The 70,988-nt window shown below is 36.4% G+C and overlaps 2 protein-coding genes across 3 annotated transcripts; one reads left to right on the top strand and one right to left on the bottom strand.

The window, feature by feature from the left end:
• The first annotated feature begins 5,919 nt into the window (after nucleotides 1–5,919).
• On the top strand, nucleotides 5,920–13,852 carry LOC128226819 (proline-rich protein 2-like). Its single transcript, XM_052936887.1, has 2 exons — nucleotides 5,920–6,066; nucleotides 12,060–13,852. The coding sequence occupies exons 1-2, from the start codon at nucleotides 6,053–6,055 to the stop codon at nucleotides 13,480–13,482; spliced, it is 1,437 nt and encodes a 478-aa protein (XP_052792847.1). The 5' UTR covers nucleotides 5,920–6,052; the 3' UTR covers nucleotides 13,483–13,852.
• A 2,745-nt stretch (nucleotides 13,853–16,597) lies between these two features.
• Nucleotides 16,598–58,586, bottom strand: LOC128227309 (sodium- and chloride-dependent taurine transporter-like). 2 transcript variants are annotated; one of them, XM_052937712.1, is made up of 14 exons: nucleotides 58,434–58,586; nucleotides 44,186–44,422; nucleotides 40,557–40,688; nucleotides 39,913–40,261; nucleotides 38,166–38,298; nucleotides 36,982–37,116; nucleotides 31,717–31,820; nucleotides 28,611–28,735; nucleotides 28,204–28,316; nucleotides 26,886–27,023; nucleotides 24,628–24,727; nucleotides 22,447–22,547; nucleotides 20,346–20,525; nucleotides 16,598–18,680 (listed from the first exon to the last, which is right to left on the bottom strand). In XM_052937712.1, the coding sequence occupies exons 2-14, from the start codon at nucleotides 44,418–44,420 to the stop codon at nucleotides 18,498–18,500; spliced, it is 2,028 nt and encodes a 675-aa protein (XP_052793672.1). In that variant the 5' UTR covers nucleotides 44,421–44,422; nucleotides 58,434–58,586; the 3' UTR covers nucleotides 16,598–18,497. The 2 variants fall into 2 exon arrangements, with proteins under 2 accessions (XP_052793672.1, XP_052793673.1); XM_052937713.1 differs by lacking the exon at nucleotides 58,434–58,586 and adding an exon at nucleotides 48,532–48,683.
• Between the last annotated feature and the right edge of the window lie 12,402 nt (nucleotides 58,587–70,988).

The raw sequence follows: 70,988 nt of genomic DNA on the forward strand, positions 1-70,988 counted from the left end.
TTGAAAGGAGATGCGGGGATGGGGGGTGGGGTGCGAAAGTTCCCCACCGCGAGCACAACCATCGTGTTAGTTATGCATGTAAAAGGGGGGAAAACGCTTGTATTTATTATTATAAAAAAATAATGTCTTATTAATTAAAGATTGATTACTGAATTAAAATGTGTTCATATATGTTATTTTAACGTTTTTGTTTGTTGTAGAAATGCTCAATGTTGAATAAGAATTGTTGAAATAATTAAGATAATTAATTAATTATAGATCTGTTGGTCATGTCAAGCCTTTTTACCAAGTTTGAGGTCACTATATAATGTCCCCGCGTTCTTGATCAGAATTTAAAAGGATTTTTAACTCAATGTCACTACGACCTTAACCTTTTACCCACTGACAATCAATAAGTTTTAAATGATGTTTTGACCAAACTGCCAACCAAGTTTATCGTCGATCACGATATGGCACCCTTCAGGAGCATAAAATAAAATACACTGAACTGTGTTGAAAATGTTTGAAAATGTGTACATATGAATTCCCATGCAATCCCCATTGAAAACAGAAGTTGGTGTTATGTAGAAATAGTTTTTCGCTAGTGTTGAGCTAGTTTTTATCTGTGTCGAATGCACATACAGTATGTGTGTTGTCATGGCTAACGGATTTTTTATAAAGCATTTGAAAAAATACAATATTTTACTAACATCAGAAAAAAGTGCCAGTTTACATGCAAACATTAATAACGGATTTGTTATATTGATATACAATTTCGGATATTTTTCAGTCCAATCTTTTATGACACTACTTCCCATATGCATTTTTACATACCATCTTGATGCTAAGCGATTGAAATTCAAACATTTATATTGCCATTGTTTTGATCTAAAAATATACTTGTACTAACATTAACACTTTCAACTTGGATGGGAGGCTTACACCTATACCACAAGACCATTTTCACATTGGTGGGGATCAGACCCACAACCTTTTGGGTTAGAGGGTGATTACAACTTCACCTGTCCCAATCCTCTAATAGGAAATGGTTTTCTCTCATTATATACTATAAGTAAACCATGATATTCTAAACGTGCCCTGTACTCGATCATACGTCTACACATGCACATTAGTATCAGCCAATGAAATAAAGCAGGTCCAAAATAACGTATACATTTGCTATAACTTCCGCAGCAATAATGGTACGATTAACGAATTGACAAATTATATGAAATAGGAACGTTCATTTAATACGGCCATACTACCGAATAATACACTAACTCGATATTGCCAGCGTACCATTCGTTATATAACCATGGTAACACGCAGGGGGCGCACGCGTTTATAACGTTATATGACACTTTATTGTATTGTAAATAAGCAACAAAGTGCTAAACCCTTCAAACGCGGTGGCATTTCGGCTTTAAAATGCATTTCTTCTGATGTTATAGTAGAATTGACGTCATTTGAATGTTAAACATAGAAATAAACAACATTTACATCGCATCGTTAAACCAATGACGTCGTCCGATCGACTTAAAGCACGGGTGTATGTATGTAAATATGTCTGTATGTATGTAAATATGTCTGTATGTATGTAAATATGTCTGTATGTATGTAAATATGTCTGTATGTATGTAAATATGTCTGTATGTATGTAAATATGTTTGTATGCCTTTACAGACTTATGCAATGATTAACGAGACGACAAGATGGACATAAGTCAGCAGGGCACTGATTTTCAAGTGGCATTAACGATTTTCCGAGGGCCAAGAGAGCTAAGAAAAAACACATGTCGGCCGTATGGAACGCTCATCAATCTTGCCTGAGGAGACGGCCCGGATTTCAAAATCCTGAGGAAATGTTATGTCCATTGAGTTCTGTGGCTGGAAGGGGATTCTCCTGCAGCATGGCCTTCCAAAAGACATGATTGTCAAGGCTGAAAATCATTCGAAGGTAAATTATATGAAGGAAATGTTTATTTAATATAACCATAAAATAGTCCGCATAAAATGCGAACACACGACCTCCAATATTGAATTATCAGTTAAATAAATAAACGCGTATTTGCAATAATATTTAAAAAAAGATCACAAAAACTCGATGTCATAAGACTGTCATAAGTATTTTTCAGGAATAATAATTACTCGTATATTCAAGTCCACACGTAATGGACGGCTGTTTTACGGTGCACGAGGTCCAAGAGAAACCTAGGAGATTCTCTTTAAAAGCTCTATACTTCACTAGGATAATGCCCCGCAACATACGGCGGAGGCAGCTAAGCTGACCTAGATCGATTGTTTTAAATGTTGATTATCGCTTAAGGATTTTAATTTGTGCATTTAAAACATTAATGTGTTGTTGTTTATGAAGAAAACGCTCCGAAAATGCTTTGAAAAAAATAGGCTGCTAGGTCTACTTTTTGGGAATTTTTGATAATTCTTACAGCATGTTTATTTGTTCATAAAAACGGTCTTTTTATTGTTTTCCGAAGAAACTATTGCATTGAAATGGAATGTTTTTAGGTCGCCAACTTCACGCCGTTAAGCAGCTAACTTCAAGCCGCTAGGCAGCTTGTCCGTTGGGCCTCTAACTTCACGCCGTTAGGCAGCTTGAACGCTAGGCCGCTAACTTCACGCCGCTAGGCAGCCTGACCGGAAGGCCGCCAACTTCACGCCGCTTAATAGCTTGACCGATGGCGATAGGACGCTAGCTTTACGCCGCTATGACGTTATGCAACTTACTTCACGCCGCGAGGCAGCTTAACCGCTAGGCGGCCAACTTCATGCCGCTAAGCAGCTTGATCGCTAGGCCGCTAACCGCTTGACCGCTAGGCCACTAACTTCTCGCTGCTAGACAGCTTGACCGCAAGACCGCTAACTTCACGTACATTTTTTATTGTTTGTGCGATTCTTATTTACATTGTGTTGCGCTTTTTCTTCAAGAAAAAAGTCTATTCTTTGCCTCAATACTTCGTCTTGTGTATGCATTTGGCCATTTATATGGAATTAAAATTGAGTCATACACTTAAATTAACGCAAAATGATATTTTCAAAAAATATACATAACTTCACAGCATCGTTAGTACGGAATGACAGTGTTATTGTTTTGTCAAGAACCTTGGTTGACAATCTATCAACAAGACGTTACTATACTACCAGACTGCTTCATACCATTTGTAATTATGAAAAACGTGAGTTCACGGCAATCATCGGCTAAAGAGCCAATCGTTTCTACTCGGCCATCTCCGACAAGCTCGATTCGCTAAAGAACGTGACCTAAAATGGGCCATTAGTTATAACGTGTCCATCAAAAGTACTGAACACGGACAGTGCACAATTAAACTTATATCACACAGACATGGTAATTGTCCTGACTTTGAGTGCTATTTTCGACATACCATAATAAGAAGATATTAAAGTGACACTCTTATTCAAAATCAATACATACATATGTATAGCATTATTTTTCACTGATAAACTTTTAACTACTTACTAAATAATGCATTTATAGAAAATATTAATTACTGATAACAAGATTGTAACCGTGTATTTAATAGCAGAAAGCGCAAAAATAATAAATGATTGGTGAATGCTAAAAGATTTACAGTAGTCTTCTATAGTCTCATAAAGTAGAAATACCGTGTTTTATGCTCATTGCTTTCAAATTAAACTCGGTATCCTTCATAAGAACCATTGTTTATAACATTTATTCATCCTTTTTCGAATATTAAAGCAATAATATTATTATTAATTGTGGTAAATCTACTATGGGAGTAAGAGTGCATCTTTAAGAGCATAAATATCAATACAACAACTCAAAATCGTTATAAAATAGTATAGCAACAGTATGACGTTTTTTAACGAAATATTTGTTCTTCATGCTGTTAAATGTTAAGTTTTAAAAGAGAATAAACGATTAGCATGTGCATTTACTGATTATAAAAAGTACTTTGATAGTATTAATAGTGGTTTCAAACTGTACAAGTAACAGATTCGTGTAAAATTATTACGCCATCTTAACAACATGTATACACAAGTCAAAGCTCGTGTTAAATGTTGTTCTTCATATGTTGTTTTTCGAATGCTCTGCACGAAGTAATTTCGCCTTTACCCTTCCCCTGTTTTTAGAATATTTAGATAGTTTTTGATAGATAGATGATGTTCATACTAGCGATAGTAAAATAGTTGATACATCTTCTATATTTATGTTATTTTTCGATGGTATGGTTATTCTTGGCAAAACTGTCGAAGGTTGATCTCAGACACCAATATTGTCAAACGTGGAGCTTAGAAGTTAGCCCCTATAAATGTAAAATTGTTGAATTTTGGGAAAGAGGCCCTGTTAAAGTTACTGAGAAATGTATATGGAGATAAACCCCTAGTAGACACTTTGAATTATTTAGGTACTGTATATAATTGTACTGTTCACTCAATCAAAGCAATTTAGCTGGTAAAGGTTTAAAGGCATTAAATACATGTAATACAAGTGAATGTCAAACTTCATTTTATATTTAAGCCAAGTACAGTTTGTCAACTATTTGATTTTTCGTTTTTGTTTTTTTTTTAATATAGAATTATGGGTGTGGGGATTAAGTAAAAATACAGAAATAGAACGTGTACATTTGAATTTCTATAAAACATTAGTACATTTTAAAATATCAACGTGTACATATATGTGTATGGTAAGCTAGGTAGACACCCGTTGTATATTAATAGATATGTCATCGTTATTAAGTTTCGGTGTAAAAAATAGAACTTGACAAGAGCTGTCATAGGACAGCGCGCTCGACTTTACGCCGATTTGTCTTAGACACAATACAATGATGATATGAAAAGTGCCTGTCAAAAAATTAAAAAGTAAACAAGAAACGCCGCAATGCAACGAAGCCAAAGCCTTCGTTGTGAGAAATGCAATCCCATAAAAGGTCTACATAAACTCTTCGTATATACCAAGTTTAGTCACAATATGTAAACCCTGACTATAGTTTATATTCAGTACTATCAATTAACAAGTGTTAGTTGGTGTTGTCAGAGGGCATTTACTGTTAAGAATTTATTATACAACTTATGTTTTACAGGTACTTGTTCCGGAAACATATCATTACACCCGTTATGCATTGAAAATGGCCGATACGGCAATGATATAATAGACCATAATCAATGAAACTATAATTTTAAATATGTCTTATATGTAGATATGGTGATTTAGAAGATGAATACCATTCTGTATGTATGTGTAAAGCCTACGAAACTTAAACAAATTCCTTACAAACAATTTATGTTAAACCAAGTGTTGCAAAATTTATCGAATTTTACAAACAATGAACATCAGTGTTCTTGTACGGCTATGCAAATATATTCAGAAAGCTTTGGTATATATGCGCTCGAATATCGTTAAAATAAAATGTAATTTCAATAAATATAAGTCATTCTTGTTGGCTGTACTACAAACCAGTCCAACCTCGTCTTGTATTTGTAACTGTTATTTGTATGCATATTGTATGTGTTAAATGCATATTAAGTTTATTGTTATTGTATACAACATCCTTTTTCATTTTTTCCTCTCGTACTTATTTATTTTCCTTTAGAAATAATTGTCATGTCACGTGATTAATTACATTAATTAAACATATCATATAACAAGAAACGTTTAAATGTATACGTTACTAAATAAATATATATGAACCTTGAGTCTTGCATAAGTTAAGCCCATTGAAGCATATAAAATTGCGGGATCTAGAGGCATCCATCCCCTTGTCTATAGGCCTCACTTTCTCTGATAGTAGTTTTTATAGCAGATCAAATCAAATGCCTTTAATAAATCAAGAAATACAAATGGTAATACCGATATTCAGTCGATTCTAATATTAAACTCATAACTCCAAATTTGGGTATGCGCATAATACATCCCAATTATTGTAAGACTGATCTATCCTGCCAAAGTGCGGCAACGTTTCCGTATTAATTATGAACGAATTATAAAACAGACGTTGCGTGACGTTCCGTTGACAGGAGTATGCGTCACTATATATAGTTAGTTCTATTAATGTGTTTCTTGACACTGGATAAAGATGCACACAGCAATGTGAGTATTTAGATTTTTACCTTATGTTATATTAAACAAACTCATTATTTTGACAATAAGTTATACGTAAATACACGTACATAAGTACCGTCGTTTTAGCGCAATTTCAGTGGAAGAAAATTTACAAGAACTTATCAGAGGACAAAATAGTTTTGTAACCTTTCGTTTATAGGAACACAATGTGGTAGATTACAGTGAAATACAATTTGAAATTTCAAAAACTAAAATTATGTTTGAGAAATGCTTTCAAAGAAAAATCATGTGTGGAAGAGAGTTATGCATGTTATGTTTATATAAGAGTTTTGTCAACAATAATCTCCATAATACAGAGACTGCAAGTTTCATTTTTGGAGTGATGTATGCTGGGCCCATACACACCTCTGTGTTGAGTTTGAGTTAGTGACTTGGACAAAGAAAAGCAAAATTGTAATATTGTTGTAGAAATGCTAATACAGGAGCAAAGATGGTAAAAATGCTCTATCTGTTACAAATAATATATTTTACAATCATACACATGTATTTTGTTACAATTAGTTATATTATAAATATTTCGAAACTTATATGAATTCTGTTTTCTGAGCCTGGGTATGAAAACGGGCTCGAGACATTTGTGAAAACGGACCCCGTGCTTACAAAGGATCACCCATTTAGTGTATGGTGTTTTCATAACTCGCTGTTGTTTCGCTTGTTAGTTGACGTTAAACAAAGATTACATTTTCCAGAAATCTATTTTTTCCATTTAATATAATTTTATATACATGACTCAAGGCACTATAGTTGTTGCATGTTTTGAAGGCTTAGATCACGTAGGCTTATGTTGTTTTCGTGGTTTATGAATACGTGTCATAATAAATGTTGTGAACACTCACATTTCTTTATCAACAAGATGCCGCAAGTCCTAGTTAGTGGTGCCATAAATCCTCATATGTCAAAATAGTCAACAGTTTGCCTTATTATGAAGATAATGAACAAACAGTTATTAATGGTGGTGTTTGTTTTTCTCGACGTAAGTAATGTACGTAACGGTTACATAAATGGCTAAAAGTAAACTAACAGAACAGCCACAGTTATGGCGGAGCGAGAAACCGTCACCTGTCAAGATGTATGTGTTTAACGTGTGATGGAGCGCTGTATCGTGATAAACACTGACATAGGCTTTCCTGGTTTCAGAATAAATATGCTTCTACAGATAAGTCCCAGATATAAATTTAGACATTTTTTTTATCTTAATGACCAGATCTCGAGGCATTTATATTAATGACATACTTAATACAATCGAATGATTGTTCTATGGGCCAGGTTATGTTTTAGTTTGCCAACAAATGATTGTTCGAGTGCAGATGGTGCTTCAGCACGACGTACAAAGCAGATATTTAACATTTACTCATTTTTGGATATGCTATTGATATTTTCTGTTGTTTCCCCAAGTTTTTGCAGTTCAATGATAATGGCAATATATGTATATTCATTGTCATTATCATTGAACTGCAGAAACTAGGGGATATAACAGAAAATGTATATATACTGAATCAACCACACAAGTGGTTTTAAAAACGGTTTGTTAAAATATATCCAATGTTGCAGTGGGAAAATACCTCTAACACTTAACGGTGTGCTTTGAGTATATTATGTATTGTCATATATTATTACGAATATTCCTTTTGATTAATTGATTGTAAACGGAAATGGCGTACGTAAGCATCCTCAAATACGGCAATGGATGTATTTACATACAACGGTTTAGTCTTTAAAGTGTGTCGTATTTCCACTGTACGTGGACGTTAAGAAGGCTTGAAAATGTTTCTTTTGTGCCAAAATTCGTCAAGATTTTCCTCATTGTGGAAAGAACATTCACCCCGAAAACATATTGAGACCTTCACATATGGATAGCTCGCAGTAGCGCATCTTGGTCATTTGCTCGCTTGCCCTACTGCGTTCATACAATATACACGCAAAAAGAAAATGCGATCAATACTTATTTTTACCAAAAATAGTCATTGCGATTAAAAATTAGCAGTATCTTCTGCAATTGAGCATTTGTTCTTAAAGAAATGTAACCGACAACATACGTTTGTATAAATGAATAGCTGATTTTTGTAACGTCGTATTTCATTGGTTAAATGGCGTCGCACTAATCCAATCGGATCGCAATATTGAAATAAACAATGACGCCATAACTCCTTGCGTTGTTTTACAATATGAACGTCAAGTGCTATCTAAACAAAGCGAGGCGAATGTAAATCTTTCAAAATGCTACAGGTACGCCCCTGGGCCCCGTTTTAATAAAGATAGTAAGGCTAAAAATCATCATTTTCCAGGGGTAACATAGCTTAGGGTAAAAACTGCGTTTGAAAAAATATCTTAAGGACAATTTATAGCATTGATTCTGACCGTAACTTTACGGTCGTCTCTGGGTATTGCTGGTTTTCAACAAAGACGAAGCCCTGAAAGGTTAAGATATGCAATGTGCATTAAAATTATGACATTTCGTACCACTGCAACATCGTTTCCGTTGTAACCAATCGGAATTAATTATAATTAAGTGACTGATTTTATTTAAATTATACAGCGTACGGTATTTGAAGACAATCGGCTCTAACAGAATATATGAATTGACAATACCACAAAAAACATGAAAATATTCATTTAGTCATAATTTCATGACAAGGGGACATGAAATTATATCCGGGCTGTCATCTTTTGAAGGCTTGAACTGGATAATGTGACGAAAGACCATCTAATTTCGTCCGATACACATGCTAACACGCTTGTCTTAATGTAACTGTACCTGTCAAGAACACACTAACAATAGTCTGGGCCCACGGTCAAAGGGTATGCAGTAAACACGAATCTTTCATTAAAAATAAATCAATATGCGGGCTCTCTTTCTCGATGTATGTCAGAACATACTGCTGTATAGACGTAATATTAATGGTATATAATTGTTGTTGTTTTCCGAATACCTTTGTTTTTATCTAAAAACATTGAATAGTCAATGGCGAAATTCGTTAATTATTATGATTATTTCGAAGTAGCGAAAGGTTAGCTGTTCGAGGGGCGGTATATACGTAGTGGCAACAGTAGCGCGTTACCGATGAAGACTGCGTCTTGGCAGAACTGACTATTTCTGTCCCTCAATGTATTGCCCCTTGGCATATGCGCTTTTTTAGTCTGAAAGAATCCTTTGTAAACGTTTTGTTTGGTGAACTATTTATACACTGGTATAAGGCAACAAAGCGTAGACACAAATTGATTCGGATATTCAACAAGAAGGCGCAAGGTGAAATGTCTGGACCAAATTTCTCGAAACATCTTAAGCATAAAGGGCTTAAGCATTTTACTACATTTAGCATAAGGGGCTTAAGCATTTTACTACATTTAGCATAAAGGGCTTAAGCATTTTACTACATTTAGCATAAGGGGCTTTAGCATTTTACTACATATAGCATAAGGGGCTTAAGCATTTTACTACATATAGCATAAGGGGCTTAAGCATTTTACTACATATAGCATAAGGGGCTTAAACATTTTACTACATATAGCATAAGGGGCTTAAACATTTTACTACATATAGCATAAGGGGCTTAAACATTTTACTACATATAGCATAAGGGGCTTAAACATTTTACTACATATAGCATAAGGGGCTTAAGCATTTTACTACATTTAGCATAAAGGGCTTAAACATTTTACTACATATAGCATAAGGGGCTTTAGCATTTTACTACATTTAGCATAAGGGGCTTAAGCATTTTACTACATTTAGCATAAAGGGCTTAAACATTTTACTACATATAGCATAAGGGGCTTTAGCATTTTACTACATATAGCATAAGGGGCTTAAGCATTTTACTACATTTAGCATAAAGGGCTTAAGCATTTTACTACATTTAGCATAAGGGGCTTTAGCATTTTACTACATTTAGCATAAGGGGCTTAAGCATTTTACTACATATAGCAAACATTAGTTGCTTATATTTGATTTAGCCTAACAAAAAGCAGTTGTCTATTATTATCTTTAGACAATTTTCCTTAAAAAGCCTCCCTAAACTCTTTAAAATGAGAAATTTACACAACATAACTTTGCGATTACAAAAAGGTGGGCTTAGCTTGATCATTTTATAACGAACTTAAGCCTGTTTGTGAAATTAGAGCCTGGGCTGCATGGTGGATGTTGCAAAACTTGGAGCCAGTGCAGAGCGATTCGCGGTTGAATTATTGTGTAACAGCTGCAATATGTGTGCGCTTGGTATTATAATGAAGCATGAAAGCAGAGGGATCCCTATAAAATACGACTAAGACTGTGCTCAGAAACTTGAACTGGTGCGACGATCCCGCCCCTTTAAAAAATAGAGCGAATATGACCCACCTGGCGCTTCTGCTGCGCTTTGCTATCACAGGGCACTCACTATTTTCATCCGCGCACATTTTGTCTTTTATTCGTTTCTGTCTGGCTTAGAAATAGAATCATGTCTCATCACCTAAACAACCGAGAGTCCTTGTCTTTGAATTAAGACCGCAATGCCAACTACTTGTCAACAAGTGCTAGTTTCTGTTCTTGCGTCAACAAGTTCATAAAAAATCAAATACATCACTGACAAACCATCTTGCAACAGAACAGAGCGGTAGAGCATTTGCAAAACACCTTCACTAGATCTGTCTAAATTTCTAATACGAGTTTATCCTGTGAGCCGCGACTCTTACACAACGCTCTTGCTTTTCTCGCAGATTCGGGCTTAATTCCGTATTAAGTATGTAATGCTATGTTGCATTTAAAATCGCATTAAACTACTGAGCACGTGGAACACTTGTAAAAATAAGATGGCTTATATAACTTATAATGCCCTTTCCAATGGTATATTATACATGTGTGTGGACGAGAAAACCGTGCAGCTATGTTGTCACTATGAAAAACGTCCCTCGTACATGTACCGAGCATGTGTCATTAAATATAATTATTGTTTTTTAAATGGTATTCACAATTTGTTAAGCTGTTTTAATGTTTTAAAAGTATATTCAGTTTAAGTCTTCGACGATGCCGGTGACTTTTCATTTCTGTTTACATTTCAAGGACATGTACATATCTATTTTTACACAACAATGAATTTTTTTCTTGCACATCATTGTAAATCTTAGAGAATATAAAAATAAAAAGAAAATTAATCTCCAGTTATTATTCAAGCATTTGCGATGATGTTCTTAAAGAGAACATGTTAACGCACATTTAAAAATCGAGGTAACATAAGGAGGAAAATAAATGTTCAGTATTTTGCTTTTTATGTAACATGAACATATTAAAACAGTATTGACAAAATGTAACAAATGTACTATGTACTTGCTTAAGCACACCGACTGTTTTAAGGCTTACAGCTACCCCAAAATTCACAATCGTATAAAACAGATCTCAAAACGATGAGGTACTTCAGACAACCCTATTTTATGAACAATGTTATTAACTCGCAATCCAGAGTTGTTTTCAAGTCAGATAAGTTTTTTTTTGCATGTTTGACATTCGAATGTTTATAAAACAACAGTTTTCGTTCAATTTCGTTTATTTTAAAAGGTGCATTGTTGGGTCATTGTTGGGCATTGATGAATTACGTTCAGTTGACCTACATACAATGAGAAATTTAATGCAAAACTACATAAACTATAGTTACAAGGCGTTATATTATCATCAGTGTCAAATAAATTTCTAATTAAGATTATTGACATTGGCATATTTTAATACGCCCAAGTATATGAATGAAGTATGTTTTATACTTTGCTTTTATATTGTGGTATGAACATAATATTTAAATATGAATGTGAGTTTCATGGCTGTCAAACACAACAGTATACAGTGGAATTTTACTAGAAAACATAAGAGGAAGAGAAGGCAGTAGAAGTCCATTTTGTTATGTAAAAAATTAAAAAAATTACATGTAATCTTAACATTGAAAAATACACGATTATCAGTAATATTGGCAATTGGCAATTCTTGTCTGTTTCAGGAAGGTGCCCATCTGCCTAGTGTTGCTGTCATGTTCGGTGCTGGCCCAACCCCCGCGGCCACCGCCAACACAAGGTGGCCCTGGCGGTCCTGGTGGCCCTGGCGGTCCTGGCGGTCCTAGTGGCCCCGGTGGCTCGCCTCCTACAGCGCCTTCCGGTGGAGGCGGACCTGGACTCCCTGATGCGAATCCTTGGCATGAACTTCTTCACAGGATGATGGAGCTAATGCAGACGGCGGCTGGTATGGAGGGCCAGCCTGGAGGTCAACATGGCCACGGTCCTGCCCCTTCTCAGCAGCCAAGTCAGGTTCCACCTATTTATAAAGGTCCTCAACAGGAACAAGGTCCACAACAGGGACCTGGCCCCCAAAAAGGACCAGGCCCTAAACCGGGACCTGGTCCACAGCAGGGACCCGGCCCAAAACAGGGACCACAACAAGATCAAATGCAGGGTCCTCTCGCTGGAAATATGCAAGGTCCAGGCCAAAGACAAATGCCGGGGCCACAGCAGCCTCGGAGAACTCAGCCAACTCGTCCACCAACTACAAGAGCGCCACTTACGCCTCCTCCGACTACGAAAGCACCAATGCAAGACTGCTTCTGGGAAGGCAAGTTTTACAGGCCTGGAAGCGATATTGTACGTGGGCAACATGATCGGTGGTGCTATGTTACTTACTGTGATTCTCAAGGAAACATTCAGTTCTGGGACGATTACAACTGCCCTCCAAATTCAATGAAACCAACAAGTGATCACACAGCCGGGCGGAACGTGCCTGGAGGAACAAAACCAGGTTGTATGGAAGGCGGAGTCTATTACGAACCAACGCAAGAGATCACTAGCCACCAGGCAGGCGAACGATGTTACGGAACCTACTGTAGCGCCGACTCACAAATCATCCAATGGGAAGACTGGTGTGCCCCACAGACACCAGCCGCCAACCAAGGACCACCGGCACCCCAAAACAACAATCCGCCTCCACCACAGGCCGGTCCACCAAAGCAGCAGGGTCCACCACGTCAAAAGGGTGGCAACATGCGCGGCGGCGGTGGTGGTGGAGGCGGTGGAGGTGGTCACGGTGGCGGTGGTGGTGGCGGTGGTGGTGGCCAGAGAAACAAACCACCAGTGCAGCAGCAACAGCAGTTTGGTGGTGGTGGTGGTGGTGGTGGTGGTGGTGCTCGTGGTGGCGCCGGCGGTGCTGTTGCTCCACGAAGAACAGGACCAAAACAGGGATGTTACCATAATAGTCTTTACTATCAGGTTAACGAAGATGTTATTGTAGGAAATATCGGAGATATGTGTTACGGATATTATTGCGAAGGTGACAATGTTTTCGTTCATTGGGAAGACCGGTGTACTCCAACCACGCAAGCTCCTGCCGTAACGCAGGGCGGGATGGGTTCTGGAGGCGGCATGGGATGGTTCTAAAATAGCTTTTTAATTTAATCTGGTTTTCCGGAACGTTCGTTGGCTCATATTCAGCTTCTTCTTGCCGTGAGAGAAGTTGACGTTCTATCAGTGCAAGGGTTTTTGGTTATTTTCACAGAATTACGTTCCTTATTTCATTTCTTTTTATAAACAGTACACAACTCCTAAAATTAGATATTAAAACACAGCGTTTTTTTTAAATATTTGTTTGGAAATTTCTGAAGAAAAGAATATAATGCAAATGTACCATCCGCCGCGTCAGAACACAATTTTGAAATGTTGATATACGTGTGCGTTTGTTGTTGTTTCTTTATAAGAACTATGTCTATTTATCATTATACCAGTGTGATATAAAGTCACTTTTGACAAAGCTGCAGTGTTGTTGTATTTTCTAATATAACGTCGTCAAAACGAGTTCCCGTTGAAAGACGTAGATAATGTATTTCCTGTCATCTGACCTTCGTTCTTACCACGCATGAGTTACTTCCCTTGCAGTTGTAAAGATGGTGGATTCGACAATTTTTATAACTTGTTATAACAACAGCCCATGCGATCTGTTGTTAATTTCAACGGAATTTTGGAAAGTGTATGCAGAATTTTGGCGTTTTATAATGATGTAACCAGTACACGCATTTTTCATACTAAATTTCAGTCCAAAATATGATCAGCAGTTTATATCAATTTATTTTTGTCTCCGACAATATTTCTAACATGAAGGGAGGATGCAGGAGTTCACGTTAGAGGGTGTACACATTCGGATGCCCCCCCCCCCCCCCCCCACACACACACACTGGTGTTGTAGTTATATTTTACTTCAATAATGACACAAGAGTTCACAAGGAAACTTTCTAATTTGTTTCTTTTTAGGGGTTGGGGGAGATTTCTGATATGAAAGCTTGCTGCTATAAAAACGCATCCTGCGTTCATGTCGAGGTCCGTGCAGAATGTTTATCGTATACGTAATAACAAGAGATGTTTGTCAAACATTATGCCCCCCCCTGAGCGCCATGTTGTCAGGATTATATGGACAATTGAATGAAATATGCATGGACCGAAATGACAGCTGATTTGTTGCTGTTTTAAGATTATGACCATTAAAGTGTGAGGATAAAGTGTGTTATGACCCTCATAACCTTTGACTCTATGAACTCAAAATCCAGAGTCATCAGCTGGTCACCAGAAACCTAAATGTCAAGTTTGAGGGCCATGGGTGCAGGCATTGTCAAGTTATCACAAGACAAGTTTTTTTCGTTCAAGGTCACTATGACCTTGACCTTTGACCCGATGACCCCTTAAATCATCAATTGAAGGCCATGGGTTCAGGCATTGTTGAGTTATCACTCGGACAACCTTTTACCACTCAAGATCACTGTGACCTTGACCTTTGGCTCTATGAATCCTAAAATCAATAACGGTGATCTACTGGTCAGGCTTAACATCCATGTCAAGTTTAATGATCATAGGTTCAGGCATTGTTGAGATATCAGTGGGGGAAGATTTGTTAACTTTGTTGCGTTAAAGGTTACTGTGACATTGACCTTGGCCTGATGACCCCCAAAGTCGATAAGGGTCATCTACTGGGCAGGCCCAACCTTCATGTCAAGTTTGATGACCATAGGTCCAAGAATTGTCGAGTTTGCTTTCAAGGTCACTGTGACCTTGACCTTTGACCCCTAAAATCAATAGGGGTCATCTACTGGTCAGGCCCAACCTCCATGTCAAGTTTGATGACCATAGGTCCAAGAATTGTCGAGTTTGCTTTCAAGGTCACTGTGACCTTGACCTTTGACCCCTAAAATCAATAGGGGTCATCTACTGGTCAGGCCCAACCTCCATGTCAAGTGTGAGGGCCATGGGTACAGGCATTGTTGAGTTATCACTTGGACAACCTTTTATCATTCAAGGTCACTGTGACCTTGACCTTTGGCCCAATGACCCCTTAAATTAATAGGGACAATCTCCTGGCCAGACTCAACCTCCATATCAAGTTTGAGGGCCATGGGTGCAGCCATTGTCAAGTTATCACTCGGATAAACTTTTACCATTCCAGGTCACTGTGACCTTGACCTTTGGCCCAATGACCCCTTAAATCAATAGGGACCATCTTCTGGCCAGGCCCAACCTCCAAGTGAAGTTTGAGGGCCATGGGTGCAGGCATTGTCAAATTATCACTCGGACGACCTTTTATCATTCCAGGTCACTGTGACCTTGACCTTTGGCCAGATGACCCCCAAAAACCATAGGGGTCATCTCCTGGTCAGGCCAATTCTCCAAGTCAAGTTTGAGGGTCATGGGTGCAGGCATTGTTGAGTTATCAATCGGACAACCTTTTACCATTCAAGGTCTCTGTGACCTTGACCTTTGGCTCAATGACCCCCAAAAACAATAGGGGTCATCTACTGGTCAGGCCCAACCTCCAAGTCAAGTTTGAGGGCCATGGGTGCAGGCATTGTTGAGTTATCACTCGAACAACCTTTTACCATTCAAGGTCTTTGTGACCTTGACCTTTGACCCATTGAGCCCAAAAAACAATAGGGGTCAGCTACTGGTCAGGCCCAACCTCCATGTCAAGTTTGAGGGCCATGGGTGCAGGCATTGTCACGTTATCACTCGGACAACCTTTTACCATTCAAGGTCACTGTGACCTTGACCTTTGGCCTGATGACCCCCAAAAACAATAGGGGTCATCTACTGGTCAGGCTCAACCTCCATGTCAAGTTTGAGGGCCATGGGTGCAGGCATTGTTGAGTTATCACTCGGACAAGCTTTAAAATTATTTTACCATCAAAGGTCACTGTGACCTTGACCTTTGACCCGATGACCCCCAAAATCAATAGGGGTCATCTACTGGTCAGGCCCAACCTTCATGTGAAGTTTGATGACCATACGTCCAGGAATTGTTCAGTTATCACTCGGACAAGCTTTGGTCTACCGACGGACCGACCGACCGACCGACCGACCGACCGACCGACCGACCGACCGACCGACCGACATACCGACATTGCCTGTGCAAAGCAATATACCCCTCTTCTTCGAAGGGGGGCATAAATATCCAAAATTGAAAATCATTTTCAACAAAAAAGGGAAACACACTTGGGAAATTCAAATACAAACAAAAAATTGAAAATTTTATTCAGTGTCTAAAATGTCTCAAAGTCAGACATCAAATGGCTTAAACGTTTAATTGAAAGTGTTATGTCTTACGTTCCATATTTTTTTTACATAAAATGGTACAATTTAACGTCATAATTCATAAACTTTGAGTGTTAAATGAATGACATAGTAACACATTCAGACACAAGGCAATTTATTGACAGCTAACTGAAACTATTTATGAAAGAAAAACAATGCTACTGAATCCCTGCGTTGTGAAACATACATACATGTTAACATAATACTAAGTGCTTTAAAGAAGGAGGGCAATGCTGTTTCACTTTGTTTGTGCTATAAATAAAGATAAAACAACATAACTGTCAAATGTTTTGTCACCAGGGGTGGTATTCAATATTCAACTTAAGTTAATCTTATAGTCATATATCATTGACTTCATTCATTCCATTGGTCAGTTATAAACAACAAGTAATCCGATTAGCTACATCGTTCTTTATTCCAGTTAAAATCAATATTGAAAACTAGCCCTGTGGATAACAGATGGAACCATTGGAATACAAAAAGTGACAACGTTAAACAAATGCATTGATTTCGTTGTTGAGTATTACATTTTTAAACTTCAAACCAAACTTTTCAAAACAAATGTCATACATACAGAATTCTTAAAAGATGAATAATTTATTCAAAATAAAAAAGTACAGACATACGATCAACACAAGCTCTTTAAAGCAAAAAACACTATCATTTAAACAGTTTATTAACAATAAGTTTGTGTTTACTTATTTATGGTGAACATAAAAGTATGATATTTATAATGAGATTGCTAAAGCCGACGAGATAATACATAAACATAGATAAAACTAGGTCGTCACTCACTTGTTGACATTTATTGTTTGTTTTTTTCTACTAAACTGCGCGGATTTCGTATGAATAGAATGTTGAACACACAATACATCAACAAAACATCTAGTGCACGGCAACCCATTGTGAATATCACAATATATTTACAGACAATTTTAACAAAAAATGTTAAGACAAGGGATGACAACACTCGCCCGCCTTCTCAGTGAACCAGGGGAAATAACTCGATAACTATTTTATTCAGAGTAATAGGTATTGATACTCATACATATGAAGGTATGTTCATGTGTCATTAATTAAGTTGCCAAATTTATCATTTTAAACCGTCAATGCGTTGCTGGCAACAACAGAGTTGTTTCACGCCGACGCCGACAACACTAACGGCTATGACTGATCCTAGACATTTTATGAAACACGGACGAGCTTAAATACATAAAAAGTAAAACAATCAAACATTTTCACAGCAATATTAATTAACTACAAGCATGTATTTTGCATTACTTGTGAACAATTGAAGTAATGGACATGATATGTCGTAGTGGAATGTTCTATAATCTAATGTTAATGCTGGGACAATATAAAAGCAGTATAGCCTATAGGACTGTAAGGAAAATGTCTTGGATTAAAACCCCGCTAATGAAAACGTTTATTGGTAAATATTGTGTATAAGAAGACCTACAACAAATTATTATTTTTTCACTTATAAGACCATGACTTCAGCAATTCGGTAAACACGATTTCGGTTTGACTAAAGTTGGCAGTACTACACACAAATATGATAATGAGAAGGTGCTACTTTCGGCATGATAATAGACACGTTTGATATCAGTTAATTTAATACAGTACCAATTACAAAAGACATAAATAAAAGAAACGTATACATATATAATGAAAATGAAAATGATCACAATGGATATCGTAAAGCGATTTGAACATCAAGTGACATCTTTAAATCAAACGTTTTGCAAAATTTTGCAAATTTCACAACATAATTTCTTTTAAGTCAAACTACACAAACGACGAAACAATCGTCTCATTTAAGACTATACGATTTCTGACTCTCTGTTATTGAAATCTTTGACGGAAATGAAAGCCCCATCCGGGAAGTCTGGAAAGTCGTCTGCTGTACCGGAAGTGCAGCCATTTGTGAGGTTTATCCGCCTGAGATCCTCCCCGGCCCGCACCTGATGCTTCTTGAGCGTCGGCATGGTCGCAGCACGGAAACGCTATAAACATAGAAATCCCACCATCACGAGATATCGCTATTGTACAACTACATTTATAGATAAAGGTATTTTAGCTGCACAAGATGTCGGCCTCTAACCCAAGAGCTCCTGCTGGAGCCGTATTCGAAATGCAACTTAGATTGAACTTAAGTTTATGTTTAAAAACTTTTGGCCTGTATATTTCGCTGACCAATAGGCTGAATGGAATCACTGAGGCATATCCAATGAAAAGGATAAGATCAATATTGAATAGTGGCACAGGGTTCCAACTACTAAAGACACGCTCTTGGCCACTGAAATGGAATGCAACATGACTAGTTTCTACCCAATCAGAGCGAGAATACCGACCTATTGATGTTCTCACATTCAAGCTCTGTCGTACAGTTAACATTGACCAGAAGCAAAAAAAAACTTATTAGCATTGGCCAATCAAAATGTGTCGATTCATATTGTGTCGAGTTGGAGACAGTATCAATAGAAAAAAATGACCGCAAATGTGAATAAGGCCAATGGTTTTCGGTCTTTATAAATATGCACACATTGCAGGAAGAAACACTGTCCCAAGGACAATACTATCTTTGTTCTAATGAAACGCGTATGTTTTTTTTTTGCAGAGTCATACATTAAAATGTTCGTCTTGTCACCAATAAATGTCACTAGCATGTGACGACAAGAATGTACCATGTGTTTTACTAGATACAGTATATCGCTAAGCGTCTGTATATACATGTACCTCAACGACTTAATGGTCAGCAGTACTAAGGTTAAAACATGGTTTGGTTAGGGTTACGTCCTTTTCAAATCAAGTCGGGTAGTAACCTTTGATATTAAGAACGTTATTGCCATCATTGGGGATTGGCGTCAAAAATATTTTGTATAAAGCTGTAAAGGTTTTTAAACTACAAATTAAAACACACACTCAAATAATTATTATTTCGTAGGCAGTGTCCGGTAGATCGAACCTGAAGCATAATTGTTTGAGGCCAAAGCAATACACTACTAGTATTTCTGTAAATTGCCTTCTTTTTTCCACTTTGACGGCAAGTTTTTACCCATTAGGTGCAAGGAAATTACATAATATATGCCGATCTCAAGTCATCTAACTTTATACACCTGAAATGTCTATTCTGAATAAATTATATTTATTGCATAAGTTTAATAAAATGATATATACTCTATGATCCACATATATGCTAAGAACCTCTTTATTCAAACTTTTATTACAAAGCTTCCAAGTATTTTAACACGATCAAAATCGTGCAGCAAGCAGACTTAATGAAGCTTATACGTTCACTAGGCCATTGGGCGCAACAGAGCGATTTGTATCATGACAGTTCATTTAGATTTATAGTATCATAATGATAATATCCATATTTTGTCTGAAAGACCCAATGTCTGATGTTCAGCGTAAAATTTGGACATCGAGAAAAGTCGAGCGTTTTACTATGCTACCATAGACTGTCAAGCACGATATTCTATTATGAAATAAAAATGCTGACAGTCTGATCAGCCCCTTTGACAAATAACAGATTCTGTGGATGACATCTTTTTCTCATTTTGTGCAATGGTAAGTCTTAGAACGACTTGCCAGCTAAATTGTAATATATTTAAACGATAACGCCAGCCATGTATGTTGTGCGCAATTGAGACTTTGTGGTTTTATACCTGAGCGAGATCTCCTTCCTGCTGGTATAACCGGAACACAAAGACAATGGGTATGCAGACGACTGAACAGAGAGCAAGCGTCCAGCCGATCATGATCGACCACCTTGGGTACTCGTAGGTGATAAATTTCCGGTCGTACGACAACTCCGAGTATGTGATGGCGCCCATGATGAATATCGTCTGTAAATGTTGCAAAACGTATACCAATAAATGTTTGCAACAGAAAAAACGGATAGCAGAACACAGAACAAATATCGACAATTAAGTTGGCACCATTCTATGTACTCGCATGAACAAATGTTAAGATGGCAATATACACAAAGATAAGCATATGTAGGAGTTACGTCCCTTCTCCGGAATAAAAGGCAACCCGTTTATAAGCCGCCACAACGTTGGGCCCCAGCATAGACGAAATGCGGATCAACAATCATAACGCTATGGTTGTATTTTTAAGCAATACTATACTCACACATCATTATATACATTGTCAAGATACTCACTTATAAAATGTAACTTATACATGTTAAAATCGTATCATGCATGTGAATATATGTCTTCATAGACTGATATACGCACACTATCTCACAGACTTACCATAGTGAATACACGCACACGACCTTCCTCACAGACTTACCATAGTGAATACACGCACACGACCTTCCTCACAGACTTACCATAGTGAATACACGCACACGACCTTCCTCAGAGACTTACCATAGTGAATACACGCACACGACCTTCCTCAGAGACTAACCATAGTGAATACACGCACACGACCTTCCTCAGAGACTTACCATAGTGAATACACGCACACGACCTTCCTCAGAGACTAACCATAGTGAATACACGCACACGACCTTCCTCAGAGACTAATCATAGTGAATACACGCACACGACCTTCCTCAGAGACTAACCATAGTGAATACACGCACACGACCTTCCTCAGAGACTAATCATAGTGAATACACGCACACGACCTTCCTCAGAGACTAACCATAGTGAAAACACGCACACGATCTTCCTCACAGACTTACTAGTGAACCATAGTGAATACACGCACACGACCTTCCTCACAGACTTACCATAGTGAAAACACGCACACGACCTTCCTCAGAGACTAATCATAGTGAATACACGCACACGACCTTCCTCAGAGACTTACCATAGTGAAAACACGCACACGACCTTCCTCAGAGACTTACCATAGTGAATACACGCACACGACCTTCCTCAGAGACTTACCATAGTGAAAACACGCACACGATCTTCCTCACAGACTTACTAGTGAATAAACGCCCACGCCCTCCCTAACAGACTTACCATAGTGAATATACGCCCACGCCCTACCATAGTGAATATACGCATACACCCTTCTCAACAGACTTACCATAGTGAATATATGCACACGACCCTTACCACAGACTTACCTTAGTGAATAAACACAGACGACCTTTCTCACAGACTTACCATAGTGAATATACGCACACTAGCTTCCTCACAGACTTACCATAGTCAATATACGCACACGACCTTCCTCACAGACTTACCATAGTGAATATACGCACACTAGCTTCCTCACAAACTTACCATAGTGAATATACGCACACTAGCTTCCTCACAGACTTACCATAGTGATTATACGCACACTAGCTTCCTCATAGACTTACCATAGTGAATATACGCACACGACCTTCCTCACAGACTTACCATAGTGAATATACGCACACTAGCTTCCTCACAGACTTACCATAGTGATTATACGCACACTAGCTTCCTCACAGACTTACCATAGTTAATATACGCACACGACCTTCCTCACGGACTTACCATTGTGGATAAACACCCTCCCTAACAGACTTACCGTAGTGAATATACGCCAACGCCCTCCCTAACAGACTTACCGTAGTGAATATACGCACACGATCTTCACCAAAGACTTACCATAGTGAATATACGCACACGATCTTCACCAAAGACTTACCATAGTGAATATACGCACACGATCTTCACCAAAGACTTACCATAGTGAATATACGCACACGATCTTCACCAAAGACTTACCATAGTGAATATACGCACACGATCTTCACCAAAGACTTACCATAGTGAATATGGGTGTGAATATCATCCACATGTATTTCATTACGGGGTTCACCCGGAAACCAAACATCATCTCTAGGTTGTCTTGGAATCGGTTCGTTCCTGGAATATACGTACAATCAAAATGATAACTCTTCCAGAAATATACATACAATCACAATGATAACTCTTCCAGAAATATACATACAATCACAATGATAACTCTTCCAGAAATATACATACAATCACAATGATCACTCTTCCAGAAATATACATACATTCACAATGATAACTCTTCCAGAAATATACATACAATCACAATGATAACTTTTCCAGAAATTATCTATTCGAAGTAAAAACAGATCTACGTAACCACTTCAGTTCGGTTTTAAATAGGTAGATTATTTAACAGGACCGAGAACAGTCCTACAAAACGAAAAACAATGCACACCGGTTGCTATTTACATAAAAGTTTCCACTTTTGACAATTTTCTGAAACAATGTAAAGAATTCATCTCGTTTAGTCGTGTATACTGATATACTAATTGATAAAAACCATAAAAATAACCGTAGATAAAAACGACGTTTTCTTTGCATTTTCAAAAAATAAATAATACCAATTAACCGAGTCAGTATTTTCTGCTTATTTTTAAGGTAATAAGTATACACGTAAACAGAATACTCCACACTATCAACAAATGTAAAACCAGTGTTTACTTTTTCTATCAACTATAAAGAAAAGAAATCGCTTATGTAATGGCTATCTCGTTCTCTCGTAAATAAAATTCGAGACATGTTCTTGGCAAAAATAAACCCCAGCCGCATTTACATTGTCAGTTTCTGATAACATATGCATAAGGTGTCCCATCGATCATACGGATAACTTTTAAAATATAACCTCATATATGATGCTTTTATAATTTGAATGCATTAGCTGTAGTCTAAATTAGTTCATCAAACTGGATTCCAGTTTGGTCAGGTGAAGGTGAAAAATGACTGAAAGCAAATAACCCTGAGCTTTACGCCGAGGGAGGCAGGGGGTCGGGGGTCGAATAAGGTCCCTTGGCGGGTCAAGGGCAGCACCATGGTGAGGGTCAACGCCCCTTTAGCTCCCTGCTATGAAGAATTTTAAGAGCCTAAGATTGCATTCAGACATATATGTACTTATTGTTAAGAACTAAAGTTTTTTTTTTGTTAGAAGACAAAAGAGATTAAAAAAAAACCCGGAATATTCACATCCTGGGGCCGCCCAGCCCAGACTCCGACCTTTTGCCTTGAATGTTTGCATAATTGGATAATCAACATTGACTTACAAGAGCGTTAAAGATGAAACTGACCGACGTAAAATCAGATCGGCACAGGTAGTATTCGGCTACGATCAGTCACATTTAATTTACACCAATATCATTTAAATACTGGGCGTCAATATTTTCAAAGCGTAGCTTAATGGTGGATTTAATACCTTAAAATACGCAGGCTTAAGGAGCAGTTGTTATGGCTTCAACAATACAATAATTGATGTGCTAGCGGCGAATTATATACTATTTCAATCATGTGATTATATGCAGACAATGGCAAAGAATTACGAGGAAATTCCTCATCTGTTATCTAATGGTACGACAAAAATGTCATAAATGAAACAATCTAGATTTAAGAACTTGTAAACTCATACAAATGATTAAGATCATATCTGCATATGACTAAGGATGCATATTCATGGAAATAAGACATGCTTTTCATGGAACGTTAGTGTAGGGTCACAAGTGATAATGGCTATCTTTAAAGCGTAGCATGCACTGTGGAAATATCTATCAGCAAGCCAACACTCGCTGAAGACTGAGTGGCGGACCCGTGTTCTAGTAGTTAGTAACTTGATTGTCAATCCAGGGTTCGCAGGTTCGATATCCCGCCTCAGAACTAACATAGATAACCGTCTTCCGATAGGAACGTAAAACGAGTAACAGTGCTATGCGCTCGTTTACATGTACGTAAACGAACCAGAGTTGCTTTGACCAAGGTAGCATCTTGTCAGAGCACTTTAGATTAACGACCTAACAAGACATATACACTCAGTGGGTCCGACTTTGATTGTAGAAATTCCCGTTGGCGTAGTGAAATAAACGTACACCCACCCCCAAAACGACTGAAAGGTTGACACGACGTCAAGCGTTTGGGACGCATGCTGGGCATTTTGTACACGTACCGTAGATATATGACACGACGACACACTCGAAGAACGCAACGACCAGCACGATACGACTCGCCGAGTAGTAATCGAACAACTGAAACACATACATCCCTCCCTGTAGGGGAAGGGTTATGGGTGAGTCACCTGGCATTTACAACTCACCTGTAGTATTATAGAGGTAAGGACACATACATGTATTCGTGATACAGTTTAAACTGTTACAGCCCTCAAATTGATAGTTCCTCGCGTGACATAAAACAGTTGGTCACGAGGGAATTGCAACATCCATGATCGAGCATATCATTCAAAGAAAAAAATCATTGCCCGAAGAGTTATGAACAGAGGTCAAGTTCGGACAATGAACTTGTGACAGCCTCCGTTTACACCTATTTTATGTCTTGTATGTACAGTTTACTGGCATGTCCCCTAAATTAAAATCAGCCATAGACATATCAGATGCATAGAGATTATCTCATCTTCGTAGACTGTTATAATCGATAGTTATTCCATTGTATGATCTATTGCTGTAAAGAATGACACCTTACACACAGAGTCTTTTTTAATCGTATTAAGGCTTAGATGCTGTAATTAGTAATGCAATCAGTCCCCTTGCTGAAGTATATACTATACGTGTATCATTTACATGACATATCGTACAACGCGCCTTTTAATGAGTGAAATATGGTAAATCATATGAAATATTTCAACTCACGCTTTAACAAATATTTCTCCCACCTCAGATAAGTAGATCAAATAATTTAACCAGGCTAAAAATTCTTATTGTGTTGTGGCATTTAGAACGCTAATTAACTATTTATCGCTTCAAATGTCACCATAAAATAGTTTTCACGCACTTTTCAAGAAATAATGCTTAACTCTCCTTAGAACTATTTAAAAACCGATTTGACTATTAACATAGTCTGAATCACTGCGCGCATATCCATGACGACCACGAATTATCGCATATCCATACGCAATTATTTTTACTAAGCATAAAAGAGTTCCAGCAAAAAATACATTTTTACTTAATTTTGTTTAACTGAGTTGGGAGAAAAAGCATCTACCATAGCCGCTCGTGTAAGATAGGTTCATCCCGACCCTCGCGCAGGGTGTTTTGCAAAACACCCTACGCTCAGGTCGGAATGAACCTATCTTACACTCTCGGCCATGGAAGATACTTATAATCTTGACAATGTCAAACACGCAATTGAAGTGTAAAACTTGTTATTGTCGTGATTTGGATTTGAAATAACCAGTTAGGACGAAATAGCTCACAAACCTTACGCGTATTTCATATAAAACATGAACGTGTCATGATCGTAAACACGGCTTGTTTACTTTTTAACTAAAACAAATGCGTACTGAGGAAGAGATTCAGAACATACATTATTTCTATTAGTAAGTCATAATGCTCGACAAAATATGCACATACATCCTTGCATTCACCAAGAAAGAAGTCAAGAAAACAGTCCACCAACCTTGATCTATATTATAGCCATTTTAATCGTTCAAAGGTTCTACAGGGCTGAACAGTTTACATAATCTTAGTCAATGACATTCTCGATGATAAAAAACATAAGTAATTAAATGCATAGTCAGTAGAGGACAGAATTACTTTCAAATCAAGTTCGACAATTCCGGTGCCGTTAGAGCGGAACAGGCATGCTAAGTTTATTTTTATTTAAATTTGATGCAGTAAAATCAACTCCGTTCTAGTATAAACCATTTCAGCATTTGTGGCAATGACTGATCGACCTCATTAAATATATAATTATGTATAATGTATGGTTCCAACAAGACTTTTGTACCAGTTCTGCCCCACAAGGTGAAGGGTTAGTCCATCTTGGATGTTGAACAGATCGCTGTAATTGCTAAATTCTATACGGCATATTTATGCACAATCAGGACCCATCAGTGCTTAATGCTGTGTACTTTTAGAGGCTGATGGAATCACAAATATGCACATGCATGTCTTATTGTTTTAACTTTGTGATGATGCAATGAATAAACTTCACATGTCATATAATGAGAAGTATGTAAACAAGTTGGGATGTAATGAGAACATTTAATTTCTAGAGATGCTGTTTATTTGACCAAAACATATTTGCACAGCAAAACTATACAAGTGTATGTAAAATAACAAAACAAAGAGTGTCTGAAGCGAAATAAATGATCGAGGCGAATTCAGTGTAATAATACGTTCAGTATAGTGAGACTTATGTAAGAATGTTATATTTATACCCCCCCCCCCCCCCCCCCCAGAATGCCCTTACCTCGGTAACCATGGAGAGCCCTACGAGGAAGCAGGTGACGCAGACGACACCGATGAGAATTTCTCGTCTGAATCCTTTCCGGAACACGTGGGGGTAAAGGTCAACCACGAAGGTTATGAACCCTTCAACCCCCACAAACTAAAATGGAAATGGTTCGTGTCTAGTAATGTAATATAATATTATATAAAACAAATGGATTTCTATTACACCAAACTTGACTGAAATCTTCAAATTCTTGGCAGGCATCAAGATTTTGATTTTTTGTTCACATTTTTTACTCAATGCTGAGTGGAAAGTAAAGCACGAAATGTTAACTTCTAAACCGCTCCAATCTAAAATTAATGAATTCAGTAATTAAATATCAATGAATATTGCAATCGATCTCTAAGTAAGAAAATCAAATTATGGGATTCTGCTGCTATCTCGCTGGAACAGGCAAGATGCCAGTTCATTGCAGTTGCATTTAAGCAGAAAAAAACAGGAGTATGCAGACGACATATCGGATATGAGACTGTTTTTATCCCTTCTCATTTTCAGCGGTTTTTTTTATACAATAAGCTAGTGGGTAGCATTTCCTAGAAATCCTGAATCAATTTTGGTCACCCGTGCCAACGGGTTCAAGACTGACACAGATCCGGGGCTCATATGTCTTAAATGTTCACAGAGAGATAAATTGAAAGCAACACTCCGCAACTGTGTTGCCATGATGAGTACCCAGACTCGCAGAAGACATTATGGCTACAAGAATACTCGTCTTATAGATAAACGAATAAATTTATGGCGATGTTTGTTTTCTGAAAAGGTAATATTTACAATAGCAATAAATGGTGTAACCACACCAGGTATTCAACAGTTTATTAATAGTGAGAGGAGATCGTGAAATGCATCTATCCTAAAACAGTAATTTACAACGTCGCTGTCGGTATTGTTCTTTTAACTTCTTCGTGATGTTAACGTTGATCCCTTAATGCGGTATCATTTTATTTTGCTGCGCTGGTTCTAAACTGCGAGTCGGTCACTCCGGTTTATAACTAAAGCATCGCTTGGCGGTAACAATAAGTAGCCCCACATCGACGCTGCAGACGACGACGGCGATGACGTGATGCGCAATTTTCATAACAAAAAAAATCAAACACACATTGAAAATGTGTATATATGGAGGGCCGCGTAAAGAAAGTGTATCTAAGTTACAAGGTTCCCGCGTTTGGTATAACACTTCGGAGTGCTTCTCGTTTATGTACAGTATCTGAATGTCTATATGTCAGGAACACCGCTTCGGGGTACGATATGAACGCCAGGCGTACTCCATTTTACGTACCTGACTGTCGAGTCCCAGTAGAATGACCATAATGAAGAATAGACAGGACCAGAAGGGGGCTATCGGCATCTGGGATACCGCCTCGGGGTAAGCTATAAATGCAAGGCCTGGTCCTGTAGAAGACAAAGGGTACAGAATGATAATACAGTTTTATTGAAGAATAGTAAAGCATTGTAAGATTGGCATTAACATATTGCGAAGCACACGCCAACTTGACCGACAGATAACGTCCGTAATAGTTCAAGGGAGGTAATCCAAAAAGTGTAATGAACTTTGTGTATGACCATCACCTCCTTTGCGTTAGTAGCACTTATTTACTGACGAACATGTTTTCGCATTAAACAGAAGCTTAAAAATGCATAAACCTCATATATTTTCTTTAACGCTACATGCACTGTGACCGTTACCTGACTCGGCTACTTCGGCGACGGACACTCCCTGTCTTACGGCCATGAAGCCAAGGATGCTGAAGATGACGAGGCCAGCCAGTATGCTTGTGAAACTGTTAACAAGACCGAACAGTACCGCGTCCCTACATGGAAGAAAAGGGGGGAATATTTAGATTTATAGTCTTATGCACGCAAGTGTACGCGCACGCAAGAAATACTGCATTTGTCGATTTTGGACCATCTGGTGTCAAGTCCCTTTAAAGCCCCAGTAACACACATGCTAACAAACTGAAACGGGATAAAGTTGGTAGGAAGCCCGTCAGTGTATGCGACTAATCGACACGTTCGGACAGCACCCGTCCGACTAACGATGCCAGTTTTAGAACTGCAGTCTTAACAGTAGGACCGTGATGCTGTCTAACACACATAAAACATCGAAACTGTTCGCAAAATATATAGCCGAGCAGTATTTTCCCTCGGTACTCATATAACCGCCCACCTGTATAGATGCAGTGTGGAAATAGTATTCGTTACTGGGGCGGCCCAACAATATATGTGTTAATCTCAATCAGGAAAACAGAATGATGTCCCTACAGAGCAAAATAAATGGCAACATGATCTCATACCGACATGATGCAAACGGGGAGGGGAAGTGTGCGTGTGTGTGGGGGGGGGGGGGGAGGGGTCTAAGATTTCCTTTCGACAGCGGGGCTAATGGAGTTGATACCCACAACCTCTGTACAAATAAGTGCAGTAGTAGTGTCTGTGTCCATGGTGTTCTATTGAGTAATAATGGCAGCGTTATTCCCGTTGTATACTGGCATTAGGTGGCCTGTGTAAGCATTGAGTTAAACAATCTGATAGACATACATGTTATATAAACACACGTGAATTTCATGAGAACTCGATGAACGTTAAATGCCAGCCATTAGACAGATCGCACAGCCGGTATAGCGATAACGTGTAACCTGACGCAGGCCATTAAGGTTGAGAGGTGTATACTGATCGTGGGACAGGAAGGTGATGGATGGCCTATGTACCTTGTTGCATATAATTAATCTAGAATCAAGGAATCTCGAAATTTAATCTTTTATATATACATGTACTACAGAAAATTCTTTCTGGCATTGAAGCGTATGGTGTATTCTAGATTTTGTGAACTTTGGCTAACAATACCGTACCATGTATACTGACCGACAGACATGCAAACGCGTACACTTAGACTTGGGAGCAATACTAAACTTGTGGTGTAACATGTACTATTGAATATTTCATGACGCACAGCAATAAAAAGATCTCAGAGTTCTGCTTGAGGTCAAATCTAATTATAATGTGTGTTTCTAATTCTTTACTCAGATAGCTTAAAATCAATTGGCGGGTAACTATCGCGGACAACAAAGAATTCATACCAGTGCACCTGTACGATAATAAATACTATCTGCTTTTCATGTCGAACAATAGAGAATAATAGGGCTGATCGGGGTACTATAATAGGCGACAAAGGCGTTCATTTGCTGGAGTAAAGTTCGCATTATAAGGCATTGATTGAAGGTCTATGCAGCAACAGATAGTATTATGTCTAAAATATAAAAACCTCATTGTCTGGGATATGCGTATGTGTATATTCACATCTTAAGCACGTGTGGGGCATTTCTGCTTCAATACGAGACAAATTTAGAGTCCAATGTGAATTTGTTCGTGAATATGTATCAATTTCAAGATTTGGAAGATAAATCATGCCTGATAAGTTATCTGACGTTTTACAGTTCACGGCCTTTTGGACTCTTGTATTCATAGATATTTCTAGCTTCTTAATTTAAGTACTCAAATAACAAATGACTTTTATTAATAGAAAAAAGTTTATAATCGTCCTTATTAACTACTTCAACATAAATAATAAATAGTTTTGAAAGGTCAAGTAACATTGCCAAATATCAAGTTAATGTCAGAAAAGAGCGAGATTCTATATTATGACAACGGGATACGTGTGGGTTTCATACACGTAAATGAACCCTATAGAAGAAATTTGAAGTACTTTATAAATATTCCCTCAAACAAGGAAATATATATCCAAAGAAATATGTATTCTTTAAAACCGGACAATAAATAAGCGCTTGTTCATTACTAAGTGACTCGTGATAACAATACTGAGCAACCCCATCTCAAGTGCAATACAGTCGAACCCCATTGGCTCGAACTCGCTTGGCTCGATTTCCTCGTTGGCTCGAAGTGGATGAAAATGACCGATTTCTTTCAACTGAAGGAAAGCATAACCGTTTGGCTCGATTTTTTTAGTGTACGTTGTAACTAATCGCTACTCAAACTAATTAGCATAGAGTTGTTTTTTAGGGTCGACTAGTTAATGATACTCGATTTCTTACTGTCTTTATCCTATGATCATTTAAAGATCAGATATCATATATAATGTAAGCAAACCTGATATTAAGAGCATAGTTTAAAAGAAAAAAAAGGTCGGTAATGACCTCTAATAAATATTTGTGCCACATAAGTATCATGTTTTTTTCAATATCGACCGCAATTACGGCAAAAGTCGAACACCGTAAATAGTATCGCTGATTTGGTGATAAGTATGTTTGCGGTTAAGAAGCCAGACAAACTAAGCTCATTAAATAATTGCCTAATAACATGGGTCTTATCAATCGTAGACCGACACAAATCTTAAAATATAATTTACATGTTACATATTGGAGCTTAAGTTTAAAAAGTATTTCGATTTTTTTACAACAGTAAAAACTTCAGTCGATGACGTCAATGAAAATATCTCTGATATTTCTATTACAGCAACATTAAAACAGGTACTTCAGTACGGTATTTTAACTGTGTTTTGCGCCTCCGAAGCCAAACTATTTCTGGCATTATTTTATAAACAAGGCATTCTTGGACATCAAATGACAATAGGTCATCCACTCGACCATGTTTTGCCTTATAAATATTTGCCAAAATGCACACTGTAACATACATTTTGAATTATTCAAACAATCATGCACTAGAATATGTTACCCAGTTTCAAGATCTAAGTTTGTTATTTTGAGATGGTAGATTCCCTGAACAATTACTGAATAAGAATACGCGCAACATACGATGTAAGTTCCTCGCATTTTACCTGAGCGAGTTGTGGTTGAATCGGTTATAGCTGCCGAGGGCGGTCAGGGTTCCAAGGGCGATGGAGTAGGAGAAGAAGATCTGGGTCCCCGCGTCCACCCACACCTGTAAATAACCGATTAATTGTCGTCTGCATACCATGGCACATTGCCATTGAACGCTAATAATTTACAATAATGGTTTTGAACCTGAAATAAAGTAGTATCGTCAATACCGGTCTGCTGAGTTCCTGCGTCCACACGCACCTTTAAAGTATTGGTAGTTTGATAACAGCCGATTTGTCGCCTGCTTGTTTGGACATTGACCACCTGTCTATGACAGTGACATTTTGTGGCACATTGTCGTCTGCCTTACAGCACAAGTTCAACTTCTTACACATAGACGTGGACTCTTACATATACTTAAGGTCGCTTGGACGCACTACACAATATTAGAGTCGTGCCGAGTTGTGTGCAATGAGTACATAACTCGCAATAACACCGGCTATACATGATGCGGGGGGGGGGGGGGGGAATGCGCACACTCTTATCCGGATTGGCGGTTGGTTGAGGGCGGTGAAACATTGAGATTGCTCGATTTATCTGTCCGGAACTTCTTTGTACAGTGTTACATTGAATGTTGCTGACTTGTCATTTGTTGTCCTGCTTCATATACGTTAAACACATACACAATTAATTGTTGTCTATTGATACAGTGGACTTTAAGTTTCAGGCTAGTCATAGTTTCTTCGCTTAAAGGCCCATACGCTGCGGTACTAAAGTTATCAAATATAAACATTTTCCCACTGGCACCGGATTTTCAAACTCAAACATTTTTTTTTAAAAAATCTTATAATTCCTTACTAAAAATTATAATACCGAATATGTAAGAAAATATTACTTTTTTTAAATATGCACTTTGTACTGTATAATATACAGTACAAAGTGCATATTTAAAAAATATAATATTTTTCAATATTTTTTCACATATTCGATATCATAATTTTTAGTGAGGAATTATAGGATTTTTTTTTTATTTAAAAAAAAAATGTTTGAGTTTGAAAATCCGGTGCCAGTGACATTTTCCAACACATTTAATACATTTACAAGCATGTAAGTTAGAAAAAAAACGGTTTAATTCCAGTATTTTTCCGTGGCACTAAACCATACACGTGTAATGATTTTATCGGAATTAGTCAACCTTGCCGCGAAAGTTGTCAACATTCAACATGCTAAAAAGTAACGCGAATATAATTTTGAAATAAAAAATTGTTGTCGCTACTTTTTGTTTACAGACAGAAGGTCAATTAGAAACGTTCAAGATGCCTTATGCATATATACTGGTAAATATAAAAATATGAACAAACAACACGGGCGGGACCAGGATTTGAAGTTAAATGGGACGTAAGGGGCGGATACAGGAATTGGCGATAGAGGGGCAGTAACTAAGGGGCGTGGCCTTTTGCCTTGCGCCCCTCCCCCAGAACCGAACTACAAATACAGGTTAATCGATCCCCCATCCCAGTATCCACCAAAGCTGATAGTGTGGCTTTAATGTTAGCTTCATTCCAACAGATTGAACGTTTTGACAACTTTTTTTATTTTTCGTCTTGGAAGAGCCAATTTAAGCGAAAATGCATGTAAACCAGTCATTTAAGCTTGCTGACAAAATTTAGAATGCAGATTTTTACATTAAGTTAAAAAATTGATGGTTTATGCATTTTCCTTAAACCGTAAGTAACGGTTTTAACCATAAAACATTAATTTTGGAACGGAAAAATGAAAATCTGCGATCTGATCTTTTGACAGCAGTCTTTTATCACTGAATTGAAGATATTTACGCAAAAATTTACTCATTCCAAGACAAAAAATAAAAAAAAAAGTTGTAAAAACGGTAAATCTGTGAGAGTGCAGCTTTAAGGAAATATTCAACGGTAAATCTGTGAGAGTGCAGCTTTAAGGAAATATTCTATGTATACTTAATGTTACCATTGATAGTAATTATCGCCCAGAATTTGAACAGCGGCGGTTTAAATAATAGGTTTCTGTTTTTAGTTATGCACATTATTATATTGGCCGATTTATAACATCATAAATTCACTGTATTTATAATGAACATGCAGATAACAAAGAAGGAAACAATTATGTTAATACCGTGTAGGCGATTGTTACGACCGGCATGCGGAAAAAAGCGATCTTAAATTACATCCTTAACGAAATAATTGGAATGAAATTTCTTTTAACTACAACAATACACCGGATATTTAGAAACTTCAACTTCTTTAATCAATACGTGTGTATCTAAGCGACCACGATTGAAACACTACAGAAATTTAAGAGTTTCAATGTGAGATTGCTTAACACGCACATGTCACATTTAATATTAAGAATGAGTAGTAAACTACTACAGCTATCACAGAGGTAATGTCTACACCCGCAAACCACATTGACGCACGATGCTATTAAATCCGGCAAATATCGAAGTAAACTAATTTTAAATGATTTAAGTTTATATCAAAGAGAATCATTCGTATAAACCACAAGGTCAACATTAAATCTTCAATAGAGCTGAAGTGTTAAACAGATGTTCAAGCGCACCAAACTTAAAAAAGGAGTTTGCCACGGTATGAGAAAATGAAATAAGCAATGTTTCTAAAAAAAAATACACTAAGCCCTTCTACCCATCATGGTGGTAATCTGTATCAAGTATCAAAGTGATATCTTAAAAACTATGGGAGTAACTTGCTCTAGAACTCCAAAATAACCAAAAGCAGGCGCGTAGCTAGGCCCACTTTGAAATAACGCAGATCGATACCTTGGGAGTAGGTACCTAGTGGGAGCGGACATTTCAAATTCGGAGTTTTTGATATGACAAAAACATCGACATGTCAAAATATCATTACGCAACTGCGTATTTGCGTACAGTCAGCTACGCGTCTGATAAATATATAAGTCGTCAAAATAGCAAAAAGTGTTAAAGTCGTTTTTAAGTGCACACATCTCTAAGACGAAATGGCCGTACGTCACAAAAAATACACCAGGTACTACTACACGTCATGGTGGCAATGTGTACCAAGTTTGAGAATGACACCTCTTTACTTGTGGCAGGAATTCGCTCAAATAAAAAAAAATCACATTCAAGACACAGAAGTCATGCTCTACTACACACCATGGTGGTAATGTATTAGTACCAAGTTGAATGACATCTCTTAAACGGTCCACAAACTCCACCATAGCCCACAATATACAAATTATATTCAAGGGCACATGCCTCTACAAACTGGCCAGTTGTCATGGAAATATTTCAGACACATCAACTCATCATCGTGGTGTACCATTCGAGGTTCAACTAACTGGGTAATGATTAGCCGAATGGTATTAGCTTTTCGTTCACAAACAATTATCATTAAAGTATATATTAACATGTTATCATTTTCTTTATAGAATTAACTTTTAATTTGATATACAATATGTGTAATGGACGTTAAAGTTAAATGAGGAATGTCCGTAACGATCGTGGACAATGTTATTAAAACACACTGCATTGCATCAAACGTAAGACATGTCACATAGATTTCACCATACACTATTATACAGTTAATTGAACAGTTTGCCAAGTTTTATGTCTATAGTCCAATAAGTGTGTTGTTACAACTGACTTTGCTAATGATACCATGCTACTTTCGGGGTATATTGTGAAGTGAATAAACACTGGTCATAACCAACCTCCCTTCCATGTTTGAAAACGGGAATTCAAACGGTATCTTTATATTGATCCAGCAAGGATTTGTGTTTAAGGTCAATGTGAGGTAAATCTATGGATGACATATGCTGATCATGACCAACCTTCCTTCCAAGTTTGAGGACCTTAGGCACAAGCATACTCAAGTTATCAATTGGACAAATCACCGCGACGGTGACCTTCTAACCACAAAGTCAATAACCTTTATAGGGGTCACCTAGTGGTCATGACCAACCTCCTTACCAAATTTAAGGTCAATCTGGAGACAATCAATAGGGGTCATCTGCTAGTCATGACCAACTTCCCTCAAAGCTTGAGGACCCTGTCATATTAAATTATCAATAGAACAAGGTTTCAATGTTCAAGGTCATCGCGACCGTGACCGGCTGACGATAAAGTCATTAGGGATCATATGTTGGTCATGGCCAACCTCCCTACCAAGTTTGAGAATCTAAGGTCAGCCTTAGTAATATTCCGATAAGCTTTATGTGCTCAAGTCCACTGCGACCGTGGCCTTTGACCTTCTGACCCCAGAAATCATTAGAGTCATCTGCACGTCATGACCAAGTTTGAGGACCTTAGGCCAAAGCGTTCTCTAATTATCGATCGGACATGGTTTGGTCTTCCGACCGGCCAACGGACCGTCATGTGCAAAGAAATATACCCCTTACTTCTTCGAAGGGTGCGTGGAGGGGGTCACAAAACATTATGAAATAACATTTCTTTAGCTTATATTTGTGATAGGACTTACTAATGCAGTATGCACGTGTAAGATGCTCTCTGCATTAATTACAAATCGGTTTGTGCTTCTCCGACACTAAGACCGTATACTGATATTTTGTTCTGTAACGTCACACCTACGTCAAAAGTAAGCGCTTCCTTTGTATTTTGAGAAATCACATAAGCTTTGCTTTCAAAGCGTTTGTTCTGGGAATTTCATAAATTGATATAATTGCAACACTGCAATTACCACGGGTCATTTAAAGAAACTGTCGAGTGTTACAAATTGCACTATTAATTGCCAAATAAAGAGGGGACGTCCATTTGAGATTTATGAAATATATGTCCTCCATACGCATACACGGATGCGAAACAGTGGCTCCAGCTCTTTAGGGGTCAGTCTTGGGCATCATGATAAAACGAAAGTCTGTCTCGTTATTTTACCTTATATCACGATTATGGGGGCTTATTTGAGAAATAGGGGATTGCAGTGCCATATAAATAGTTTTAATCTTCACACGTTTTCGGTTATTTTATACACATACTGGTTATGGAATAATAAAAACGATTTTTTCATGAAACACATGCATGCTTACAAACGAATGTAGAAAATGTTAGTCAATTTTCAGCTGAATTTCACTTAAGAAGTGTCATTGGCTCTTTTTCCCTATACAAATAAAAGAGTTGGGGCCACTTTTTCTCATCCATGTCATCATAGTTTTACTTTTGTTAAACAAAGCTCAACAAAATTAAACATAAACACTCCTTATACGTCCGTTTATATGAAATAAATCAACACCAACTTTTAAGGGAGAAATATTCTTACCTGCGTGTCCAACAGTCTTGACCAATCAGGTATGAGGTAGAATTTAAGCCCTTCAGAAGCGCCCTCTAGCGTCAGGCCTCTTATCAGCAGGATAAACATGAGGATGTAGGGGCTGGTCGCCGTAAAATACATCACCTACAAGGATACTTACAGGTGTCAACTACATACAGCAGTGACATCTGGGGACTGCGACATAATATAGAATCAATCGAAAGAGATTACTTACAAAAAAAGTTATAAAAAAAGTATTACAAATTTCGAACAAAATTACGCAAACTATTTACTTTATTTAAGGAATTTAGTATAGTCAACATAATAATGTTTTTACGAAACTATTTTATGATAATTCATTATTTGCACTTTACCATTCAAAACAGAATAATAATTGTACTTTAATTAGATTCGATTAAATTATACTCATAAATTGAGTAGCGTCCGCTTTAAAAGAAAGCGACCTGAAAATAAAAATACATGTTTTGTTTTACAGGAATGCATATCTTATCCACACCCATTGTTTCTTACTCGCATCGGAGTAGTTTTCAACAAAAGGCGCCGAATGGCATAGGCTAATGTTAAGGACTTAGTCACTGCCACAATGTTTCGCAGTTTATGGGGAGTTTTAGTTCTTTTTGGTGTAATTTTTACTTTTAAATGAGTGTGAATAATTTAGGAATTGTTATGACAACATTGCAAATCACGGGCAATTTTGCATCGAGATGCATTTCTTTGTCCAACGCTGAATGTCTGCACACTAAAGTGCAGAGAATCCAACTAGCCTGAACAAAATAAACATCGCATTAGTTTGGGCAACTCACTTTTCGGAAACATCTTTCTCAATTTCTTGCATTTCATGTGCCTAAAAGTGGGAAGGGCAACGATTCAAGTCCGGTAAAAAGGAGATGGGTTTTTATAGGTATTAAGTTTGAATGTAACGTTTTAATCAACGGACTTGCATCGAGCACATTTGAGGTACTTAATGTATCCGAAAATTGCCTCGTTTTGACAGGGGGATCCACCGAGGCTCTACCAGCTGATTGCCTTTGACGTTTTGAAAGATTTTTGGGAACCGGTGACATATACTTCACAACCCTTGTACTTTGATTTGGGGGTTCTTTGAGGGTACTCTGGTATAGATATGGGTATGCGCATATTACATGATCCCATTTTTTCACTTTCAGAATCACCTTGCCGGAGCTTCGGATTCCCTTCCAGATGCAGAAATAGACGACTATCCATGCTAGGAGAAGACATAAACAGAGGTCCCACTTGATGTTCCCCGGCTCGTCGATCCCCGAGGACAACCCCAGCACTTTCCGCCTGTAAGTGGTTGACGTTAGGGCATGAATACGACACCATCCGAAAGTATGGTATGTCCGAAAATACAGCATTTGCAAGTTTCATGCAAAGCTAACTGCACGTGTAAATAAAAATGTGTTACAAGAAATGAACACAAGTTGAAATACTTAACAAAACTAGATTATAAGTATCTTCCATGGCCGAGAGTGTAAGATAGGTTCATCCCGACCTGAGCGTAGGGTGTTTTGACCGAGTTTCCGCAAAACACCCTGCGCGAGGGTCGGGATGAACCTATCTTACACGAGCGGCTATGGTAGATGCTTTTTTTCCCACCTCAATTAAACAAAATTAAGTAAAAATGTATTTTTTGCTGGAACTTTTTTGTGCTTAGTAAAAATAATTGCGCATGGATATGCGATAATTCGAGGTTGTCATGGATATGCGCGCAGCGATTCAGATGATGTTATTAGTCAAATCGGTCTTTAAATAGTTCTAAGGAGAGTAAAGCATTATTTCTTGAAAGGTGCGTGATAACTGTTTTATGGTGACATTTGAAGCGAGAAATAATTAATTAGCGTTCTAAATATTACCACAAGAAAATGATTCCATAATGCTACAGACGACAGTCTTTAACAAGGGAGGTAATTACAATGTGGAGACCATTAAAAAGAAGTTCCATACGGGCATTTTATCTTCGCCCGTGGGCAAGATAAGAATTTCTAGCATAGCTAAATTATTGGATCTACTTATCTGAGGTGGGAGAAATTACTTTCAAAATGAAGTCAAAATAAAAAAAAAATAAGTATAAAGATACTAACAAAAATAAAAACCTACTTTTATTTTTAAAGTGTTATTATAAAACAGAAACGTAAGTATAGTAGTGGTAGTTTTACCAAACGAAAATAAATCATAACATGACATAAACTGCGGTAATATTGACATATACTGCGGGTAAATTTACATAAACTGCGGGTAAATTGACATATACTGCGGGTATATGATATGTCTATGAAGTCAGTAATGCATTGGCATAGTATAAGCAATACATAGTAGAACGGTTTAAAAGAAGTCGCGGTTTTCAGTGCGTGTTAATCGTGGGTTGGGGGTGGGTGGTGGCTCTGAAACAAACTAACAATGTTAATATTAATCAGCATATGGAGCTGATATCCTCATCTACAATAAAAAGACACAATGAGTAGAAGCGAAGCGTAACCTTAAACGTGAAATGAACGCACGAGTTTCATATTCAAATTGGGCTGCGCAGCCTATAACATGGTAGAAATGGATTAAAAATCAGCACCAAGCAACCTTTCCGATTACATTTGGTTGCCTTTAGAAAAAAAGAGTACTTGTTATTTCCAGCAAGTCAAAGCAATTGCAACAAACAAACAAATGATTCAAGCAAAGTCATTATTTTTTTACAAAACGAAATGATGCAATGGGAAAAAAGTACTAAAATTTATCTTCACCACATGCTAAAGACCAGTACTGCAGTAAAATCTAACTTAATAATATTTTGTGTAACATAGATTGAGTAAAATGGAAAGAAATGACTTCTAAAATTTGATAATTTGCTAAATGTATGCGTATAATATATATAATTTTTAAGAGCTATAATCAAAACGCAAAACTTACTCCCAATATTCGGTGACTGGATCCGAGATTTGCTTCGAGACATTCTCCGCCACTTTCGAGGTGACCCAGCTTACATTCGCAGCGACGCTCGATACGGTGCTGGCAGCAGCGCCACCTAGCGACCCATTCACGACAACGCTAACGTTATAGAGGGTCTCGTTGCCTTGATGGCCTTTCCCGAGCTGTCGATGGTCAACGCGACACGTTTCCGTATTCCAATCGTTTTCACAATGTGACCAGGGTAGCACCGAAGTAAACGACGAAAACAGATAGTGGAACGCCCATGTTAGGATTATGTTGTATTCGCAATTCAGTAGAAACACGATGATGGCACAGGCGTAGCCAATACCTGTAAGAAAATGAATATTTTATTAAAATATGATTCTACCATTTTCTGTCGACATAATTTATATCCGAAAAATCAGATTAAATCGTGATTTTGCCGACCGCGATACACCGGTTTTTGAAAAATACACACGACCACAGCCTTTTACGGCTATATTTCACAGCCACAGCCAACTGTGGGTTTTCGTACAACTATTTAAAATTATAAAAAAAAATCTATCATTTTGTACCTTGCGTTTTTTTTTTCATTATGGGTAAGCGAAGGGTCTTAATTAACACAGTATATGCGGTTTGTATACCTTGAAAGAGGGGGCATATTTTCCATGTACCGGTGCCCCCCTCGGACATAAACTGTCCTAGAGACACCTCCAGGAAGAAGGCTGGGATTCCGCCCAATATCACCGCGATGAAATACGGGATCAGGAACGCACCTGCAAGAAGAAACAAACAAAACCATTCATTTTTAATGTAAGACAGATCTTTGTGGTGCATTAGGTCAACACATAATCGAGGACTTTGGGACGCCTATAGTGTACTGTTTGTTTAAATGGTTTTCATCGCGTTGTATATAAACTATTGTATTGATTTATTGTAGTACACATAAATAAAATAAACCAAAAAATAATGGTGAATCATGTAGCATGTACGTGCATTTAGAATCATTCAAATTATATACATGTATGTATAATTATTTCTATCCGTTGTAGTTTAAGATTATACTCTTTAAAATTTATTTGATATTCTCATATTTTGATATTCTAATATACCAAGTCTAATAGAATACTATTTTCGGTCAATAGTCAAAACATTTTTGCAATCAACAATTTGATTTTATCAAATCATACTTTTAATTAATTTAACATCAATTGAATACAATTTCTGTTGAATATTCCCCGATAAATTTGTTACTAAAATAGAAAAAAGAAAGAAAACGCAAAATATAAAAATAAAAAATAAAATAAAAATCCACATTTTTTCGTAGCTGTTGACCGGTTGCCGAACTATTGACCCGTGTCAGAGAGCAAACACAATTGACTATTGATTTATATATAGGAGGTCATGTTATACATTAAGCTATTATAGACTGTGGATTTCTGGGTCTGACAAAGTCGCTGTGAGGTCAATTTATTTGTTGTGGATTTCTGTATACACGGGCAGTAATGTACAAAACAACTGAACATTGCACATTTGCCAATCTTCTTAATAATTTTAAAATTAAAAGTCATTCAATGGAAATTTCGGTATGGAGGGGGCTACACTCACATATGGCCAACATGCAACTCCATTAAATAATGAAATTTATGTACATGTAGGCGATTAAAACAAAATTATAGCAAGTATATGAATATAGACCATTTCCGGCATTCAAAATGCGGGAAAATCTACAAAACCGCCGACGTCATCAGTTACGTCACGTCATTGCGGAAGCAGACGATAAACCATGGTGGGTGTACATTCAACCGATCTCGATTATGATGACGATGTCATATTTACAGAAAATCCGGAGCTTGAATCCGGAGTACGTCATCGGGCTAGGCAGGCGAGAATCCCGACAATAGCAGATGACATTCGAACGCTTTGCAGACACAAGTGCCACAGGTGTTTAAGTCACGTGTACAAACCGGGTCGAGATTACGCGATGCAGCGAAAAACAGACGAGCTTTTGGAAAACATCCGGGGCAGCATGCAGAGTCTTGTGAAAGTTGAAGCTGATATAAAAGTGTCTCGGGATACTTTGAAGGAGCTGCGAGCAGACTATGGTAAACTCGAAACGCGGCTGAATCACGTGACAGTGACACATGGTAATGTGGTTGGGGAAATGCGGGAAAAGACTGCAGAGATTGACATACTACTGTACATAGAGTCGATAATTACGCATCTTGAACAGACAGACGAGAAAGGCAAACTTGTGTGTGATAACACAGACGCAGCCGACAAAATTTGGTTCACACATCCGGAAGACGTTGAAACTGATTGACAGATAGAGCTAGTTCCTAGTTCACGTCGGTCACAAAAAGACCACAGTGGTGCCCCGCCGTCTTGTTTTTGACAACCATTTGGTTACTTAGTTTGTACACTGTATTCATATTCACGTTCACGCGTTTTTAATCATATTTCAACGGACGTACTTGATCGTATCATATATAATAAAACCTCGTCGAGCAGCAGATGAGAAATTTGAGTTAATATTTTATTGATATTCTGCCAAATCTTGACATTGAGTAATCAGAAAAAAGCAATTTTCAGAGATAGGAGCAGACATCGTGCAAACACTATTGTTATTTCTAGGATAAATAAAACAATATTTTCACAGAGAGAAATGTGGCCAGGATTTCTCCTGCAGCCAATTCCAGATATGCAAATATCTTCTGAGACAGTGTATCGATTTGGCCATAACATTGACAGAATGATGGTGCACACGTGAGACCGGGTGACAGAAAAACCTTCATCAACTTCGGCTGGAAAGTGTACACCAAAGAATGTATTTTATTTGGAAAATGTCAGCCGTTTATTTATTCATTGCCACGCTGCATAATTTATTCATAATTATTTCTGATGATGTTACCTTAAAGATGCACTCTTACTCCCAAATAAGATTTACCACAATTAATACAATTGTTTTGATATACTTAAAAGGATGAATAAATGTCAAAAACAAAGGTTCATATGAAGTATACCGAGTTTAATTTGATAGAAAGGTGCAGAAAAAATGGTGTTTCTACCTTATGAGACTATAGTAGATCGCAGTAAATCTTTTAACACTCATCAATCATTTAATATTTTTGCGTTATCAGATATCAAGAACAGGGACACAATCTTGTTATCAGTCATTAATATATTCCATAAATGCATTATTTAGTTAGTAGTTAAAAAACTTATCACTCAAAATTTATGTATTTTATACACGTGTATGTATTGATTTTGAATAAGTGTCACTTTAAGTGAAAACATTTAAGAAATAGACGATGAACCATATATTAAGCAAGAAAGGCATCTTTACCTTCACTTTGTATCATTAATTCAAAAGGTAATTTAACGCAGTTGATATTCAGCAGATTTTTTTTATATCAAATATATTATCAGTGAATAGGAGAAATTAATTTTGCAGATTTTGCTGCACATAACTCAGTTTATCAGCGGAGCGCAAATTTGCACTGAATACATTTGCAATGAATATTGTTTGGAGATTATATAAAACGTTTTGAAGTCTCGATTTCCCGAGAGATTGTAAAATAGCACACTTTAACATCTGTAATAGATTTACAAAACATATTCGTTCCACTGATACATTTCTATCTGACAGCAAATCAGACGTGCGTTGTAACTCAATATTACGTCCATGCTTCCAACAGTTGAATCTGTATTAAAGGGACTTGACACCAGATGGACCAAAAATCGGCAAATAAATTATTTCCACAAGACAAGCCTAGAATCATTGTTCAATCGAGCTAGTATGAGGCCGACAATACATCATTTTACATGATTGAAGGAATAGTTTATCGCCGTCTCAGCTGAGTTAAATCGTTTAAAATAAGCGCATAATCGTCTCCCAATTTAAAGTGTGTATAATTAGCTATGAAAGTCATGTGATTAGTACAGATACAAATACCGACGCTATTTTTAAATTAAAAACGTACATGGTAGACAACCCCAGTAAATTTCGAATGGTAAAATTCGCAAAAACTGCGAAAGATGCATGTGTCGTTAGCGATGTGATATATCAGTAAGATTCAATGCGTTGTACACAACGATACAAATTCTATGTAAGTTTTTGACAATTTTCTTTTTTCTTGCAATTTTATCATCTGGTGTATAGTCCCTTTAAAGCTTCACATAGAAACAACATAAATACGGGGTTGCTAAAACAGAAGTACGGTTTAGTTGATTAGTATATGTCTAATGTGTTAATAAAAATAAGTAGACTCACCTCCACCATTTCTGTAGCATAGAAAGGGGAATCTCCACACGTTCCCCAGCCCAACGGAAAACCCTATACACGCCAACAGGAAGTCCAGTTTGTTCGACCACACTTCCCGCTCCATTATCTCCGGTTTTAGCCCCTCACTTGACAGGGTCGCTGTGTCCGTTGGCGTCGACGGGGCCAGGGGCTCCGTCTGTTGTTTCCACTCTTCCGGTGGAGAGTTCTTGTCGTCAGTAGCCATATCTGTAGTATGATGTGTATGTATAGGTATAGCTCTTACGCAACTAAAATTTTAGTATTCTTCACCTTAAATGAAAATTATGAAGTCTAAAACGTTTAAAGCAAACTGATTTTAAATATCAAAATGTCACGTAGCACGAGCTTGTGTTTGATATATTTTCTATCAAAGCGGAACACCTTGCAGTTTCAAGTCTAGTAAAAGAGTACACTGCAATGTATATCCACACGGGTTTTATAGTGAAGTTTTGATATCAACTTAGGCTTAGGGTCATCATGTCAAGGTGGTATAGCCATTATATTATAATCAACATCACCAATTAAAATACTCTTTGAAACTGATAGAATTATCAAACCACTGAAAACAGTGTAAGAAGATTGACATCTTAACAAAGACATAAACCATTCACGAAAAAAGATTATACAGATAAGCCATTTGACAAACAAATGCTTAATACTACCTTGAAAAGTAGGACTGCAAAAAACAGTTTTTAGAAGCTGGGTATCTACGCAGGTTGAATAACTGTTTTGTTTACGTTTTATTTACGTAGGTCGTGTAAAGTATGAGCATAGAACGCGTCTAAAAACATTAGACCATATCTGATAAACAAGTCTGAGTTATGCGAAAGATGAATGGATGCTTGAAAAAAGGTATTCTGGGAAAGCGCACCTGCACCCATTCCTCTCCACGAGCACGTGTTTACTTATAGCATATGATATGGCATTCATCTCCGCGTGTTTGCAAGCACATGCGTCAACAGATATGGAAACTATTTTTACGTACAACTGGTAATGTGGCATGCAAAAACAATAGCTCAAATGTCTGAGAAATACAAAAATATACCTTGCATTACGGAAGTAAAAACGTGCGTATCGGAAGTACCTCTAAATATAATTCCAACTCAAGAAAACCACATGGAACTTCTGACGTCAAACGAGAAAGCCGAACTATGACTAAATGTATAAGACCATCCCTTTGGAACCACAAACAAGAATTCCAATACCAGAAGTTTCCCCACTCTTTTACAAGGAGGGTCAATATATTAGCAGGTTCCTGTACATTTCTATCGACAAAACAGAAGAACTGGAATTTTCCGGATTCATTGAGTTTTCGGTGCGATAAATTGATAAGCACTTAGGGTCGAAATCTAGTGTGTGTAATCCATATATCATCAAAATGCTTCGGGACTGATAACCAATGATCATAATGTTCACAAGTACCAAAGTACAAAGCTTATCGCCCTTATAAAAACTGTACCGGGAATCAGCAGCTTTGTGTTTTTCTTGGTTCAATTCCTTTTTTTTTGGTCTGTTAATGATGACTATGCCTAATGAAACAAAAAAGGTTGAAAAACGTCATTATAATAGTCACTTTTGTCATAGGAAACTGTTCTGGGTTGTCTAATTAAACAATTTTAGAATACGTATTGTATAAAGCCTTGGCAAAACGGTTTTCTTAACAGGACATAACGACAACATGACTTGTCAGATGCCGTAAAGCGTTCCAGACGGCCTTCATTAATAATATAAACCGGATATACAATTATATAAATGATTTTTTGCTATCAAATACGCCGTTGACCACAAAGCTGAAGTCATTGCTCATTGACAATGGTCTGTTCTGTTAATTGGAGGGTGTGTGTGTGTGTGGACTTTGAGGCGGGGGAGGGGGGGGGGGGGGTAGAGTTTGTATGGTCTTCAAGCGCAGATTGATTACATTATTGCTTGACCCCAACGCACCCCCGTGTAGATTAAAGAGATAATATAAAACCAAAGAGAGTATTTAATCTCTTAAAATGTGGCGTGCAACAACGATGAATGACATCTCACGCCACACAATCGAGAGAAGAAAATAAATAGGGTCAGCCCCGGCTAAATGGGGATGGGGGCGTACTTTGTGCGCCTCACCTAAGCTCAGTTGCAAAGAATGGACTTTCAACATGTACATTGAAATGGTTTAATTTAAAATGTTACCTTACACAAAAGTTTTAATACCCCAGAACAAGGATTATACCAAGTTTAAACGTGCGGCCACGACTCACTTAGCGTTAGGCTTAAGAATTAGTCACAGCAGTAACAACATGAACAGCACTCGTCGTTGCCAAAACACTGCATAACATTGCATGCAGATGATTGGAATAAGATTTTTCTGAACAAAGTCAATACGCAATCTGACATTGATATGACAACGAATAGCCTCCATAGATATGGTAACAAGAGTACGTCGTAATTGGATAGGTGCCCCAAAATCTTTGTTTTTCATTCATGTTTTGAGACTGTGGTAAGCGTATCAAATTGGTAATCATGAACTAACAATCCCTCAAAAAGCCGATTAATTCAGTCACAACTCGTTAACCTTAAACTAACATAAGAATATCAAAAACCTATAAATAAACAAAACACCGCCAGCAACCCTTTATTTGAGTTGTGTCCGTGCCAGAACACAATCAATACAGCCTAACCTTCTGATGGGGGTATTTCGGTATGGATTCAGTAATTTGGAGTCGGGTTCCAAATATATGGTTTTATTTTAGAAACAAAGATAATGCATGCGAATAAATGGAGGATATTTATAATGCTTTAATAATGTTCTACCACATTATAGCTCACCGAATTTGCACTGAGAACTAAAAGTTGTATCCCACGCTTAGCCACGAGGCAATTATTTAGTTACGGTGTTCATGAGGCGATGTAACACTATAAAACTAATTATTTTGCTTTGTATGCAACTCCATTTTGGTCCAAACCCGTTTGACTTCTCAATGAGAGCGGGCTTAAATGTTTAAACAGTGTTTGAAACAGCGATTTCTTTTTATTTAAACCGACAAAATCCTTATTAACAACAGACATATAATGAATATATTTTAACAACGTTAACAAACACATTGCAGCTATATTATAAACTACAGGACTTGCAAAACCCTGCAATTATAAACAAATCATTGAAACCAAGCGCCATGAGCAATAACCGAATTACATTTTTTACATAATATCCTCACTCGGTGTCTGTTTTCCTCAGCCTGAAAACCACCATGCCATTTATGTACATGTATATATGTTTCCATTGTTATTTATTTGTACCGATTAAACCTTGCTGTATATACGTCATACTATCCATACATGGAGGAAAATAAAAGATTTATCTAACTTCAATAAAAGAATGGGAACAAAAATAAATTCATTTAGACATTGACATTACGGAAATTTCCGGTTTCCATTACTGGTGTCAACATTATTTGCAATGACGTTAAACGTAGACTTATAGATAAAATACCTTTACTAAGGTTAAATAATATTAAAGGACCAGAAAAAAGCAATATCAGCTATCCCCAAATCCGCTTCTGAAAATGCATGCATGCATTTAACACATTTAAGTTCTTGTGACTTTTGAAACAGTTTATGTTTACTGATCATCATACGTCATCGGCAGTATTAAAATGACATGTATCGTCACAATTTTAATTGACGCGAACGTAAGGGTGCTCGTCTTTCGGATTACAGAAATTAATCTGAATAAGCTAAGGTGGTGTCAGTTGGATCAACATGGCGGGCTACACAGTGTGTGTATACCTTGTGATAAATTGCGTCATAAATGCTACGTCGGAAGGCAATATTTTGCTTCGAATGAAGACTTAAAACAAAGATAACTACACTATTTCTTCACCATTTTAGATGAAACATAGCGCAGTCTACGCCTCTTACGGAGCCCCACCTTCGTTTTTTTTACCAGAGTGTGATTGAGAGTTTAGTTTCTTCAAACACTTCGAAAAACCTTTTCACAATACGGCCGTCTGACGGAGCACTGTCAAAACATTATTACGGGAACAGGTTTGTTAAAGTGTTTGAGGAAACCAATCACCTAATCCAATTTCGGTAATTAAACGAAGGCGGGGCTCTTTAAGGGGCATAGACTGCCCTTTGTTTGATTTAAAATGGTGTAGTAAAGGAAAAGTTATCTTTGATTTAAGTCTTCATTTTATGCAAAATGTTGCCTTCCGACGTAGCATATATGACGTGATTTATCACGTGTTATACACACACTGATACATTTTTTATTTTATAAAATAATTATGTTTCTTGTTTGTTACAGTCTTAAAAAATGAGAGTTTACATACTTGTTTTAATATTATCTCCAACTTGATAAGGCTATCACAAACCAAACTAACACTAGCCGTGTACAACTGAGAGCTTTATTAAAGCTTAAAATTAATCCACCGAATACAAAGCCGGAACTGAGCGCAATGTTAACTTCCACAAAGAGTTGTAAAGTGCAGAGAGCTTCAGTCTATTCAGCTGATCGGTGTGGCAGATCTTGTACAGACAGAAAACGCTGTAAACTCACCTCAGTGACAGCTTATTTTAAGTAGAAAGAGTTCCATAACTTAGATGTCAACTGATATGATTGTAAACGACATGTTTTCTTTTAAAACAAATACAGTTTATATCCGGTTTCTATGCAGATATTTGAGACCTTTAATACAGACACACAGATAGAGAGATAGACAATAAAACTGTTTCTTTACGAAACAGGGGAATAAGAAAATATGTTTTGTAGAAGAAATATTTAAAACAATATTATTGCAAAACCCTGGATTTGTTATGATATATTATAATCTTCATAATTTGGTTCTCCGCCTGCTCAAAACATTTAGAAATCAAAAGCAGTGGAGACAAATTTTCAAAATCTTAAAGCTGCACTCTCACAGATTGGCCGTTTTGACAACTCTTTTTACTTATTGTTTTTGTCTTAGAATGAGCCATTTTTTCCCTATATATCTGGAAACCAGTAGACTAATGAGTAATGATCATATCCCAGTTTTTCATGTTTACAATGAAGCATTGATGTTTTATGGAACGCTATAAAACTGCACTCTCACAGATTGAACGTTTTGACAACTTTTTTTATTTTGTGTCTTGGAACGAGCCAATTTTTGCGAAAATCCATGGAGACCAGTTATATACGACTGCTGACAAAAAATTAGATCCCAGATTTTTATATTTAAGTTCAAAAATTGATGTTTTATGCATTTTTCTTAAACCGTTAGTAACGGTTTAAGCCATAAAACATTAATTTTCGAACAGAAATATGAAAGTCTACGATCTGTTTTTGTCAGCAATCTTATATCATTGGTTTGCAGATATGTATGCAAAAATTAGCTCTTTCCAAGAGAAAAAAGTAAAAAAGTTGTAAAAACGGTAAATCTGTGAAAGTGCAGCTTTAAGAAAAAATGAGGTTTTCAGCAGTTTCCCAAACGATTAAGATCTGTTCTATTGTGAGTTATCTTATATGAATGAATTGAATGCAATGATACCAAAATCAGCTGACTCTGAGACAAAAACTAAAAATAAATGTCATAACTGTCAATCTGTGAGAGTTCAGCTTTAATGCCTCAGTTCGCTAGCTCAGTCCTTCTTTATCTTATTTTTTTATAATAATAAAATAAGTTTCAATAAGATATCTTAGTCGTAAACCTAACGCTTCTTAAAGGTACTCGGGAACATCCCTAAATCCAACTGTAAATAGACGATTTGAATCGCAAAATGAAACTATCTTATAAGTTTCATTACTTCGCTACATATTGAGTGAGCTGAACTTTAACCAGTAGGCCTATTGAAAATAAGCAAACAGTTGAGGAAATTAAAATAAAAAAAAATGTACTGCCATACATGACTTTTCAGATCAGCTGACTAAATATAGACCTAAGGCCAAAAAAAAATATATTTCGTTCTGGCAACCCGTCCCTACCTACGAAATAGGCGCCGACCCTTCCGTTTTTATTACTTTTTTATAGTCAGTTTGTAAAAAAATAATAATTGTGTATTTTAATATGTAGCTTAAAACCTTTATGTTTTATACCGAGTATAACTTTAACACTATTCTCCAATGAAGACAATAATATTTAAAAAAAGAGAAGCCTACCCTACCTATTTTTGAAAAGGATGTTACCCTAGACCCTAGTCTAACGTTTTAATGACACAAACATTTCGACTCAACTTTCTTCAAGCTCAATTTAGAATGCATACAAAGTTGTTTCATTCATTGACCTAGCTGTTAACCAAATATGCCACTGGCCAAGTGTTATCAAGATTGGACTAAAATTGTGACTACCACCAAGTCAGGATGACATATCGCCAACCTCCCTGATAGAACACCGCCAGCGTTTCGTGCTCAGTTTAACTAAACTTTACGCTATTTATTAACTGTTTCCAACGTCGCTTTAAATTTCGCAATGGAAAATAACCAAACTGTAAATTAACATATCATAAATACAACTAAAGGATGTTGAAACAAGACCCTTTGCTAGATTAGATAGATAAAAGCCTCATTTATAAAAATATAAACCTAACATCTGTAATCCTAAACCAGTAATCTAAACATCAAAATTTTTAGGACAAAGAAACTTTTTTCAACAAAATACAAAACTAAAAGTTGTTATAATAAATCTTGAATATGTAAATGTGAGCAGATGAAATCATGAATCAATTACTTACAAATTCGTTGTCAACATTTTTTGTTGAAAACGAAACACGAGCCATGTACACGTGCATAAGTATTAATAAAATGCACGTCAATGCCAACATGATATACATTGTAATCCGAGAGGAGCACGACGAAGTTCACATGTATGACGTAATTTACATAGCAGAAAACTAATACATGCATATAAGTGATGAAATACAAAGGCACTTGGCAGAAAACTCAGACCCTTATATAAGTAATGACATACAAAGAAAATTTGCAGTAAACTTAGACTCGCACAAAAGTGTTGACATACAAAGACACTTTAAAGGAAACTAATTCTCTCATATGAGTGATGACATACTTGGCAGGAAACTAATACTCGCATATGAGTGATGACATACAAAGACGCTATGCAGGAAACTAATACTCGCATATGATTGATGACATACAAAGAAACTATATGCAGGAAACTAATACTCGCATATGAGTGATGACATACAAAGACACTATATGCAGGAAACTAATTCTCTCATATGAGTGATGACATACTTGGCAGGAAACTAATACTCGCATATGAGTGATGATATACAAAGACACTTGGCAGGAAACTAATACTCGCATATGAGTGATGACATACAAAAACACTATATGCAGGAAACTAATACTCGCATATGAGTGATGACATACAAAGACACTTTGCAGGAAACTAATACTCGCATATGATTGATGATATACAAAGACACTTGGCAGGAAACTAATACTCGCATATGAGTGATGACATACATAGACACTATGCAGAAAACTAATACTCGCATATGAGTGATGACATACATAGACACTTTGCAGGAAACTAATACTCGCATATGATTGATGACATACAAAGACACACTATGCAGGAAACTAATACTCGCATATGATTGATGACATACAAAGACACTATATGCAGGAAACTAATACTCGCATATGAGTGATGACATACAAAGACACTTTGCAGGAAACTAATACTCGCATATGAGTGATGATATACAAAGACACCTGGCAGGAAACTAATACTCGCATATGATTGATGACATACAAAGACACTATATGCAGGAAACTAATACTCGCATATGAGTGATGACATACAAAGACACTTTGCAGAAAACTAATACTCGCATATGAGTGATGACATACAAAGACAATATGCAGGAAACTAATACTCGCATATGAGTGATGATATACAACGACACTTTACAGGAAATTAATACTCGCATATGAGTGATGACATACAAAGACACTTGGAAGGAAACTAATTCTCGCATATGAGTGATGACATACAACGACACTTTACAGGAAATTAATACTCGCATATGAGTGATGATATACAAAGACACTTGGCAGGAAACTAATACTCGCATATGATTGATGACATACAAAGACACTTGGCAGGAAACTAATACTCGCATATGAGTGATGATATACAAAGACACTATGCAGGAAACTAATACTCGCATATGAGTGATGACATACAAAGACAATATGCAGGAAACTAATACTCGCATATGAGTGATGATAAACAACGACACTTTACAGGAAACTAATACTCGCATATGAGTGATGATATACAAAGACACTTGGCAGGAAACTAATACTCGCATATGAGTGATGACATACAAAGACACTTGGCAGGAAACTAATACTCGCATATGAGTGATGACATACAACGACACTTTACAGGAAATTAATACTCGCATATGAGTGATGATATACAAAGACACTATATACAGGAAACTAATACTCGCATATGAGTGATGACATACAACGACACTTTACAGGAAATTAATACTCGCATATGAGTGATGATATACAAAGACACTTGGCAGGAAACTAATACTCGCATATGAGTGATGACATACATAGACACTATATGCAGGAAACTAATACTCGCATATGAGTGATGATATACAAAGACACTATGCAGGAAACTAATACTCGCATATGAGTGATGACATACAAAGACAATATGCAGGAAACTAATACTCGCATATGAGTGATGATATACAACGACACTTTACAGGAAATTAATACTCGCATATGAGTGATGACATACAAAGACACTTGGAAGGAAACTAATTCTCGCATATGAGTGATGACATACAACGACACTTTACAGGAAATTAATACTCGCATATGAGTGATGATATACAAAGACACTTGGCAGGAAATTAATACTCGCATATGAGTGATGACATACATAGACACTATATGCAGGAAACTAATACTCGCATATGAGTGATGATATACAAAGACACTATGCAGGAAACTAATACTCGCATATGAGTGATGACATACAAAGACAATATGCAGGAAACTAATACTCGCATATGAGTGATGATATACAACGACACTTTACAGGAAATTAATACTCGCATATGAGTGATGACATACAAAGACACTTGGAAGGAAACTAATTCTCGCATATGAGTGATGACATACAAAGACACTTGGCAGGAAACTTATACTCGCATATGAGTGATGACATACAACGACAATTTACAGGAAATTAATACTCGCATATGAGTGATGATATACAAAGACACTTGGCAGGAAACTAATACTCGCATATGAGTGATGACATACATAGACACTATATGCAGGAAATTAATACTCGCATATGAGTGATGACATACATAGACACTATGCAGAAAACTAATACTCGTTTATGAGTGATGACATACAAAGACACTATGCAGGAAACTAATACTCGCATATGAGTGATGATATACAAAGACACTTTGCAGGAAACTAATACTCGCATATGAGTGATGACATACAAAGACACTTGGCAGGAAACTAATACTCGCATATGAGTGATGACATACAAAGACACTATGCAGGAAACTAATACTCGCATATGAGTGATGACATACAAAGACACTTGGCAGGAAACTAATACTCGCATATGAGTGATGACATACAACGACACTTTACAGGAAATTAATACTCGCATATGAGTGATGACATACAAAGACACTTGGAAGGAAACTAATTCTCTCATATGAGTGATGACATACAAAGACACTATGCAGGAAACTAATACTCGCATATGATTGATGACATACAAAGACACTATATACAGGAAACTAATACTCGCATATGAGTGATGACATACAAAGACACTATATGCAGGAAACTAATACTCGCATATGAGTGATGACATACAAAGACACTATATACAGGAAACTAATACTCGCATATGAGTGATGACATACAAAGACACTATATGCAGGAAACTAATACTCGCATATGAGTGATGACATACAAAGACACTATATGCAGGAAACTAATACTCGCATATGAGTGATGACATACAAAGACACTATATACAGGAAACTAATACTCGCATATGATTGATGACATACAAAGACACTATATACAGGAAACTAATACTCGCATATGAGTGATGACATACAAAGACACTATATGCAGGAAACTAATACTCGCATATGAGTGATGACATACAAAGACACTATGCAGGAAACTAATACTCGCATATGAGTGATGATATACAAAGACACTTGGCAGGAAACTAATACTCGCATATGATTGATGACATACAAAGACACTATGCAGAAAACTAATACTCGCATATGAGTGATGACATACAAAGACACTTGGCAGGAAACTAATACTCGCAAATGAGTGATGACATATAAAGACACTATGCACGAAACTAATACTCGCACATGAGTGATGATATACAAAGACACTTTGCAGGAAACTAATACTCGCATATGATTGATGATATACAAAGACACCTGGCAGGAAACTAATACTCGCATATGATTGATGACATACAAAGACACTATGCAGGAAACTAATACTCGCATATGCGTGATGATATACAACGACACTTTACAGGAAATTAATACTCGCATATGAGTGATGACATATAAAGACACTATGCAGGAAACTAATACTCGCATATGAGTGATGATATACGAAGACACTATATGCAGGAAGCTAATACTCGCATATGAGTGATGACATACAAAGACACTATATGCAGGAAACTAATACTCGCATATGAGTGATGACATACAAAGACCCCTGGCAGGAAACTAATACTCGCATATGAGTGATGACATACAATGGCGCTATGCAGGAAACTAATACTCGCATATGACTGATGACATACAAAGACACTCTGCAGGAAACTAATACTCGCATATGATTGATGACATACAAAGACACTATATGCAGGAAACTAATACTCGCATATGATTGATAACATACAAAGACACTTTGCAGGAAACTAATACTCGCATATGAGTGATGATATACAAAGACACTTTGCAGGAAACTAATACTCGCATATGACTGATGACATACAAAGACACTATATACAGGAAACTAATACTCGCATATGAGTGATGACATACAAAGACACTATATTCAGGAAACTAATACTCGCATATGAGTGATGACATACAAGGACACTATATGCAGGAAACTAATACTCGCATATGAGTGATGACATACAAAGACACTATATTCAGGAAACTAATACTCGCATATGAGTGATGACATACAAGGACACTTGGCAGGAAACTTATTTTCTCATATAAGTGATGCCATACACAGACCCTATGCAGGAAACTTATACTCGCACATACGTTATTCCAATTCCAAGTGTGATAGCGTGCCAATGCTATCTGCGAAACAGTGATAACTTGCACTGACTATGACGTAGCGCTAACAAGGAAATCCACGTATCATTTCCTAACGTCTAACTGATACTAATTTTTTGCAATGTGTTTAAACCAAATGTAAGTTCAGGTTATATGTTAAGGCATTTTATCTGATATGATTGGTGAAGAAACTGATGATTGACGTTCCTTAACCTGAGCGAGTATCGAAAATCCTTTAAATATAAAAATAAAATAAAATATAGGGTTTTACCCTTTCTCACGAAAATGAAACAAATAAATGTGAAATAAAAGCCTTGGTAGATGGGAAATGACTTAGGCCGTATTTACAAAATATCTTAAGTCAGTTCCTAACTTATGTCGCTTTCGTAAATTAAGTATCTCTTTTATCATATGATCAAATAACTTAATAATATAGTATGATCTGAAAACGTTATATTAAATGATTTTTTTTTTAAAAAAGAACATACTTTTATGTTAAAAACACTTAATCGCTTCCTTTCAATTCGACTATAAAAGCACCTTGTACCTATATTATACTACTTTACTCATGAATGAATCATGTGACATTGCGCTATTCGTCGTTGTCGCTCCCTTCGAATATATTTGTTCAACGTACACCCTTATTACTTTTTTATGTTGGTAGTATTGAGTACAACATTTTAATAACACCTCAACTTCCATTCCTTAAATGAACTGCCTTTCGGCAATTGCGTTCATCTTCGGATATGTTCGGATTGCAATTCATCGCATAACAATATACATGAAAACTATTGATCTTGTTATTGTTTGTATTGTGTCAGCAGGTCCCGTAAAATATAAATCAACATTTTAGAAAGTGCTAAATTATTATATTTTTAAACGTTTTGTTGCCAAAAGTGTTTCAATTTTACGTTTAAAGGTGATTTCAAGTGGTTGATCTTGATCCCGCGTTATTGTGACGTCATTTGAAAAAATGTTTCCGGTAACAGTTGGGTCGTCCTATTTACAGAATGGGTAAGATAGGATTACTGAAAGGTAATCCGAAATGAAATTAAGTATTTTTTTTTTTATTGTTTTTTGAATAAAATAATGAACTATTGGCATAAATATAAGGAATGAATTGCGGGGTTGATTAGCCCAATTGCGTTCATACCCCGATAATGACATCAACCCCGCAATTCATTCCTTAATTAATTTCACTTGGCATCATCGGACCGACAGACCGACGGACTGACAAACCAACCGACTGACCGACCGACCGATCAACCGACCGACAGACAAACAGGCAGGCAGATATGCAGACATTCAAAGATCCAGTCAAATAGACTCATACAATAGTACATCGTCTAAATACATAAATGTATTATAAACATATCCTCTTCACGTGTCGATACGCATCACATCACAAATACAGCCAGTATAAATATATCGGCAATTTTGCCGTTTGAATGCCGTTGTTTTTTTGGGATATAATTATCTAGCGTCTATAAAACTTTGTATTACATTTGTTTATTCTATGATTTAAGCAAACACTGCAAATGGATCGACATTCACATGAATACATTATTTTCAGCAAAAATGAAAGCATTTAGAGACAAGTTTGACGAGTGGCGTAACAACTCAAATGATTGATTGACTACACAATAACTAATGCCACTGACCTCGTATCAAGCTACTTGACTACTTTGCGTATGCATACAAAAACATTCAGATACTTTCAGAACACTATTAGAACCCTTCCGTAGTAAATGTAAATATACATGATGATACAAATGAAGGTAGTTTAAATCCTAACAGCAAAACGCTCGACTGCATTTGGTTGCAATAAAACTCCATGATTATCTTAAAGCTGCGCTATCACAGATTGGCAGTTTAAACATTGGATTTATTTTATGTCTCAGAATCATTTGATTTTGCATCCATGCCTGTAAACCAGTCATATTAGATGACTCACAATAGAACAGATCTCAACTGTCTGGAAAACTGCGTAAAAACACATTTTCTTACAGCGTTTGTAACGCTTTTAGCTATAAAATAAAAAATTTGGAACAGAAACATGAAAAACTCCGATCCGATCTTTTGTAAGCAGTCTTATATCAATGTTTTCCAGACATTTGCAAAAAAGTTGGCTCATTCCAAGACATAATAAAAAAATAAGTCATAACTGTCAAACTGTGAGAGTGTAGTTTTAAAGAATCGGTCTCCTATACATGTACCATACATTTGTGTATGTCTAGTAACCCACAGCGTGTTGAATATCAAAGATATTGATGAGTAATCGTACCGCAAGAAGATTGGCAAAACATGAGTGGAAGCATGAAAGGTAGTGAGACAGTGACTGAGGACCAAATGTGATCAATAGACCCCACCCCAACCGTGTCCAACTTGTTCTACGCCAGTGATACATGTAATAGCTTGTCTGGCAATAATCATCAGTGACGTTGATGTTGTATATGGAGAAATCATTCATTAAATATGTATGAATATTTGGACATACATTATGATTTAATGATAAGAAATAACAAAACCGGTTTGATAGTAAATTATTAATAAATTCATAACGAGAATACTTTGCTCTTGACAGTTTAATCTCAATAACTGTTCACTCATTAACTGTTCGAATTTTGATATCTTATTTACTGCAATTTGAAAGCAAAACGTCTCCGCCTCTCGTATTGATCATATTATTGATCAGTTTGTACTCGACACGCGAAACATGGTTGTCAAGGTTACTGGAAAATTTATACGATTTATTTTAATTATAAAACGAGAAACCCACATTTGGATAGAATAATGTTACGGCAAAGTCTAAATCTAAAAAAGAACTGGACTAATTAACTGTATATACATATTAAGAGAATAACAAACACATAAACCCTCCTACCTATTGATAAATCCAAAAATCCTTGTGAACAAATAAATACTCGTTTCCAGCGTGGCTTCTTTCACAGAAATGGCCGAGCCGTTATCTTCCGCACACGGTTGTTAACAGCTCTGATACTCAACCGAACTTCTCACTTGTTATAACTGTATTATACTATTTATTCGTGACCGCTGGTCGGCGCTGCTCTACAAATTTATTTCATTGTCAATATTCAATGTAAAACTCACTTGTAACTGATACTTTATCAAACTTCTACTTTAACGAATGATTTTTATATGCCCAACTATGGTACAAAAGTAGTTAAATCACCGATTACTGTATGGTTGAATTTGTTCGTAGCAAGACTTTTGAGTGTCGAACGTTGCAGATACGTAATATTAACGCAAAATGTCACATTATGTTTTTTGAACAATCTGATGAATTGAATAAAACTCTGGTTGGTTTATACTAATTTATTTTAGCTCGATTGAGACGAAAGCTGATAGCTTATAAGATCACTCTCGAGTCCGTTTCCTGGACTCTGGATAAGAAAAACATGTTTAATGGTTATTTAAGATGTATATTAACCCTTTAAGTTAGTTGTTTATGAGTAATAAAATGAAAGCTCTCGAGCCGTGTTAAACTACAGACTCTGTTTAAGTGTTTATGAATTAAATCAGAATTATATGAGCGAAAAGGGTTTAACAATTTCTTTATACGACGTTACTTAGAAAGAAACACACTGCTTTTTGATAAGAAATTTGATAAAATCTTCCTTCGTAAAATTTGCTAAACTCCCAATTGCTCAATACTGAACCTTAAAGCTGCACTCTCACATATTTACCATTTTTACAACTTTTTTTATTTTTTTGTCTTGGAAAGGGCATATTTTTGCGTAAATATCTGCAAACCAATGATATAAGATTGCTAACAAAAAATCAGATCGTAGATTTTCATATTTCAATTAATGTTTTATGGCTTAAACCGTTGGTAACGGTTTAAGAAAATGCACGAAACATCAATTTTTGAACTTAAATATAAAAATCTGCGATCTATTTTTTTGTCAGTAGTGTTATACAACTGATTTCCATGAATTTTCACAAAAATTGGCTCGTTCCAAGACAAAAATAAAAAAAAGTTGTCAAAACGTTCAATCTGTGAGAGTGCAGCTTTAAAATGACACAAAAGAGTTTTAAACATCTTATGTTTTGTTCCTTAAAACGAGTAGTGCACTGTGAAAAGCCCTTAAATACCCATATTCAATGTTAAGTTAATTTGACGTAAACCCACTATTTGATTTCATTCATGAGTGTTCCACTACCCTGTCGGTGATCCTACGCAAACAATCGTGTACATGCTTCGCGCTTCCTTCCTTTACATGTATTTACGATCGAATAATGCAAGCCTTGCACAATCATGCACTCATTGAAACACACTCGACAAAGTCTGGCGTGATTCTATTTTAGGTAAACCTTTAACAATTTGCCGAAAATAAGGCAAAAACAGGGACACGGAAAGATCTCTTAAACAGACTGACTTAACATTTCGTGGTGCATGAGTTTGTTGTGTAAACAATGCACCGGCCGTTTATATCTTATTTCCATAGATTCATCATGTTCTCCAGTTTTTTTTTGTCAACTTCCACTTAAAATAAATAGGTTTAAAGTAACTCCTTCTTGTATTATAGGGTAAGACTTCGAAAATTTTATTGTGAAACGTTACCAAAATGCTTATTTCAATGATTAAACGTTGAAATATGAAATAGGGGCTTTATTGATAATTATCGTTTAAATTCATGACAGAAAATGCTAGACTTTACCATTAAGCGTTAGCAAAGGAAGTACAAATTGAATTGTTTTAGTCTTGCAGAAGTCTGTTTAATGAGTTTCTGACATTTGCTGTCTGTTGTTTGTTTAAAGCTACACTCTAACAGATATACCATCTTGACAACTTTTTTTTATTTTTTGTCTTGGAAAGAGCATATTTTTGCATAAATTTCTGCAAACCAATGATTTAAGATAGCTGACAAAAAGTCAGATCGTAGATTTTCATATTACCGTTCGAAAATTAATGTTTTATGGCTTAAACCGTTACAAGCGGTTTAAGAAAAATGCATAAAACATTTCCATGGATTTTCGCAAAAATTTGCTCGTTCCAAGACAAAAAATAAATAAGTTGTCAAAACGTTCAATCTGTGAGAGTGCAGCTTTAAAGTAGGTAACTAACTCAATTTCAACAAAGTTTGCACATTTTCCGCGAAGAAGTCCCTTTGATGCAGGTTGGTGAAGATTTGGCATATAGAGAAAAACATAACACAATGAGTGTAGATACAGCATTAGAACATGTCTATTGTGAACACAGTATTATGAAACCACCAATGAAAACACATCATGCGGTCACACATAGTGTAGATACAACATTAGAACATGTCTATTGTGAACACAGTATTATGAAACCACCAATGAAAACACATCATGCGGTCACACATAGTGTAGATACAGCATTAGAACATGTCTATTGTGAACACAGTATTATGATACAACCAATGATAACACATCATGCGGTCACACATAATGTAGATACAGCATTAGAACATGTCTATTGTGAACACAGTATTATGAAACCACCAATGAAAACACATCATGCGGTCACACATAGTGTAGATACAACATTAGAACATGTCTATTGTGAACACAGTATTATGAAACCACCAATGATAACACATCATGCGGTCACACATTGTGTAGATACAACATTAGAACATGTCTATTGTGAACACAGTATTATGAAACCACCAATGAAAACACATCATGCGGTCACACATAGTGTAGATACAACATTAGAACATGTCTATTGTGAACACAGTATTATGAAACCACCAATGAAAACACATCATGCGGTCACACATAGTGTAGATACAGCATTAGCACATGTCTATTGTGAACATAGTATTATGATACAACCAATGAAAACACATCATGCGGTCACACATAGTGTAGATACAACATTAGAACATGTCTATTGTGAACACAGTATTATGATACAACCAATGAAAACACATCATGCGGTCACACATAGTGTAGATACAGCATTAGAACATGTCTATTGTGAACACAGTATTATGATACAACCAATGAAAACACATCATGCGGTCACACAAAGTGTAGATACAACATTAGAACATGTCTATTGTGAACACAGTATTATGATACAACCAATGAAAACACATCATGCGGTCACACATAGTGTAGATACAACATTAGAACATGTCTATTGTGAACACAGTATTATGATACAACCAATGAAAACACATCATGCGGTCACACATAGTGTAGATACAGCATTAGAACATGTCTATTGTGAACACAGTATTATGATACAACCAATGAAAACACATCATGCGGTCACACATAGTGTAGATACAACATTAGAACATGTCTATTGTGAACACAGTATTATGATACAACCAATGAAAACACATCATGCGGTCACACATAGTGTAGATACAACATTAGAACATGTCTATTGTGAACAAAGTATTATGAAACCACCAATGAAAACACATCATGCGGTCACACATAGTGTAGATACAGCATTAGAACATGTCTATTGTGAACACAGTATTATGATACAACCAATGAAAACACATCATGCGGTCACACATAGTGTAGATACAGCATTAGAACATGTCTATTGTGAACACAGTATTATGATACAACCAATGATAACACATCATGCGGTCACACATAGTGTAGATACAACATTAGAACATGTATATTGTGAACACAGTATTATGATACAACCAATGAAAACACATCATGCGGTCACACATAGTGTAGATACAACATTAGAACATGTCTATTGTGAACACAGTATTATGATACAACCAATGAAAACACATCATGCGGTCACACATAGTGTAGATACAACATTAGAACATGTCTATTGTGAACACAGTATTATGAAACCACCAATGAAAACACATCATGCGGTCACACATAGCATTAAAACACAATTAATGTAAACATAGTGTTTAAGCACAATTAGTGTAAACACTGCATTATAGCACATTTAAAGGTAAACACATCATTAGAACAAAATCGTGTAAAACACAACATGGAAACACAATTACTGTGAAAGACAACATTAGAACACAATCAGTGTAAACACAACATTAGAATTAGAAGGTAAACATGGCAGTGTATCACAAATGTGCTAAAAAGCATTATAACATAATATATATTAAACACAACATAAGAATACAATAAGTGTAAACACAAAATTAGAATATAATATAACAAAAATCATCATTAGAACACAATTCAGTGTAAACAAAACATTAGAACACAATATAAACAAAGTCATCATTAGAACACAATATAAACGAAGTCATCATTAGAATACAATTCAGTGTAAATTTAAACTTTGAACTCAATATAAGCAAAGTCATCATTAGAACACAATTGTTCGGTGTAAACACAAAATTAGAACACAATATAAACAAACCGTCATCTTTAGCAAACAATTAGTGTAAACGCAGCATAAGAACACAACTGGATCATGGTTTACTTTCCTGTTCTTACATTGTCTTTTTTACACGACAAAACCTGGTTGTTTAAGACACTTGTGAAGTTATTCATGAACAATGCAGACATCATGATTGCCCTTAAATCACATCTGGCGGTTTAAATTGCATCGTTAAGTATGTTTGATTTAAATATTCAGATTTATTTTAAAGTTGTAAATCTTAGATTCCCCTGTGCCTGTTAACTGTATTTAGTTGCTGGGTGTGGTTGTCTCGTCTTCTTAGACAGTGTCCTTTTCCCAACATATATTTACACGTCTAGTTATTCAAATAAGTATTTTAGTATGTAGTTTCCATTGAATTTCAGAAACATAAACTAAGTTGAAAGACAACTGCAAAGACATGTTTTAAGAGGCCGTGTTGAGTAATGCGCCGTGTTGAAGCCAATATTTTCTAATATTTTATTTTTACTTAACTCTTGACAATAAATTCACTTCGTTTCATGATCCACACAAGCATATGGTTAAACAGTAGTTTGTTTGGGTTCTTTTTAAATGTTAAGCAGTTTTTGTACAATTCACATGCATGTTACATGCTTGATATTTGAATATTTTATTCTTAGGCGATTATAATTTTATTGCTAGATTTTCATCCTCTTATTTGTACCGCTTCTTTAATTTTATTGACTTAAATAAAAAAAAGTTGCACTAGGGACTGTATTCGCGTATCGGTCCGGTACTGTCCTGGAACGTCGTCTATTCATATACAGTGTGTGTATACCACGTGATAAATTACGTCATATATGCTACGTCGGAAGGCAACATTTTGCTTAAAATAAAGACTTAAATCAAAGATAAGTTTTCTGTTACTTCACCATTTTAAATGACACAAAGGGCAGTGTATGCCGCTTTAAGAGCACCGCACTCCTTTAATAACCGAAGTTTCATATGGTGATAAGTTTTATCATCAATCACTTCGACAAACCTGTTTCCAAAATGGTGTTTTGACAGTGCTCCGTCAGACAGCCGTATTGTGAAAAGGTTTGTCGAAGTGTTTTAAGAAACTAAACTCTCAATCAAACTCTGGTAAACGACCGAAGGCAGGGCTCCATAAGCGGCGTGGACTGCACTATGTTTCATTTCAAATACCATTTTGAAAATGGTGAAAAAATAATAAAGTAACCTTTGTTTAAAGTCTTCATTCGAAGCAAAATATTGCCTTCCGACGTAGCATTTATGACGAAATTTATCACGTGGTATACACCCACTGATATACCTTCGGTGACAATGTAAAACATTCACTTGTGATAAAGGAGAACTGCTACGATCGTGTTCGTGGTCAGTCTAGAAAGTATGGTTCAATATTCAACGCATATTTAACGGTGAAACAGTCATTTAATAAAAATGTACAAATAAAATGTCACTCCTCGTCCCCATTTAAAAAAGGACTGGATGAAAATCTAGCAATAATTTATTTTGAACTAACGCTTTGATTTCCCTTTTCACGCTTCAGTTTTTTTTCCAGAGAATAGTGATCACTAGGTGAAAGTGATACTCTTAATCGAAATTAATGCATACACATGTATAACAAACATAGATTTTGAGTTTTACACCTCTTACTTCTTTCTAAATAATGCATTTATGGAAAATCGTGACTAATTTCTGATAACAAGATTGTAACCGTGTATTTAATAGCGTGTGTGTGTGCGTGGTCGTGTGGATGGGCGTGCCTGCATGTACGAGTATGTGGGCGTATACCTGCGTTCATGTGAGTGCATTTGTGTGAACTATAACAACCCTTAATAAGATGAGATAATAGAAACAATTCAATGTGATCATTTACAATCAGTGCAAACACAAGTATTAAACACAAATACGATTTACCACAACTAATACTATTGTTTTAATATGGCTTTAAGAATAAACACATATCGAAAACAATGGTTCTTATGAAGAATACCCAGTTTAATTTGAAAGAAATATGAGACCATAGTAAATCCTTTAGCATTCACCAAAAAAATGAATCATTTTTGCGCTTTACTATTAAATAAACAGTTACAATCTTGTAATCAGTTAATAATATTTTGTATGAGTTTATTATTTAGGAAGAAGTAAGGGTTTATCAGTCAAAACAAATGTTTGTTATACATGTGGAATATTGATTTGAATAAGAGTTTCACTTTAAAAATTCTGTGTGTTTTAAATTAACGCTGATTGACCCGTTATATATTGACCACATGAGTCATTTTCTTTCTGTTCAAAGAATGACCGATCATTTTTTAACGTCAAGAACTGACCATCCCCCACACCTCTCCCCAAACCGTTGCGTGTTCAAGAGTTATATTCACTACCGAACTTAGTCAATAATATGGTTACCAATATTAGTGGAATTTATTAATTGTATATGTTTTTATTCAACGATAACCGTTTGACTACATCAAACTTAGATTCAAAACACTAAACTCTGTAGTCGCGTATTTTATTTTATTTTTATAGATCTGTATACTATTACATTTTCTCCGATAGTGACATACAGAAGAAAACTTGGATGATTTTAAGGGGAGGGGGAGGGGCTGCACCCCCTCTACTGCCGGGATCCGTTTGTGCTTATTACAATGCAGATTTCTGTCGATTATCATTTTTTGGTTTGTTAGTTATATTTTGTGTATAAAATGAGTGTCACACACTTGATTTACTATGCTTTTGCTTAGTTTAGAGCCTTATAACTGCAGATTTCTTCTGATACTTCTTAAAGAAATTGGTAACTAATAAAGTAGTAGAACCGTTTATTGTTGTGTTATTACTGTAGATGTATATATAAAAAAGCACTAATCAGCATAGTCACAGCTCATAGCATAGTGACTGGAACGATTATTGATGTGTATTATCAAAATATTATAATTCCGCAAATGAGATTGCTTAATAATTAAGAAAGCCTCTCATTAAAATAGCCGCCAGATTTAAGTCATTGATGTATAAAGCTGGTTATTCAGCGCCCGTCTTGTGTGGAATTAGATATTTTGCGCAACAACAATAACAAATATCCCTAACATAAAACTGATCAGACACTCTAAAATTTCTAATCTTTCCATTTAATAAACAAAAACAATTCGATTAACGTCATGCTAAACGTTTAAATACACTACGTGTTGAAAAAGAAACAGGTATAGGGGTTAGATTATTTGATACTGCGCAAAAACGAAGTCGGTGAGGTGCCCTTTTCTTGATATCAGGCGAATTGTAATAAAACATTGAATACATGTATTTAAAAAAATCAAAAATTAGACGAGCAGTTTTTTCAAGAATTAAAGAAAGGCGCACTTTTTTCAGCGAAATACGACGCCGTTTTTCCCGCGAAAAATGACGTTATAGACGAATTTAGAAACAATAACGTTCAACAAGAGAAAGAAAAATATATGAGCGTGAACGTTTTCACAAGACGTACTTGACGTTGAAATTTCATAGCTGTATACGAAAAATTGATGAAAATATCGGTTATTGTAGCTGGAACGCAAAAATATGAGAGACGTCTCAAAATTGACGTCAGTGGCATATTTTGAAAACTCGTAGATTCAAAACTGTTCCGAATATTGAAAAAGTAAAAACAGTCCCTAACTGGGCATATGCTCTTCTATTCGTATACCAATTTTCAGACAGTAACTCGAAAAAAAATTCATAGTAGCGTTCCACCTTAAATGACTAGCGAGTGCTAAAAAATACAGTGATCAACTATCGTCTCATAAGGTAGAAATACCGTGTTTTCTGCACCTTTCAGTCAAATTAAACACGATATTCCCCATAAAAACCATTGATTTCGATATGTATTCATCCTTTTGGGTAAATAAAAACAGTTGTATTATTGCGGTGAATCTTATTATTGCGGTGAATCTTATTTGGCAGTAAGAATGCACCTTTCAGCAACGCCCATACGATACCGAACACAGGGCAGTTTAGTGTAGTGGATACGCAACATACACACGATCAGCCATGAGAGTCCTTGATTATTGCTTCGAACGACGCTCATCAATGCCACGAGGTCAGCTAATGGTTTAACTTAATCAGTATTATCCCTGCATACGTGGGATTAATAGATTGCTAATGACTAACAAATGAGGAAAAAGGCTTAGCTAACTAGTGTTTGCCATGGCCTTTGGAGAATTGAAGTTGGTACTTAGCGAGTTTTATACCAGATGAAATACTACTTTCGAAAATATGTAAATACTCGTTTTTATAATGAAAATTAAACACTTACATCTTTTTTGTAATAAATTATAAAACTATATATTATATACATATTAGAGGAATATTATAAGAGGAATTGGCATTATAATGTTAAATAATTATGGTAGTGTGATTAATTTTGAAAGGGAACTGTAGATTGTATAATGTTTGTTTTTTCTTCCTCGTTGAAAGTGCAAAAATATATTGTTAAATAACGATTCACCAAATCATTCGACTGGCAAGCAGGGTTCAGTAAACACCAAACTTATGAAATAATGGTGATATTCTTTATGTAAATATTGTATTTTGCAAGATGTTTGTTCTTTATCGTGAACCCAAATCTTTTTTAGTTACCAACTTGGTAAAGCTGCACTCTCACAGAATAATCGTTTTGAAATCTTTTACATTTTTTTTTATCCTGGAATAAGCCATTTTTTTGCGTGAATGTCCGGAAACCAGCGATACAATACTGCTGACAAAAGATCAGTTCGCAGTTTTTCATAGTAACGTTCAAAAATTGATATTTTATGGATGTACGTGAAGTTAGCGGCCTAGCGGCCTAGCGGCCTAGCGGCGTGAAGTTAGCGGCCTAGCGGCCTAGCGGCCTAGCGGCATGAAGTTAGCGGCCTAGCGGCCTAGCGGCCTAGCGGCCTAGCGGCGTGAAGTTAGCGGCCTAGCGGCCTAGCGGCGTGAAGTTAGCGGCCTAGCGGCCTAGCGGCCTAATATAGTATCTTATTTCAAAGTAGGAATATATGCTTTTTCTTATAAACAATGATAAATTAAATGTTTTTGTGCACGAAATATCAATTTTAAGCGATTTTCAACAATTTTTTCAAAAAAGTTTAGCAAACATTTTTCTATTTTATAGCATGCAAACATGTCTGCTCTGCTAACAATCTGATATATTTGCTGTTTATATGCACAAATCATCACTCTGAAACGATTTTCAACATTTTTTTCAAAGAAGTCGATCAAGCGATCTAGCGGCCTAGCGGCCTAGCGGCCTAGCGGCGTGAAGTTAGCGGCCTAGCGGCCTAGCGGCCTAGCGGCCTAATATAGTATCTTATTTCAAAGTAGGAATATATGCTTTTTCTTCTAAACAATGATAAATTAAATGTTTTTGTGCACGAAATATCAATTTCAAGCGATTTTCAACAATTTTTTCCAAAAAGTTTATCAAACATTTTTCTATTTTATAGCATGCAAACATGTCTGCTCTGCTAACAAACTGATATATTTGCTGTTTATATGCACCAATCATCACTCTGAAACGATTTTCAACATTTTTTCAAAGAAGTCGATCAAGCGATCTAGCGGCCTAGCGGCCTAGCGGCGTGAAGTTAGCGGCCTAGCGGCCTAGCGGCCTAGCGGCCTAGCGGCCTAGCGGCCTAATATGGTATCTTATTTCAAAGTAGGAATATATGCTTTTTCTTCTAAACAATGATAAATTAAATGTTTTTGTGCACGAAATATCAATTTCAAGCGATTTTCAACAATTTTTTCCAAAAAGTTTATCAAACATTTTTCTATTTTATAGCATGCAAACATGTCTGCTCTGCTAACAAACTGATATACTAGGCCGCTAGATCGCTTGATCGACTTCTTTGAAAAAAATGTTGAAAATCGTTTCAGAGTGATGATTGGTGCATATAAACAGCAAATATATCAGTTTGTTAGCAGAGCAGACATGTTTGCATGCTATAAAATAGAAAAATGTTTGATAAACTTTTTTGAAAAAATTGTTGAAAATCGCTTGAAATTGATATTTCGTGCACAAAAACATTTAATTTATCATTGTTTATAAGAAAAAGCATATATTCCTACTTTGAAATAAGATACCATATTAGGCCGCTAGGCCGCTAGGCCGCTAACTTCACGCCGCTAGGCCGCTAGATCGCTTGATCGACTTCTTTGAAAAAAATGTTGAAAATCGTTTCAGAGTGATGATTTGTGCATATAAACAGCAAATATATCAGATTGTTAGCAGAGCAGACATGTTTGCATGCTATAAAATAGAAAAATGTTTGATAAACTTTTTTGAAAAAAAATGTTGAAAATCGCTTGAAATTGATATTTCGTGCACAAAAACATTTAATTTATCATTATTTAGAAGAAAAAGCATATATTCCTACTTTGAAATAAGATACCATATTAGGCCGCTAGGCCGCTAGGCCGCTAACTTCACGCCGCTAGGCCGCTAGGCCGCTAGATCGCTTGATCGACTTCTTTGAAAAAAATGTTGAAAATCGTTTCAGAGTGATGATTGGTGCATATAAACAGCAAATATATCAGTTTGTTAGCAGAGCAGGCATGTTTGCATGCTATTAAATAGAAAAATGTTTGATAAACTTTTTTGAAAAAATTGTTGAAAATCGCTTGAAATTGATATTTCGTGCACAAAAACATTCAATTTATCATTGTTTATAAGAAAAAGCATATATTCCTACTTTGAAATAAGATACTATATTAGGCCGCTAGGCCGCTAGGCCGCTAGGCCGCTAACTTCACGCCGCTAGGCCGCTAGGCCGCTAACTTCACGCCGCTAGGCCGCTAGGCCGCTAGGCCGCTAACTTCACGCCGCTAGGCCGCTAGGCCGCTAACTTCACGTACATATTTTATGGCTACTTTATGGTTACTAATGCTTTAAGAAAATGAAATTTTCGGCAGTTTCCCAAGCAATTGAGATATGTTCTTTTGTGAGTAACCTTATATGACTGAATTGAAGGCATTGATACCAAAATCAGCTGATGATGAGACAAAAACTCAAAATGAATGTCAATTCTGTCCATCTGTGAGAGTGCAGCTTTAAGGGACATTAGCGATATTGATTTCAACGCAGAATCATTAATCACTGTGTTTATGAACATGGAGCCACTCACAAATTATTGCTACCCGTTCAGCGGTATCGGTGCATGTTTTAACCATCAATCAAATAAAATACCCTGCTTTTCTGCACACCTTTAATATGTTTTTTTGTTATCTTGAAATCTTGAATCTTGAATCTATGTTTTTTTTTGTTATGGAGATGATAAATAGTTTGTGTTTGGCATAAAATGAAATGCCATAAATATTATATTTCTCATTAATATTTAAATTTTAAGAAACAACTTGTGACTTTCTTTCAGGATATGATTTTTTGTGGCATTGTCGGCGGCTACGTTTAAATTTGAATGATATTGAGGACGAGTTTCATTTTGTCCTTTAATGCCCAGTATATGCAGACCTAAGACGTCTATATTTTCCGAAATATTACTACAATCACGCGAGATTGATGAAATACATTGTTTTAACGCAAAGTGATAACCAAACCATCCTAAGAATTTTGTTGAATTCACGTTATATAAATGTATTTATATTGTATGACTATGTACCTTGTTGGTATACGTCGAATAAAATTATGTTCATTATGTTCATGTCCTAAGGAAGTTAGCGCTTTACTGTGATGAGTCCTTCAAATTACGTGATTCTTTAATATAGAATAACTATTTGCTATGTCGTTCCCTCTTTGTTTCATTTGATTGTATCATAAAATGTAGTGATCAAACCTAAATCTGTAGATCCTCAACTCGGACATACAAATATTATTTTTTGTTTTGTTATATTATTATTCTTACACTCGGTTAGCCACAAAATTGCACTCAGCATGAACAGTGTGGTTGCATTAATTAACCGTAAATCTGTGTATATAAACAAATACATATCTATATATAATCGAAATAATTTCTTTTACATATTATACCTTAATATTGCAAACATCCTTGTAATTGTTATATACATTTTCACGCTATTTATGTTAACCATATAATAAGTTTATTTATATAACTTATGTTA

The sequence above is a fragment of the Mya arenaria genome, chromosome 3 (genome assembly GCF_026914265.1).
Source record: "Mya arenaria isolate MELC-2E11 chromosome 3, ASM2691426v1".
In the NCBI taxonomy this organism is placed as follows: domain Eukaryota; kingdom Metazoa; phylum Mollusca; class Bivalvia; order Myida; family Myidae; genus Mya; species Mya arenaria.

Excerpts from the sequence above, each read along its gene's own strand:
- LOC128227309 (XM_052937712.1), bottom strand. The coding sequence starts at position 44,420 with ATGGCTACTGACGACAAGAACTCTCCACCGGAAGAGTGGAAACAACAG. Across the intron at positions 40,262-40,556 it reads AATATGCCCCCTCTTTCAAG|GTATTGGCTACGCCTGTGCC; the intron begins GTATACAAACCG and ends ATTTTCTTACAG. Across the intron at positions 18,681-20,345 it reads AGGAAGGAGATCTCGCTCAG|CGTTTCCGTGCTGCGACCAT; the intron begins GTATAAAACCAC and ends CTATGTTTATAG.